This window comes from Coregonus clupeaformis, unplaced genomic scaffold (assembly GCF_020615455.1).
Source record: "Coregonus clupeaformis isolate EN_2021a unplaced genomic scaffold, ASM2061545v1 scaf0015, whole genome shotgun sequence".
Lineage (NCBI taxonomy): Eukaryota > Metazoa > Chordata > Actinopteri > Salmoniformes > Salmonidae > Coregonus > Coregonus clupeaformis.
In genome coordinates, this window is record NW_025533470.1 from 152501 (window position 1) to 217500 (window position 65000).

A 65000-nucleotide genomic window follows, 5' to 3' on the forward strand; every position below is an offset into this window, starting at 1 on the left:
CCATCGCTGAGAAGAGTCTGATCCCGGTGGGTCCTCAGCCCGTCTCCTCCGACCGTCTCCGCTCCATCCTGTCCTGCTGTTCCTCCCCGCCGTCATCATCATCATCATCATCATCCCCGACCAGTCAGATCCCTGACGCTCTGTTCTACCTGACCAATGGCGTGGCTGCTCTCTCGGCGCTCCACGCGGCCTCATCCAGTCAGAGCGTGTCCTTCCTGCGGTTGAGTGTTCCCTGGGTTCTGGTGTCTGGAGCGGTGGTACAGGGGTTCGTCAGCAGGCTGCAGGTCAGAGGAGGACGGAGGTTTGGCTCTGTCATCCCATCCTTCTACCTGGCTGTCTGGGCCACCTGGACATGGTTCCGCTTCACAGGTATGTGGATGACTTAATGCTAACCCTAACCAATTCCTAACTGCAGGTGTCTTTAAGTTTTCGCTAAAGTCATAAAAAACAAAAAAAATCTGATTCCAGCCACTCATAGACTGTTCTCTCTGCTACCGCACGGCAAGCGGTACCGATACACCAAGTCTGGAACCAACTGGACCCTGAACAGCTTCTACCCCCAAGCCATAAGACTGCTAAATAGTTAGTTAAATAGTTAACCAAATAGCTACCCAGACTATCTGCATTGACTCTTTTTACACTAACTACTTTGACTCATCCCATACGCTGCTGCTACTGTTTATTATCTGTCCCTTTATTCCCAGTTATATGGACATATCTACCTCAATGACCTCATTCCCCTGCACATAGACTCGGTACTGGTACCCCGTGTATACAGCCAAGTTATCATGGACTCAGTACTGGTACCCCGTGTATACAGCCAAGTTATCATGGACTCAGTACTGGTACCCCTTGTATACAGCCAAGTTATCATGGACTCAGTACTGGTACCCTGTGTATACAGCCAAGTTATCATGGACTCAGTACTGGTACCCTGTGTATACAGCCAAGTTATCATGGACTCAGTACTGGTACCCCGTGTATACAGCCAAGTTATCATGGACTCAGTACTGGTACCCCGTGTATATAGCCAAGTTATCATGGACTCAGTACTGGTACCCCGTGTATACAGCCAAGTTATCATGGACTCAGTACTGGTACCCCGTGTATACAGCCAAGTTATCATGGACTCAGTACTGGTACCCCGTGTATACAGCCAAGTTATAATGGACTCAGTACTGGTAACCCGTGTATATAGCCAAGTTATCATGGACTCAGTACTGGTACCCCGTGTATACAGCCAAGTTATCATGGACTCAGTACTGGTACCCCGTGTATACAGCCTAGTTATCATGGACTCAGTACTGGTAGCCCGTGTATACAGCCAAGTTATCATGGACTCAGTACTGGTACCCCATGTATATAGCCAAGTTATTATGGACTCAGTACTGGTACCCCGTGTATATAGTCAAGTTATCATGGACTCAGTACTGGTACCCCGTGTATATAGCCAAGTTATCATGGACTCAGTACTGGTACCCCGTGTATATAGCCAAGTTATCATGGACTCAGTACTGGTACCCCGTGTATATAGCCAAGTTATTATGGACTCAGTACTGGTACCCCGTGTATATAGCCAAGTTATCATGGACTCAGTACTGGTAGCCTGTGTATATAGCCAAGTTATCATGGACTCAGTACTGGTACCCCGTGTATACAGCCAAGTTATCATGGACTCAGTACTGGTTCCCCGTGTATATAGCCAAGTTATCATGGACTCAGTACTGGTACCCCTGTATATAGCCAAGTTATCATGGACTCAGTACTGGTACCCCGTGTATATAGCCAAGTTATCATGGACTCAGTACTGGTACCCCGTGTATATAGCCAAGTTATCATGGACTCAGTACTGGTACCCCTGTATACAGCCAAGTTATCATGGACTCAGTACTGGTACCCCCTGTATACAGCCAAGTTATCATGGACTCAGTACTGGTACCCGTGTATACAGCCAAGTTATCATGGACTCAGTACTGGTACCCCGTGTATATAGCCAAGTTATCATGGACTCAGTACTGGTACCCCGTGTATACAGCCAAGTTATCATGGACTCAGTACTGGTACCTCGTGTATACAGCCAAGTTATCATGGACTCAGTACTGGTACCCTGTGTATACAGTACAGCCAAGTTATCGTTACTCATTATGGATTTATTATTACTGTTATTATTACTGTTATTATTACTGTAATTATTACTGATTACTGTTATTATTACTGTTATTATACTGTTATTATTACTGTTATTATTACTGATATTATTACTGTAATTATTACTGTTATTATTACTGTTATTATTACTGTTATTATTACTTTATTATTACTGTAATTATTACTGTTATTACTGTTATTATTACGTATTATTACTGTTATTATTACTGTTATTATACTGTTATTATTACGTAATACTGTTATTATTACTGTCATTATTACTGTATTATTTATTTTACTGTTATTATTACTGTTATTATTACTGTAATTATTACTGTTATTATTACTGTTATTATTACTGTTATTATTACTGTAATTATTACTGTTATTATTACTGTTATTATTACTGTTATTATTACTGTAATTATTACTGTTATTATTACTGTTATTATTACTGTTATTATTACTGTAATTATTACTGTTATTATTACTGTTATTATTACTGTTATTATTACTGTTATTATTACTGTTATTATTACTGTTATTATTACTTTTCTATTATTTCTATATTAGATTTTTCTCTGCATTGTTAGGAAGGGCACATAAGGAAACATTTGTTCATGTTATTGCTGTTTTCTCCATGCTCTGCTGCCTGTTTCAGTAAAACATCTCTGTGTTATTTTCTCAGGCCCCATGCTGCAGATCTCTCCAGTAGGATCCTATGGGTTCACAGCTGGAGCCATCGCTTTCCTGGTCATCAACGCTTTCCTCATGCTCATCGGTCAGTCTTTACATAAAGTCACCAATATCTACCTCTTCTCCTGCTGAGAGAGAGAGAGAGAGAGAGAGAGAGAGAGAGAGAGAGAGAGAGAGAGAGAGAGAGAGAGAGAGTGGCATTAAAATTGGCAAGAAAAGAACAGAATTCTTTAACCAGGGGCGGGGCCTTCGTCAGGGTTGTAATCTGAGCCCAGCACTCTTCAATATTTACATCAACGAATTGGCCACTATTCTAGAAAAATCCTCAGCCCCTGGTGTTAGTCTCCATAATTCAGAGGTTAAATGCCTACTCTTCGCCGATGACCTATGCCTGCTGTCACCCACAGCACATGGCCTACAGCAGAGCCTGGACCTGCTAGAGCAGTACTGCCAGACCTGGGCCCTGGCAGTAAAACCCCAAAAAGACTAAAATAATGATTTTCCAGAGAAGATCCAGATCTCAGGGAATTAGACCAAAGTTCTCAATTGGTACAAAATATATAGAGCACTGCACACACTACAATTACTTAGGTTTAAAAATAAGCTCAACTGGACACCTTAATGAAGCAGTGAATGAACTGAGAGAGAAAGCACGCAGGGCATTCTACGCAATTAAAAAGCAAATTCAAATTGAAATACCTATTAAAATTTGGCTAAAACTAATTGAATATGTCATTGAACCAATTGCACTTTATGGCAGCGAGGTGTGGGGCCCACTTGCAAAACAAGATTTCATCAAATGGGACAAACATCCCATTGAAACCCTGCACGCAGAGTTCTGTAAGATTCTCCTACATGTCCAGAGGAAAGCTACAAACAATGCATGCAGGGCAGAACTAGGCAAATATCCACTAATAATAAAAACTCAAAAAGAGCAATTAAGTTTTGGAAACATCTAAAATACAGTGACCCCCTCTCATATCATTGCCAAGCCCTGCAATACCAAGAGCTGAACAAAGAAAAGAGTCCCCTCATCCAGCTGGTCCTGGGGCTGAGTTCACAAACCTGTTCTACTAACACACTGAAGCCTCAGGACCAGAACATCCAATCAATCAGGATAAACCAAATTACAACACAGTCAAAACAAAACTATATTGCTTATTGGGAAACACAAGCACAAGCACAGAGCAAAATGCAGTACTATCTGGCCCTAAATCGACAGTACACCGTGGCTAAATATTTGACCATGGTTACTGATCAAAACTTTAGAAAAACCTTGACAAAGTACAGGCTCAGTGAGCACAGCCTTGCCATTGAGAAGGGTAGACACAGGAAAACCTGGCTCCCTGTAGAGGAAAGGCTGTGCAACCACTGCACAATAGCAGAACCTGAGACGGAGCTGCATTTCCTGACAAAATGTCAAAAATATAAAACAATTAGAGAGTGTCATTTCCCCAAATTTGAAACTCTTATTCAAGGTTTCAAAGACCTCTCTGATGAGGATAGGCTACCCGTCCTGTTGGGGGAGGACGCAGAGAGCTGTGGGTTGGCAGCGCACTACATTGCTGCCTGCCATAAGTTGAGGGACAGTGTCTGACAGACCAATCAACCTGCACATGTCCTTTACTGTATATTTATTGTTATTGTTGAATGTATGGTTATTTTGACCCTTGGTTATTGTTGTTACTGTTGTCCCGTTGACAATTTTGATTCTCTTTTTTTTACATTGTAAACAAGCTTTGGCAATATGTACATTGTTACGTCATGCCAATAAAGCAAATTGAATTGAATTGAATTGAATTGAGAGAGAGAGAGAGAGAGAGAGAGAGAGAGAGAGAGAGAGCTCTTCCTAACCCTCTCCATGTCCCCCCAGCTGCGTATGGTAACCTCTGTTCCCTAACCCTCTCCATGTCCCCCCAGCTGCGTATGGTAACCTCTGTTCCTAACCCTCTCCATGTCCCCCCAGCTGCGTATGGTAACCTCTGTTCCTAACCCTCTCCATGTCCCCCCCCAGCTGCGTATGGTAACCTCTGTTCCTAACCCTCTCCATGTCCCCCAGCTGCGTATGGTAACCTCTGTTCCTAACCCTCTCCATGTCCCCCCAGCTGCGTATGGTAACCTCTGTTCCTAACCCTCTCCATGTCCCCCCCAGCTGCGTATGGTAACCTCTGTTCCTAACCCTCTCCATGTCCCCCCAGCTGCGTATGGTAACCTCTGTTCCTAACCCTCTCCATGTCCCCCAGCTGCGTATGGTAACCTCTGTTCCTAACCCTCTCCATGTCCCCCAGCTGCGTATGGTAACCTCTGTTCCTAACCCTCTCCATGTCCCCCAGCTGCGTATGGTAACCTCTGTTCCTAACCCTCTCCATGTCCCCCCCAGCTGCGTATGGTAACCTCTGTTCCTAACCCTCTCCATGTCCCCCCAGCTGCGTATGGTAACCTCTGTTCCTAACCCTCTCCATGTCCCCCCAGCTGCGTATGGTAACCTCTGTTCCTAACCCTCTCCATGTCCCCCCAGCTGCGTATGGTAACCTCTGTTCCTAACCCTCTCCATGTCCCCCCCAGCTGCGTATGGTAACCTCTGTTCCTAACCCTCTCCATGTCCCCCCAGCTGCGTATGGTAACCTCTGTTCCTAACCCTCTCCATGTCCCCCAGCTGCGTATGGTAACCTCTGTTCCTAACCCTCTCCATGTCCCCCAGCTGCGTATGGTAACCTCTGTTCCTAACCCTCTCCATGTCCCCCCAGCTGCGTATGGTAACCTCTGTTCCTAACCCTCTCCATGTCCCCCCAGCTGCGTATGGTAACCTCTGTTCCTAACCCTCTCCATGTCCCCCCCAGCTGCGTATGGTAACCTCTGTTCCTAACCCTCTCCATGTCCCCCCAGCTGCGTATGGTAACCTCTGTTCCTAACCCTCTCCATGTCCCCCCCAGCTGCGTATGGTAACCTCTGTTCCTAACCCTCTCCATGTCCCCCAGCTGCGTATGGTAACCTCTGTTCCTAACCCTCTCCATGTCCCCCCAGCTGCGTATGGTAACCTCTGTTCCTAACCCTCTCCATGTCCCCCCAGCTGCGTATGGTAACCTCTGTTCCTAACCCTCTCCATGTCCCCCAGCTGCGTATGGTAACCTCTGTTCCTAACCCTCTCCATGTCCCCCCCAGCTGCGTATGGTAACCTCTGTTCCTAACCCTCTCCATGTCCCCCAGCTGCGTATGGTAACCTCTGTTCCTAACCCTCTCCATGTCCCCCCAGCTGCGTATGGTAACCTCTGTTCCTAACCCTCTCCATGTCCCCCCAGCTGCGTATGGTAACCTCTGTTCCTAACCCTCTCCATGTCCCCCCAGCTGCGTATGGTAACCTCTGTTCCTAACCCTCTCCATGTCCCCCCAGCTGCGTATGGTAACCTCTGTTCCTAACCCTCTCCATGTCCCCCCCAGCTGCGTATGGTAACCTCTGTTCCTAACCCTCTCCATGTCCCCCAGCTGCGTATGGTAACCTCTGTTCCTAACCCTCTCCATGTCCCCCAGCTGCGTATGGTAACCTCTGTTCCTAACCCTCTCCATGTCCCCCCAGCTGCGTATGGTAACCTCTGTTCCTAACCCTCTCCATGTCCCCCCAGCTGCGTATGGTAACCTCTGTTCCTAACCCTCTCCATGTCCCCCCAGCTGCGTATGGTAACCTCTGTTCCTAACCCTCTCCATGTCCCCCCAGCTGCGTATGGTAACCTCTGTTCCTAACCCTCTCCATGTCCCCCCCAGCTGCGTATGGTAACCTCTGTTCCTAACCCTCTCCATGTCCCCCCCAGCTGCGTATGGTAACCTCTGTTCCTAACCCTCTCCATGTCCCCCCCAGCTGCGTATGGTAACCTGGTCCTCTTGTCTCTGACCGTGGTCATGGAGGCAGTCCTGGTGTGTTTCCTCCTGTCCACCCTCCAACAGCTCCCCTACCAGCTGGAGAGTAAGGAACCTGCTTTTCACCACCCTACACTGACAGGACCAGGCTCTGAGGGGAGGACGGCTCATCATAATGACCGGAACGGAGCAGATGGAATGGCATCAAACACCTGGAAGTCATGTGTGATACCATTCCACTGATTCCGCTCCAGTCAATAGAACGAGCCCGTCCTCCCCAATGAAGGTGCCACCAGCCACCTGTGATACACAGTATGGCTGAGTCCAAAAACCCAACACTTGGCCATCTGCCCTTTATCGCGTGATCGAAGTGGTCCAAGTGGTTGGGTTTGTGATTCAGCCAATGTTATTTGGTATCCATAGTGACCGTATATCAATATGTTTGCTGCTCAGACAATAACTGTATAAATGTACACATTAATCTGCTACCTAGACGTCAGTTGTGTCACTGTTCTAACACGTTTCTGGCGTTGTTCTTGTAGTTGCCATGCTAGCTGTGTTCTCAGTCATCTGTCTATACGGGACCCTGGCATCACTGGTCAACTGTACCTTCTCTCAGAGTGTGCTGCCCCTGGGGCCTCCACTGGTTAAGGTGAGAACAAGACACTGTTCCACTCTCTTCCGTTCCATTGGATGAGCTGACAAATAGAATGGAGCGGTTTAATGGGGTTTCATTCCATTTCATTCTACTGTTCTCCGATCCAGTTCCTTCCTTTTCTATCCTGTTCCACATCTTGTGTTGTTGTGTCTCAGGGTGTGAAGCAGCAGCAGCAGAAGTCCTCCCCTGCCCTGCCCTGTCCCGTGGCAGACTCCAGACTGACCAGTGGTCTCCTGAAGATCTCCAGACTGCTGGACGACGGGGGGGTCTGTGGAATCCCCACCGATACCGTCTACGCCCTGGCCGCATCCTGCAAGAACCCTCAGGCCATCGAGAGCATCTACAACATCAAGGACCGCCCAGCAGAGAAGCCCATCTGTATCTGTATCTCCAGTGTGGAGCAGCTGGTGGCAGCCAAGCCCCCCTTCAGCTCTCTACTCTGGGAGTTCATGAGGAACGTCTACCCTGGAGGGATCAGCTGCATCGTCAGCAAGGGGGACTGGCTACTCAGACTGGGTAAGAGGAAGGGGTGGTGGCTGCAACTGCAACTGCATTGGGTTACATTGGGTTAGGGTTAGTGTTAGGGGTCGGGATACTGCATTGGGTTACATTGGGTTAGGGTTAGTGTTAGGGGTCGGGATACTGGGTAAGAGGAAGGGGTGGTGGCTGCAACTGCAACTGCATTGGGGTTACATTGGGTTAGGGTTAGTGTTAGGGGTCGGGATACTCTCAGAAATGGTTTGATAACAGCATGCCTGACTTCCACTTATTTGAAACAACGTTGTTATTTGGTTTCTTCATTCTCTATTGTGAGCGTTGATTTGATGATGATCTATTTGTTTACCTGTGTTGTCCAGGTGTGGGTGCAGCCTACGACCGCGTGGGGACCAAGGACAGCATCATGATCCGAGTCCCTGACCACACCGTCACCGGACACCTGTGTAACATCACCGGACCGCTTGCCATCACCTCAGCCAATCCCAGTGGGGAACCCGACAGCACGCACCACGACATGGTCATCAGGTAACGGTCTATCATAACACCCACCTGTACTCACCTGTACTCACCTGTACCCACCTGTACCCACCTGTACCCACCTGTACCCACCTGTACCCACCTGTACCCACCTGAACCCACCTGTACCCACCTGTACCCACCTGAACCCACCTGTACCCACCTGTACCCACCTGTACCCACCTGTACCCACCTGTACCCACCTGTACTTAAGTGCTTAAGCCTGTTGGTGTGCTATGCTGCCTTCATCTGATAGTGATGCTGATAGTGATGCTGATAGTGATGCTGATAGTGATGCTGATAGTATTTCAGTATTTTTCCATCCAGGAGGACAGAGGGTTGTAATGTAGACTGGTCTGATCTTTCCTGTCAGACTGGTTTCATATCAATGCCTGCAGCATAAAGTTCCAGTTTTACTAATGTATCTGTGTTAATCAGTCCTCTGTCTAGTGTCCTGCTGTCTATAGGGTCATGATGATTCCATTCCAGTGGTGGTCGGTGCCTTTTAAGATTAGGGAGGACGATTATTTTGTTAAGAGCAGGGCCTTATTTCTATTACAGCATATTGGATGACTGTCATTCATATTCCATTCACCCAGCTCAATGTAACAGCGATAGGTTTAGGCTACTACATAATACTAACATGTTCCCTGTACCCATCATGAGGTTGCTACAACCTAGCCTATGAATGAAAGCTTACAACGTAGGTGCACACAGGTCGAGTAATCAAGGTGACAGACAGTAACATTCAATACCGCCTTGCACACTCTTACCTGCATCTAGCTGATATAGGGTGTAATCATTAGTCCAACAGTTGCAAACAAGAGTTTCTGTTGGAAAATCCAGTTCTGCTTATCTCCGTTTTGTTCCATTTGCTTTGTTTAAGAAACGTTTTAACAGAATCGGAGGAATGAATACACCCCAGATCCCACGCAAACATAGTTCACTTTCATAGCAGCCACATACAAACAACATGATCTCTTTGCTCATTGTAAAAATCTATTCTCGCTCATACACGCTATTCTGTGACCAGGTGAAAAAACCTTTCCAAGCCAAACTTTCATACCATAACCGCTAACCGCTACATCGTTGTCACCACTATTAGCTAACGTCATAGTCAATCAACATAGCTACTAGAACTAACGTGTTAGAAAACCTGCAACGATCATGCAGTACAGTGTACAGCAAGCAGTTTAGCAGTTCCACCGGTGGGCCCCGGTGGCCATAAATCAATCAAACCAAAAGCATCCCTTTCTGCATTCGCTAGCTAGCTGCAATATGAACAGAAATGTGAGTTATAGATATGTCATTATCATTGAAAGCAAGTCTAAGAAGCGGTAGATCTGTTCAATGTGCACTATTTCTATGCTTCTGTTTCTCATGTTTCGTTTCTGCTTCTTTTCCTTTCGGTTTTGTCCACCAGCTTCAAACAGCTGAAAATACAATATTTTTGGTTATGGACAAGATATTTCACAGCAGTTTAGATGGTACAATGATTCTCTTCACTATACTTGCTTGTTTTGTCACAAACTGAAACTAGGCTAACTATTCGAGTTTTAGCAAGAAGGAATTTGCGGAGTGATTATACATAGTGCATCTTTATGTGAAAGTTATGAAATATAGCTAGCTCTCTCGCTCCCTGTCTTCCTTCTCCTTTATTTTGTAAGAAATTAATTTGTTCAAAACTGTTCAACTCTTGTCTTTCTCTCTCTTTGAGTCGACTACTCACCACATGTTATGCACTGCAGTGCTAGCTAGCTGTAGCTTATGCTTTCAGTACTAGATTCATTCTCTGATCCTTTGATTGGGTGGACAACATGTCAGTTCATGCTGCAAAAGCTCTGATAGGTTGGAGGACATCCTCTGGAAGTTGTAATAATTACTGTGTAAGTTTACGGAAGGGGGTGAGAACCATGAGCCTCCTAGGTTTTGTATTGAAGTCAATGTAACCAGAGGAGGACGATAACGAGCTGTCCTCCGGCTACACCATGGCGCTACCCCAGAGAGTACTGTTGAGGCTACTGTAGACTTTCATTGCCAAACAGAGTGTTTTAATCAATGATTTGGTGAGGTGAATATATAATATAGTTTTATCTAAAAAGATTAACTTTGTTAATGTTTCACTATTTTTATTTTATGAAATTCACTGAGGAGGATGGTCCTCAACTGTTAGATACAGTTCTTGAACCTGAACCTTCTCTGAACATGACACTTCCCTTTCCTGTCAGACTTGTTTCCTTCCTGTAACCCATAATACCAGCATCTGAACATATCTATCCTGCTGTGTAAACATCAATTTATACATTTACATTACATTTACGTCATTTAGCAGACGCTCTTATCCAGAGCGACTTACAAATAGGTGCATTCACCTTATAGCCAGTGGGATAACCACTTTACAATGTTTTTTTTGTTGTTATATTTATTTATTTATTTTTAATCGTTTTGTGTGTTGTTGTTTTTTTTAATTATTTTTTTATACTGATGTATCTGTGTTGATCTTTATCTGTCTGTGATCCAGTAGTCTGGGCCAATCTAAACCTAAACCTGAACCTGAACCTGAACCTAAACCTGAACCTGAACCTGAACCTGAACCTAAACCTGAACCTACTCTGACACTGTCTGTCACTATGTTTGTATCCTAGTCGGCTGGGCCATAAGATCCAGGGGGTTCTGTGTGACGGGGATTCCAACGAGGTCGTGGCCTCAACGGTGGTGAACTGCCTCAAGATAGATGAAGGTATGATGTCACAGAACAGAAGCCCACTACAATAACTAATGACTAACATCTTAGGTTGTGTTGTCCTGCCTGGGGACGGAACATTCTGGTAACTTTCTCAAAATTCCCAGGTTTTCCAGAAATACTGGTTGAAAGATTCCTGGATTTCAAAGAATCCTCCGACCAGGATTTCTGGAAAACCTGGGAAAAGTTACCGGGACGTTGCAACCCTAGTCCCACGCTATGATTCAGTGTGTGTCAACGATCACTCAGTCAGTATTGTGTTTCCTCCTCCTCCAGGTACGATTAGTATCGTGAGGGAAGGCTGTGTCCCGGCGGTGAAGGTCCGACAGATCTTTGAGAGGGTGAAGACCAGCATGCTGTGAGGAGGACCCCTTCCTCCATCCCTCCTCCATCTACCTCTCCTCCCCCCTTTCTCCCCCCTCCATCCACTGTTGACCAATGATGACACTCATATCAGATACTGGACCCACCCACCTCAGGCCACCATCCAATGAAGTGTGTTCTCTTGAAGATACTGTAGATTACATTTGAAGAGTAGAAACTTGAGATGCATTGTTGCTATTTTCTGCAAATGTTATGAAGCTGAAGTGAGGAGGAGAACGCAGTGAAAACCAAATGCAATGTTGATCTTTATTTACTCTGTAGTGTTGTTATGTCTTGATATTTACTCTGTAGTGTTGTTATGTCTTGATCTTTACTCTGTAGTGTTGTTATGTCTTGATATTTACTCTGTAGTGTTGTTATGTCTTGATCTTTACTCTGTAGTGTTGTTATGTCTTGATCTTTACTCTGTAGTGTTGTTATGTCTTGATCTTTACTCTGTAGTGTTGTTATGGCTTGATATTTACTCTGTAGTGTTGTTATGTCTTGATATTTACTCTGTAGTGTTGTTATGTCTTGATCTTTACTCTGTAGTGTTGTTATGTCTTGATCTTTACTCTGTAGTGTTGTTATGTCTTGATATTTACTCTGTAGTGTTGTTATGTCTTGATATTTACTCTGTAGTGTTGTTATGTCTTGATCTTTACTCTGTAGTGTTGTTATGTCTCTCAAACATGTTGAGCAACGGTTGTTACATATTTATTCTGCATGTCTGTTATAGATGTAATCATACATGAATATGTGCCTTTTAGATTCGATTTTAGGATCAAAAGTATGTTTTGTTTTATTCTATGTGATTTGATTCTGTAAAATGAAGTGGTACCAGAAATCTTAAGAAGTACCATTATACTCTTATGAAGTACAACTCTAAATGAGGGATTTATGAAGGATGATGTACAATTCTAAATGAGGGATTTATGAAGGATGATGTACAATTCTAAATGAGGGATTTATGAAGGATGATGTACAATTCTAAATGAGGGATTTATGAAGGATGATGTACAATTCTAAATGAGGGATTTATGAAGGATGATGTACAATTCTAAATGAGGGATTTATGAAGGATGATTTAGGTGAATGTATGATGCTGGGTATAAATTAATATTTTTTATTGAGTAAATTATTGTGTACTGTTTAACTGGGAATTAATATATTGTTTAATATGGGAGCTTGATACAGGCCAAATGCATACACGCAAAATTGAAAAGTATTATTTGCTTTGGCAATTTACTGCAAGACATCCATGTATATAGTGAGGTTATAGTTTCAGAATAAAACTCAAACTAACTATACTTATTTCTCCACCTTTGTTCTGCTGTCACGCCCTGGCTCTGGGACTCTGTTATGTTGAGCCAGGGTGTGTTGTTTCTATGTGTTTTGTGTTCTAGGTTGATTATCTAGCTCATGTGTTTCTGTGTTGGCCGGGGTGGTTCTCAATCAGAGGCAACGAGTATCAGCTGTTGCTTGTTGTCTCTGATTGGGAACCATACTTAGGCAGCCTGTTTTCCACAGTGTTTTGTGGGATCTTGTTCCGTGTTGGTTTTGTATTGTAACCAAGGACGTCACGTTATTTTTTTGTTCGTGTGGTGAATCTAAATAAAAGTATGTTCACTTATCACGCTGCGCATTGGTCCACTGTGTTCGACGATCGTGACATCTGCTCTGTAACCAATATTTCAAATCATCAAATCAAATGTTATTTGTCACATGCGCCAAACACAACAGGTGTAGACCTTACAGTGAAATTCTTACTTACGAGACCTTAACCAACAGCGCAGAGTTAAAAAGTAAGACAAAAGAAGAACAATATTTACATGGCTCAAAGAGAAGGAATATAATATCTATTGTTTACAGGAAACTCATTCAACAATTCTAGATGAAGTTGCATGGAAAAAGGACTGGGGGGGATATATTTCTCCCATGGGCTAAGAAACTCAAAAGGGGTGATGATATAATTAACAGTAATTTCGATCCGAATATGCAAATTGTCCAAACAGATCCTCAAGGTAGATGGATTATTTTAAATATGTATTCAAAACGGCATTTGATAAAGTATGACTGGGGTTTATATATAAATGCCTGGAGCATTTCAATTTTGGACAATCTCTCATAAATTGGGTTAAAATCATGTATAGTAACCCTAGGTGTAAAATAGTAAATAATGGCTATTTCTCAGAAAGTTTTAAACTGTCAAGAGCAGTGAAACAAGGTTGTCCACTATCGGCATATCTATTTATTATTGCCATCGAGATGTTAGCTATTAAAATCAGATCCAACAACTAATACTCCTGAGTGGCGCAGTGGTCTAAGGCACTGCATCGCAGTGCTAACTGTGCCACTAGAGATCCTGGTTCGAATCCAGGCTCTGTCGCAGCCGGCCGCGACTGGGAGACTCATGGGCGGCGCACAAGTCGTCCAGGGTAGGGGAGGGAATGGCCGGCAGGGATGTAGCTCAGTTGATAGAGCATGGTGTTTGCAACGCCAGGGTTGTGGGTTCGATTCCCATGGGGGCCAGTATAAAAAAAATATGTATTCACTAACTGTAAGTTGCTCTGGATAAGAGTGTCTGCTAAATGACTGTAAATGTAAAATATCAGAGGATTAGAAATACAGGGCTTAAAAACAAAGGTGTCATTGTACGCTGATGATTCATGTTTTCTTTTAAATCCACATCTTGAATCCCTCCACAGCCTCATAGAGGATCTAGATACATTTTCTAACCTCTCTGGATTACAATTACCATTCCAACTCTTAGCATATAACCAACATGCTGTACCTCTCAGCCATTAGTTCCCCTTTTCCCCCCATTCCAACTCTTAGCATATAACCAACATGCTGTACCTCTCAGCCATTAGTTCCCCTTTTCCCCCCATTCCAACTCTTAGCATATAACCAACATGCTGTACCTCTCAGCCATTAGTTCCCCTTTTCCCCCCATTCCAACTCTTAGCATATAACCAACATGCTGTACCTCTCAGCCATTAGTTCCCCCTTCCCCCCATTCCAACTCTTAGCATATAACCAACATGCTGTACCTCTCAGCCATTAGTTCCCCTTTCCCCCCATTCCAACTCTTAGCATATAACCAACATGCTGTACCTCTCAGCCATTAGTTCCCCTTTCCCCCCATTCCAACTCTTAGCATATAACCAACATGCTGTACCTCTCAGCCATTAGTTCTCCTTTCCCCCATTCCAACTCTTAGCATATAACCAACATGCTGTACCTCTCAGCCATTAGTTCCCCTTTTTCCCCCCATTCCAACTCTTAGCATATAACCAACATGCTGTACCTCTCAGCCATTAGTTCCCCTTTCCCCCCATTCCAACTCTTAGCATATAACCAACATGCTGTACCTCTCAGCCATTAGTTCCCCTTTTCCCCCCATTCCAACTCTTAGCATATAACCAACATGCTGTACCTCTCAGCCATTAGTTCCCCTTTTCCCCCCATACCAACTCTTAGCATATAACCAACATGCTATACCTCTCAGCAATTAGTTCCCCTTTTTCCTCCTTTCCTGATCAACTGGGGCTTATATAGCTTCAGGAGGAGTTGTTAAATCGGAGACAGCTGGGTCCTGACGAGTGCGCGGTGTCAGCTCTCCAATCATCAATGTTTTTTTAACCAATCAGATGCTTGTTGGGGAATTTCAGGAACCCATTTCCTGAAATACCTACATTTAAATACACAAACCACAACATAGAAACTGGGGGAACGAACAGGGAAAACTGGGAATTCTTACAACAGTCTCTCTGTCTGTTGTCTTAGTAAGCATCTTGGGTTGCAGGGTTTTCCACAGCAGTGTCACGCCACAGTAAGGGTCAGGGTGGGATGATGCAACGTGTCGGTAGTAGACATCTTGCTCAACTCTTCAAAATAGCCTCTCTGATTAGAGAGATGGTGTTCATGGTGTGAATGTCTCTGAATAGAGAGATGGTGTTCATGGTGTGAATGTCTCTGATTAGAGAGATGGTGTTCATGGTACGAATGTCTCTGAATAGAGAGATGGTGTTCATGGTGTGAATGTCTCTGAATAGAGAGATGGTGTTCATGGTGTGAATGTCTCTGATTAGAGAGATGGTGTTCATGGTGTGAATGTCTCTGAATAGAGAGATGGTGTTCATGGTGTGAATGTCTCTGAATAGAGAGATGGTGTTCATGGTGCGAATGTCTCTGAATAGAGAGATGGTGTTCATGGTGCAAATGTCTCTGAATAGAGAGATGGTGTTCATGGTGTGAATGTCTCTGAATAGAGAGATGGTGTTCATGGTGTGAATGTCTCTGAATAGAGAGATGGTGTTCATGGTGTGAATGTCTCTGAATAGAGAGATGGTGTTCATGGTGTGAATGTCTCTGAATAGAGAGATGGTGTTCATGGTGTGAATGTCTCTGAATAGAGAGATGGTGTTCATGGTGTGAATGTCTCTGAATAGAGAGATGGTGTTCATGGTGTGAATGTCTCTGAATAGAGAGATGGTGTTCATGGTGTGAATGTCTCTGAATAGAGAGATGGTGTTCATGGGTGAATGTCTCTGAATAGAGAGATGGTGTTCATGGTGTGTGTATCTGAATAGAGAGATGGTGTGTGTGTCTCTGAATAGAGAGATGGTGTGTGTGTATCTGAATAGAGAGATGGTGTTCATGGTGTGAATGTCTCTGATAGAGAGATGGTGTTTGTCTCTGATAGAGAGATGGTGTTCATGGTGTGAATGTCTCTGATTAGAGATGGTGTTCATGGTGTGAATGTCTCTGATTAGAGAGATGGTGTTCATGGTGTGTATGTCTCTGAATAGAGAGATGGTGTTCATGGTGTGTGTGTATCTGAATAGAGAGATGGTGTGTGTGTATCTGAATAGAGAGGTGGTGTGTGTGTATCTGAATAGAGAGGTGGTGTGTGTGTATCTGAATAGAGAGAGGTGGTGTGTGTGTATGTGTGTGTGTATGTGTGTATGTGTGTATTTGTGCATGTGTGTCTATTACCCCTGTCCCTATCTGTTGTACTCCTTAAATATATAGTGCTGACAGCTGGGTTAGGGTTAGGCATCCTGCAGTGTGGTGAGGAAACTGTAACCCTGTTGACCTGACAGCCAACCACATAGCCACTCTGACCTGACAGCCAACCACATAGCCACTCTGACCTGACAGCCAACCACATAGCCACTCTGACCTGACAGCCAACCACATAGCCACTCTGACCTGACAGCCAACCACATAGCCACTCTGACCTGACAGCCAACCACATAGCCACTCTGACCTGACAGCCAACCACATAGCCACTCTGACCTGACAGCCAACCACATAGCCACTCTGACCTGACAGCCAACCACATAGCCACTCTGACCTGACAGCCAACCACATAGCCACTCTGACAGCCAACCACATAGCCACTCTGACCTGACAGCCAACCACATAGCCACTCTGACCTGACAGCCAACCACATAGCCACTCTGACCTGACAGCCAACCACATAGCCACTCTGACCTGACAGCCAACCACATAGCCACTCTGACCTGACAGCCAACCACATAGCCACTCTGACCTGACAGCCAACCACATAGCCACTCTGACCTGACAGCCAACCACATAGCCACTCTGACCTGACAGCCAACCACATAGCCACTCTGACCTGACAGCCAACCACACTAGCCACTCTGACCTGACAGCCAACCACATAGCCACTCTGACCTGACAGCCAACCACATAGCCACTCTGACCTGACAGCCAACCACATAGCCACTCTGACCTGACAGCCAACCACATAGCCACTCTGACCTGACAGCCAACCACATAGCCACTCTGACCTGACAGCCAACCACATAGCCACTATGACCTGACAGCCAACCACATAGCCACTCTGACCTGACAGCCAACCACATAGCCACTCTGACCTGACAGCCAACCACATAGCCACTCTGACCTGACAGCCAACCACATAGCCACTCTGACCTGACAGCCAACCACATAGCCACTCTGACCTGACAGCCAACCACATAGCCACTCTGACCTGACAGCCAACCACATAGCCACTCTGACCTGACAGCCAACCACATAGCCACTCTGACCTGACAGCCAACCACATAGCCACTCTGACCTGACAGCCAACCACATAGCCACTCTGACCTGACAGCCAACCACATAGCCACTCTGACCTGACAGCCAACCACATAGCCACTCTGACCTGACAGCCAACCACATAGCCACTCTGACCTGACAGCCAACCACATAGCCACTCTGACCTGACAGCCAACCACATAGCCACTCTGACCTGACAGCCAACCACATAGCCACTCTGACCTGACAGCCAACCACATAGCCACTCTGACCTGACAGCCAACCACATAGCCACTCTGACCTGACAGCCAACCACATAGCCACTCTGACCTGACAGCCAACCACATAGCCACTCTGACCTGACAGCCAACCACATAGCCACTCTGACCTGACAGCCAACCACATAGCCACTCTGACCTGACAGCCAACCACATAGCCACTCTGACCTGACAGCCAACCACATAGCCACTCTGACCTGACAGCCAACCACATAGCCACTCTGACCTGACAGCCAACCACATAGCCACTCTGACCTGACAGCCAACCACATAGCCACTCTGACCTGACAGCCAACCACATAGCCACTCTGACCTGACAGCCAACCACATAGCCACTCTGACCTGACAGCCAACCACATAGCCACTCTGACCTGACAGCCAACCACATAGCCACTCTGACCTGACAGCCAACCACATAGCCACTCTGACCTGACAGCCAACCACATAGCCACTCTGACCTGACAGCCAACCACATAGCCATACCTCACCCCCCATGGTTCTGTTGTGTATGTGGCCTGACTGAGCTCTGACTGATTCCAGTAATACTCTGTAATACTCTAGTCTTCATTCTCCAATGACACGAGTATCAGGTGGCCTTTAGATATCTGATCTACTGCAACCCTTTCATATAGTCTATGATTGAAAGCTATGTTACACTGTGTGGTAGAAGTTGTTACAGTTAGTTTTACAAATGTTGTTTTCTGACAGTTGCTGTTCACAAATGACCACCAAGGTGAACAGTTCAGCATGAGATGTATGGTCCTTTTTTATTTATTTATTTATTTATTTCACCTTTATTTAACCAGGTAAGCCAGTTGAGAACAAGTTCTCATTTACAACTGCGACCTGGCCAAGATAAAGCAAAGCACACAGTAAAAACAGAAGTGTTAATTTAACTCCTATCGAGTTGAATTTAACTCTGTTTCAGATAACATTTGGTCCCACTCAAAATCAGTGTAAAATGTACTCTTTGGTCAGTGTAAAACTTTTAGAGTTAATTCTACTCCATATTGTGTAAAAAATAACAATGAAATGTGTCAAAATATTTAACACTGTAGTTTAATCACACTGTTGAGAGTAATATGTGTCACGCTCTGGCTCCGGGACTTTGTGTGTTGAGCCAGGGTGTGTTCGTTTCGTGGTGTTTTGTTTGGTTGGGTGGTTCTATGTGTTGTATTTCTTTGTTGGGTTCAATGACTCCCAATCGGAGGTAACGAGTGTCAGCTGTCGGCTCGTTATCTCTGATTGGGAGCCATATTTATCTGTATGTTTTCCTGTGGGTGTTGTGGGTTTTGTTCCATGTTCAGTCATTGTCACTGTTGGACTTCACTATCGTCATTTTGTTTTGTTGTTTCGTGGTTGCTTTAATATAATAAAGTCAACATGTTCGCTCAACACGCTGCGCCTTGGTCATACTTAGACGACATAGACGACCGTGACAGAAAAACCCACCATAAAAGGACCAAGCAGCGTGTCCAGGAGCAAAGAGACTGGACATGGGTGGAGGCGCCTGGTAAGGAGATCGAGAGGCTGGCGATGGCCCAGGTGGGCAAATCGTGGTCCTGGGAGGACATGCTCGGGGGCAAGGGACCTTGGGGGAAGATCAAGGCCCTGGCGAGAGAGGAACGCGGCGTCAGCAGGGTCATCGTTGGAAGTACGAGAGGCAACCCCAAAAAAGTTTTTGGGGGGGGCACATGGCTTAGGGCGGCTGGGCAGCAGGAGGCTGCCACAGGGAGACGTGGAGAGAAGGCTATCGGATTACGGGAGCCATTGGCGAGTAGAGGAAGGGAAGTTGTTGCGGCACGGCGTGAGAGACTGATGTGTGTTACCAGTCCGGTCCGGCCCGTTCCTGATCCCCAGTTAAAGCCAGTGGTGTGTGTTCCCAGTACGGACCGGCCTGTTCCTACTCCACGCATCAAGCCCACGGTGTGCGTCGCCAGTCCAGCCCGGCCTGTTCCTGCTCCACGCACAGAACCTACGGTGTGCGTCGCCAGCCCAGCCCGGCCTGTTCCTGCTCCACGCACAGAACCTACGGTGTGCGTCGCCAGCCCAGCCCGGCCTGTTCCTGCTCCACGCACAGAACCTACGGTGTGCGTCGCCAGCCCAGCCCGGCCTGCTCCTGCTCCACGCACAGAACCTACGGTGTGCGTCGCCAGCCCAGCCCGGCCTGTTCCTGCTCCACGCACAGAACCTAAGGTGTGCGTCGCCAGCCCAGCCCGGCCTGTTCCTGCTCCACGCACAGAACCTACGGTGTGCGTCGCCAGCCCAGCCCGGCCTGTTCCTGCTCCACGCACAGAACCTACGGTGTGCGTCGCCAGCCCAGCCCGGCCTGTTCCTGCTCCACGCACAGAACCTACGGTGTGCGTCGCCAGCCCAGCCCGGCCTGTTCCTGCCACTCGCACCAAACCTACGGTGCGCGTCGCCAGCCCATCCCGGCCTGTTCCTGCCACTCGCACCAAACCTACGGTGCGCGTCGCCAGCCCGGTCCGGCCTGTTCCTGCCACCCGCACCAAGTCTACGGTGCGCGTCGCCAGCCCGACCCGGCCTGTTCCTGCCACTCGCACCAAACCTACGGTGCGCGTCGCCAGCCCGGTCCGGCCTGTTCCTTCTCCCCGCACTAGCCCTGAGATGTGTGTCCTCAGCCCGGTACCTCCAGTTCCGGCACCACGCACCAGGCCTACGGTGCGCCTCAGACGGCCAGAGTCTGCCGTCTGCCCAACGGCGCCTGAACTGCCCGTCTGCCCAACGGGCGCTTGAACTGCCCGTCTGCCCAACGGCGCCTGAACTGCCTGTCTGCCCAACGCCGTCTGAACTGTCCGTCTGCCAAGCGCTGCATGAACTGCCCGTCTGTACGGAGCCTGCAAAGCCGCCCGTCTGCCATGAGCCTTCAGAGCCGTCCGCCAGACCGGAGCCGCTAGAGCCTTCCGCCAGACAGGATCAGCCAGAGCCTTCCGCCAGACAGGATCAGCCAGAGCCTTCCGCCAGACAGGATCAGCCAGAGCCTTCCGCCAGCCATGAGCAGCCAGATCCGTCAGCCGGCCATGAGCAGCCAGATCCGTCAGCCAGCCATGAGCAGCCAGATCCGTCGGCCAGCCATGAGCAGCCAGATCCGTCGGCCAGCCATGAGCAGCCAGGATCCGTCAGCCAGCCATGAGCAGCCAGATCCGTCAGCCAGCCATGAGCAGCCAGATCCTTCAGCCAGCCATGAGCCGTCCAGCCAGGATCCGCCAGAGCCAGCCAGCCAGGATCCGCCATTGAGTCCGGTGCTGTCCCTTAGCCCGGTGCTGCCCCTTATCCTGGTGCTGCCCCTTAGTCCGGTACTGCCCCTTAGTCCGGTGCTGCCCCTTAGTCCGGTGCTGCCCCTTAGTCCGGTGCTGCCCTTTAGTCCGGTGCCGCCCCTTAATCCAGTGGGGGTTTAGTTGGGGGGGTGGTCATGTGGAGGAGGCTACGTAAGCGGGTAGTGACTTTGGTGGGGTGGGGACCACGGCCAGAGCCAGAACCACCGCCGAAGAGTGTATGCCCACCCAGCCCTCCCTTGTTTAGCCTTATTGAGGCGCGGTCGCAGTCCGCGCCTTTAGGGGGTACTGTCACGCTCTGGCTCCGGGACTTTGTGTGTTGAGCCAGGGTGTGTTCGTTTCGTGGTGTTTTGTTTGGTTGGGTGGTTCTATGTGTTGTATTTCTTTGTTGGGTTCAATGACTCCCAATCGGAGGTAACGAGTGTCAGCTGTCGGCTCGTTATCTCTGATTGGGAGCCATATTTATCTGTATGTTTTCCTGTGGGTGTTGTGGGTTTTTGTTCCATGTTCAGTCATTGTCACTGTTGGACTTCACTATCGTCATTTTGTTTTGTTGTTTCGTGGTTGCTTTAATATAATAAAGTCAACATGTTCGCTCAACACGCTGCGCCTTGGTCATACTTAGACGACATAGACGACCGTGACAATATGATTACACTGTATAGAGTTAAGTCAACTACAATTTTACTTCAAAAATGACACTTTAAAGTGTAATGATATTTACTTTTCATTTCTCTACAGTGTTTTTTTATTTTTTATTTAAATCATATGATGTAGTGTTACTGAATTATAGAAATATCAATACTATCAAATAAAACAAAGCAAAATAATACAAGATGAGAGCACCCACATTTATTGAAAAAAAAAGTATAATTTCAATGTCCGTGAATTTACATTGTACACCCATTGCCTTGTCTATGACAGAAGTATAACATCATAAAAATGTTCACCAGAGAAAGCAATATGGCACAACAAGGAGAGCTGTGTCATTTCCTCCATATGACCTTTGTATGTCAAAAGGTCTAGGGTAGTGCAGGTTGTCGACATGAAAAAAACTAAATCATGCTTTGATCTGATCACCTCATATGCATGGAAATGTTCTTGAAAAGTTACTGTAACTAAAGGCACTGTGAGTAGTAACAGTTTTTCACACATTATCAGAACTGACTCAATCTGATAAAACAAGGGCACTTCAGAGTCAACTTCGCCACAGATAACCAAGTGTGGGCGATAAACATACCCATTATGTTTAGCCCAATTAACCTTCATAACCTGAATGCTACTGGGCACTTGCATTGCCAAAGCAATTTCAGAACCTCCTTTTACCATATTTAAAGCCACTATTTTTCCTGGACCAATATCTAACCGACTAAAAGTTGTTGATCTTCGCCAACTATATGCCATATGATTCTGATGCTTTTTTGCCAGCGTTTTGGTAATATTTTTAAACGATTTAAGCTGTTTTTTGAAAAAATTATGTTTGCCTTCATACCTCATACACCAACTATGAAGTACAGGCACTATTTTCTGGATGCAGCGGGGATAGTGGATAAGAAAATGGTGCTTTGGTAAAAGTTTTTTCTGAGGATACAACTTCTTAAACAGTGTATGGTGATCAACAATCAAATGTTTAAATATACACATAGACCTTGAGATAACATGGGCGAGAATATAATGTTAATTATTTGCAATAATAAAAGAAGCAGGCCCCAGTGTTGGTCAGTAGAAGTTACCAAATCTCCAAAGATAAGAGGAACATTCCTAAGTAAGCACCAGGACTGAATTGCATTCAGTCCCAGATCATTAGATCCTTCACTTAAATTAACAGTCACAGGCCTGTTATTTCTCTCTGTGAAACCATAATCAAAACGTTGTATTCTTGAATGTATTTCTCCTGATGTAACATGTTTTTCATTCAAATACAGAAATAATAACTTCAATTCGTACTGGCCAACCCCTTCTAACACATCATGCATCACATCAACTGAGAAGTTCTCAGTTGTGTGAAAAATACCTCAATGAATTTAATATGCATGACCTTTTCACACCAAAAACATACGGAAGGGATGGATTACAAGCCATTTCTTGACAGTGAGCAGTATGCATATCTTTGGTGCGTAAAACTATTTTGGAAGAATCTTCAGAGAATTCTGTTTGAAAGTCCTCCTTTTCTGCTAAACAGAACCTGCAACAGTACCTTGCACTGAAAGACTCCACCAGACCAAACAAACTATGCAAACCCAAATTATCACCTGTTACCTGTACTACAGTGCCACGTACATAACCACTGTATAATGGAATCTCAATACCATCGCTCTCTAACACTTTAATGTCTCGAACAATGGGAGCAAAAATTTCACTAAAACCATATCGTTTAACATCTTGAGTATGAAATAAGGCGCACAGGTGTATGTTAGCCAAAAAAGAATTCCATTTTGGAGAGAAGTTTCTTAAAGTAAAGTATACTCCACCCAATTTATGAATACCTGCTTGGAACCCAATGGGTTGGCGACCTCAAAATCATCATAGAACATCTGGACCTGTATTGTCTGCTTCTCAGTTGAGAACAGGGGGTGACTTTTAAAAAAGATCCATCACAAATATCTCTCAGTCTAGAGTTGCTGGTAGCTGAGCTTTGCAACATTTCTGCAAAATACTGACTTTTAAATATTGACTGCAGTGTAGATAAAATTGGAATATACATGAATTTATCTTGAACTACTACCTGATCATATGTTCCAGTCTTTTTATTTCGTCTTGTGTCAAATCTTGAACCAATCACACATTCAACTGGTTCTACTATTTCCCACTTGGCAGTCATACATTTTGATCGCTTGTATTCCGAATTTAGAACTGTGAAAGGATTCTCTAACCCCTCAAAACACGCCTCAACTTTCTTGCACATTTCTGTTTCTCTTTCATTACTAAATACATGCTTTATCACTGTTTCTTTAGCATGCTGATGAATATCTTGAACAATCTCTTCCATGGAAATCACTACAGTATTTACTGTACTTTGACCAACACCTGCTGCCTTTAGATCAGAAATAACAGCTGCACAACTATTTACAATGTATGGCGAAGATAACTCTGACTCAGCCTCTAAACATTCAGTCGACACTTCAACATGAGAAATATTACTGGTGTTGACGGTACTTTGAGGGTCTGAAAGATCATCTTCTATAGAATCTACTAAACTTTCTCCGTGGCACTTGTTAAGATGTTTTCTAAAACCAGAAAAGCTACCAAAAGAACGTGAGCATCCTTCTTGACCACATTTCAGAAAAAGAGTCCTGCCTGTACATAGCCCATGAATTATCTTAAGGTGCTTAACAAGGTTGTTTGGACTTCCATGGTCACTTTTGCAAAGAAAACACTTCATAGTTTTATCTCAACTAACGCACCATTCTTGCTCGCAACTCAGCAACTCTAGGAGTCTCCTTTGTTTCCCCCATGTCGATGTTATAGATGGTTGTTTGCACAAAAGTGAAAAAGCTGCTCAAGGAAGAACTGTATGACGTACCAAATACGTAATGGGCATTAAAGACTTCGTCAAAAGCTCCTACTGAACCTGTTGCCTTGCATGGAAGAGCATGCTTGTCAACCACAATGAAGTAGGAGTGAATGCTGCTCTGTGTGGATCCCTGGGCGAGAAGGTAGGGCTGACTGCTTTGGGTGATGTTGTCAAGATGCTGCTGCACACTGGTTCCAACCTACAAAAAAAACACATTCAACAGAATTGTTTTGGTGACTAACCTCTGACAATAGATAAGATCACCTCAAACTGTGCACAAGATTGAGATGATGGAATATATATTTTAAACAACTGTTAAGCATACCTTTTGAAATCTGATGAGCTGATCTACAGCTTGATATGCAGACATCTTTCCCGGCCTCTTTCTACCTTGTGCAGATGGTGGTAGCAAATGTAGCAGCAGCAAGATGGCAGACATGTCACTGTCCCAGCCTACAAATAAGTAAATAAAAACCTGGTTAACATTGTGCCGTAGCATAACATTCTTATTCACAACTTGCACCATTATGGACATATAATGCACACCTACATTATCCACATAAAAAGTAAAACAGTTCATTCATACCATTCTCAACTTCAGCAGCTGACTCAGCATTGCGCATCAAATCCAAGAGTTCTGTGGTGGATACAAGTCCATGGCTTTCCTTTATTACTTTTGCTTTGAAAGTGGTTGGCCACTTCTCCAAGAATTTGTTGGCTGTGGCCTCACCAAACAGAAGTCTGAAATCTTGTTCTATCTGCAATGTAACACACAAAGACAGAAATAATGAGTGTTACCTTATTCTTCATTGGATATTTTTGGTGATGCAGTGAATTAAGTTGTCATACCAGTCCTGGTGTGTCCAGAAATCTTGGGAAGACCGAGAAGACATCTGATGATTTGGCTTCATCGTTGACCATTGCTTGCCGATATATGAAGGTCATTTTCATCTTCTCACGGACAGTGTTTTCATCAGCAGAGTGTCTCAAAACAGCAATAGCTGCTTCCACATCCTCATCAGATGGCTCTCTGTCATAGGTGAAGGGCTGACGATCACGGCCTGGCCCACCAACTTAAGACAAAATACAGTGTTAAGAAATCCTTTCTGTACAATTCACAGGTCACCATTATAATTACATGTCACTGATCAGAAAACATACCTTTAGGAGATTTGCTGACTGAGGCACCTCTTTCCTCTGCTGTTTTTCTTTGTATGGTCTTCAATCGCCATGCAAGGTATCCGGAACCACTCTCCGGATCGTAGTAATGATCCTATATTATTATAAATAAATTATAAAGGAGTACTATTCCCATTTCATAGAGTGAATATGTGCATAATGTTGCAATAACCCATTTACTTACATATCCATGTTGTGAGTATGGGTCTTCTAGATAGGGAAACAAAGCTACTATCCCCTGTGCATACATCACTCTGACACTTTTGGGGGGGGATGTCCTAGCATATGAATTCAAAGTTAACATCACACTGAATTGATATTGCACAACACATTTTACATAATTAATAACCGGAAAATAATAACAATGTTTCTTTACAGCCCATCTATATGCGTAATGCTTACCCATGTGTTTCTGTCATCTCAGCAGCAAGTATGTTGATCATCTGTCTTCTGGTGGCATCTGTCAGAGATTTGGTTTTTCCATACTCTTGCATAATGCGTTCACCACCAGGCTTTGATGTTAGGATTTTTTTCAATCAGCTATAGGTGGAAAGAAATGTGCTTTCCGTAATTGTAAAACAATATGTAATGCTGTCACATGATGAAACAACATTCAGATTGGACTTAACAGCAATGTTCACCACTTACTGCTTTTGCCTCATAGTTTATGTGGCATGGCCTTTTAGGCTGGCTTCCTTCGCCAGCCGCTACTTCTTCAACATCGTCACACACAGTGAAATTCAGAATGATGGTGTCATCAGATGTACCCGAGCATGATGATGAATGAGAGGTATCTGTTCATTATGAAATTTGTGCAAAACATAGAAACATATTACAATAAACTGTTATTTTTAAGACAATAAAGGTTCTCATTCTGGCCTTTAAACTAAAAAACTAATTGAATGAATGAATACCAAGTCCATTGCCCAGCATGATTCTGAAAGTTCCAGGTGACTCCTTTACTAATTCTTCAAAAACATCTGAGTCAACTTCTGTGTCAGACTGGTCATACACCTTAATGTCTGGCTTTCTGCTTTCTGGTATGTTGAATTTTAGACACACTGTTAAAAAAAAAAAAAAAAAAAGAAAAACATGCATTCCCTTCTCACAAGAATCCAAGTTCATACTTAAGGTTGCCTCATGTGTTCACAAAATGATGAAAGACAAGGATCTGCACCTGATTTTATGTTACTGAAAATATAAAGCACAGCAGAAATGACTATAGACCTAAATAGATATCATAAGATAATAGCTTAATGCTGTATTATTTTGTCATTAGGGTGATATGTATTGCTTTAACCTATTATACCTACCTTCTTTCAAGAAAGCATTGAATGTCAGCTCAGACAGCTTGACGTATTTCTGCTCTTCCCGAGCTGAACACGCAACAGCATTTTGCCTCTGTTAACAAAGAAAATATATATTCAAAATCATCATTTAGTGCTGGTTCAACTAAGCGTTAGCTAACTATCCATTTATCTCAGTAGTACTAGCTACGCAATGCACTATGCATTACTTAGACGTTACACTGCAATTACAAAGGCTGAAGTAGACAAAGTTGTGCTGGTTGAATATAACGTTAAGCTGCCATTTTCTGCAGCAAATGGGTGTAGGCTAGTTCAAGTTTAGAGGCACATTGTCCCATTAGCTACCAAATAACTAGCTATGTGTCAAAGTTAGCTAGCTCATTAGCCATTTTAGTTCGAACAGTAGCTAACCATTAAAATGGTTAAGCAATGTTAAACAAACCCGTCATGCAAATCAGTGATCTAAGTTATCGTTTTATAACACCAACATTAGCTGGCTAACTATCAGAAGCATGCTAACATTACCGTTATATATAGCTTTATAAAAAACAGTTAACGTTAGTGTAAGGAAGCCTGGGAAGCTATACAATAACGTTAGCTAACAATACTATCTGTATAAATGTTTTGTTGTTAGCGAACGTTATTTTACGTATTTACCATTCTGACAAACTTCATTCGTGAAAATATTGCAACACAAAGAAAGACAGTTACCGATACTGATTGCAAGCTAGCTAACCGCATGACAAGCACAATCTGCGCTCATGCCAAACGGTGGTGTCCTTCAAACGAACTGATTAGCTAAGTTAACGTTACCTATTTTTAGCCATATGAAACAGCAAGCCATTCACAAAAATATCAAACATATTCCATGGGTATATCATATAACATTATTACTGTCAACCATCTGAACTTACAAGCTAATTTAGCTGGCTGATGACGAGGTCACTGCAAGGGGGACCGCCGCATGGAACTCGTAACTTAAAATATGACCTTGACATCAGCACAACTCTAAAATTATGTAAAGTTAAAAAATACCGGTTTGGTGTTGAAAAAACGGGGATGTAACTTACCTAGCAATATCTGTGGCCTAGCTACTCCTTCGCAATCTTCCTCCACCAACGTACGTGCCAAACTTCAGCAAAGCAGAGTGGCGGGTATTCATCACTGCTGTAGAGTTGAAATTGTCACTGCGTATCTGCAGATTTTTACACTCACTTTTAACTCCACTGATAGAGCAACTTTACTCTCAAAAAGGTTGAAAATACTCTATCTGGGTTAAAATAACTTTACTCTGAAATATTAACACCCCATTTTTTACTGTGCAGTGCGATAAAAACAACAACACAGAGTTACATATGGGGTAAAACAAAACATAAAGTCAAAAAATACAACAGAAAATATATATACAGTGTGTGCAAATGTAGCAAGTTATGGAGGTAAGGCAATAAATAGGCTATAGTGCAAAATAATTACAATTAGTACAATTAGTATTAACACTGGAATTAACACTGGAATGATAGATGTGCAAAAGATGATGTGCAAATAGAGATACTGGGGTGCAAATGAGCAAAATAAATAACAATATGGGGATGAGGTAGTTGGGTGGGCTAATTTCAGAAAGGCTGTGTACAGGTGCAGTGATCGGTAAGCTGCTCTGACAACTGACGCTTAAAGTTAGTGAGGGAGATAAGAGTCTCCAGCTTCAGAGATTTTTGCAGTTTGTTCCAGTCATTGGCAGCAGAGAACTGGAAGGAATGGCGGCCAAAGGAGGTGTTGGCTTTGGGGATGACTGTCACGCCCTGGCTCTAGGGACTCTTTTATGTTGAGCCAGGGTGTGGTGAGTCTATGTTTTGTGTTCTTTGTTTCAGTTTCTAGTTCATGTGTATCTATGTTGGCGGGGTGGTTCTCAATCAGAGGCAACGAGAATCAGCTGTTGCTTGTTGTCTCTGACTGGGAACCATACTTAGGCAGCCTGTTTGGCACAGTGTTTGGTGGGATCTTGTTCCGTGTATGGTTTGTGTTTTGTTACCAAGGACTTCACGTATCGTTTTGTTGTTTTGTTTGTGTGGTGAATATAATATAAAGTATGTTCGCATTCCATGCTGCGCATTGGTCCAATCCTTTTGACGATCGTGACAGAAGATCCCACCAATACTGGACCAAGCAGCGTGTTTCGGAGCTAACACCGGGTAAGGAGATGGAGAAGTTGGCGATGGCCCAGGTGGGCCAATGGTGGTCCTGGGAGGACATGTTCGAGGGCAGAGGACCATGGGCAAAGGTTAAAGCCTTGGCGAGAGAGGAGGTACGGCGCCAACAGTGTCGCGTCGTCGGACAGGCGAGAGGCAACCCCAAGAAATGTTTAGGGGGGCACATGGCATGGACTGACGGGGCTGCTGGAGGCAGATAAGGGGCGAGTTTGTGGACGAGGAGAGAAGTCCACCGGGTTACGGGAGCCATTGGTGATTAGAGGGAGGGAAAGTGTAGAGGCACGGCGAGAGGTACTGAAGTGTGTTGCCAGTCCGGTCCGGCCCGTTCCTGATCCCCGTATAAGGCCAGTGGTGTGTGTTCCCAGTGCGGTCCGGCCTGTTCCTGTCCCTCGCACCAAGCCTGTGGTGCGCGTCGCCAGCCCGACCCGGCCTGTTCCTGCTCCTCGCACCAAGCCAATGGTGCGCGTTGCCAGCCCGGCCCGGCCTGTTCCTGCACCTCGCACCAAGCCAATGGTGCGCGTCGCCAGCCCGGCCCGGCCTGTTCCTGCTCCCGCACCAAGCCTATGGTGCGTGTCGTCAGCCCGGCCCGGCCTGTTCCTGCTCCCCACACCAAGCCTATGGTGCGCGTCGCCAGCCCGGCCCGGCCCGTTCCTGCTCCCCGCACCAAGCCAGGGGTGCGGGTCGTCAGCCCGGTCCGGCCCGTTCCTGCTCCCCGCACCAAGCCAGGGGTGCGCGTCGTCAGCCCGGTCCGGCCCATTCCTGCTCCCCGCACCAAGCCTGTGGTGCGCATCGTCAGCCCGGTCCGGCCCGTTCCTGCTCCCCGCACCAAGCCAGGGGTGCGCGTCGTCAGCCCGGTCCGGCCCATTCCTGCTCCCCGCACCAAGCCTGTGGTGCGCGTCGTCAGTCCGGCACAGCCCGTGCCCGTTTCACCGGTGCCTGGTCAGGTACCGGTCAGCTGCTCCACACCGGAGCCTAAGCAATCCGCTCCACCGATGTCCAGTCCAGCTCCAGCCAGCGGGGCCAGACCAGACGAGGGGCACTACGGGGGGGTTATTAGAGGGTGGTGGTCACGCCTGGAGCCGGATCCGCCTCCGAGGAGGAATGCCCACCCGGCCCTCCCTGTTCGGTTTATGTTTGGCATTGGTCCAATCCTTTTGACGATCGTGACAATGACCAGTGAGATATACCTGCTGGAGCGCAGACTACGGGTGGGTTTTGCTATGGTGACCAGTGAACTAAGATAAGACAGGGATTTGCCTAGCAGTGATTTAGACTACATCCAATTTGCTGAGTAGAGTGTTGGAGGCTAATTTGTAAATGACATCGCCGAAGTCAAGGATCGGTAGGATAGTCAGTTTTACGAGGGCATGTTTGGCAGCAGGAGTGAAGGAGGCTTTGTTGCGAAATAGGAAGCCGATTCTAGATCTAACTTTTGATTGGAGATGCTTAATGTGAGTCTGGAAGGAGAGTTTACAGTCTAACCAGACACCTAGGTATTTGTAGTTGTCCACATACTTCTAGGTCAGACCCGTCGAGAGTAGTGATTCTAGTCGGGTGGGCGGGTGCCAGCAGCGTTCGATTGAAGAGCGTGCATTTAGTTTTACTAGTGTTTAAGAGCAGTTGGAGGCTACGGAAGGAGTGTTGTATGGCGTTGAAGCTCGTTTGGAGGTTTGTTAACACAGTGTCCAATGAAGGGCCAGATGTATACAAAATGGTGTCGTCCCGCATAGAGGTGGATCCGAGCATCACCAGCAGCAAGAGCGACATCATTGATACAGTGGGGAAAAAAAAGTATTTAGTCAGCCACCAATTGTGCAAGTTCTCCCACTTAAAAAGATGAGAGAGGCCTGTAATTTTCATCATAGGTACACGTCAACTATGACAGACAAAGTGAGAATTTTTTTTCCAGAAAATCACATTGTAGGATTTTTAATGAATTTATTTGCAAATTATGGTGGAAAATAAGTATTTGGTCACCTACAAACAAGCAAGATTTCTGGCTCTCACAGACCTGTAACTTCTTCTTTAAGAGGCTCCTCTGTCCTCCACTCATTACCTGTATTAATGGTACCTGTTTGAACTTGTTATCAGTATAAAAGACACCTGTCCACAACCTCAAACAGTCACACTCCAAACTCCACTATGGCCAAGACCAAAGAGCTGTCAAAGGACACCAGAAACAAAATTGTAGACCTGCACCAGGCTGGGAAGACTGAATCTGCAATAGGTAAGCAGCTTGGTTTGAAGAAATCAACTGTGGGAGCAATTATTAGGAAATGGAAGACATACAAGACCACTGATAATCTCCCTCGATCTGGGGCTCAACGCAAGATCTCACCCCGTGGGGTCAAAATGATCACAAGAACAGTGAGCAAAAATCCCAGAACCACACGTGGGGACCTAGTGAATGACCTGCAGAGAGCTGGGACCAAAGTAACAAAGCCTACCATCAGTAACACACTACGCCGCCAGGGACTCAAATCTTGCAGTGCCAGTACATGTCCAGGCCCGTCTGAAGTTTGCTAGAGTGCATTTGGATGATCCAGAAGAGGATTGGGAGAATGTCATATGGTCAGATGAAACCAAAATAGAACTTTTTGGTAAAACCTCAACTCGTCGTGTTTGGAGGACAAAGAATGCTGAGTGGCATCCAAAATCCATACCTACATGAAGCATGGGGGTGGAAACATCATGCTTTGGGGCTGTTTTTCTGCAAAGGGACCAGGACGACTGATCCGTGTAAAGGAAAGAATGAATGGGGCCATGTATCGTGAGATTTTGAGTGAAAACCTCCTTCCATCAGCAAGGGCATTGAAGATGAAACGTGGCTGGGTCTTTCAGCATGACAATGATCCCAAACACACCGCCCGGGCAACGAAGGAGTGGCTTCGTAAGAAGCATTTCAAGGTCCTGGAGTGGCCTAGCCAGTCTCCAGATCTCAACCCCATTGAAAATCTTTGGAGGGAGTTGAAAGTCCGTGTTGCCCAGCGACAGCCCCAAAACATCACTGCTCTAGAGGAGATCTGCATGGAGGAATTGGCCAAAATACCAGCAACAGTGTGTGAAAACCTTGTGAAGACTTACAGAAAACGTTTGACCTGTGTCATTGCCAACAAAGGATATATAACAAAGTATTGAGAAACTTTTGTTATTGACCAAATACTTATTTTCCACCATAATTTGCAAATAAATTCATAAAAAATCCTACAATGTGATTTTCTGGATTTTTTTTCTCCCATTTTGTCTATCATAGTTGATGTGTACCTATGATGAAAATTACAGGCCTCTCTCATCTTTTTAAGTGGGAGAACTTGCACAATTGGTGGCTGACTAAATACTTTTTTCCCCCACTGTATACACAGAGAATAGAGTCGGCCCGAGAATTGAACCCTGTGGCACCCCCATAGAGACGGTCAGAGGTCCAGACAACAGGCCCTCTGATTTGACACATTAAACTCTATCTGAGAAGTAGTTGGTGAACCAGGCGAGGCAGTCATTAGAGAAACCAAGGCTATTTAGTCTGTCAATAAGAATGCGGTGGTTGACAGAGTCGAAAGCCTTGGCCAGGTCGTTGTGGTCCTCTGTAGCTCAATTGGTAGAGCATGGCGCTTGTAACACCAGCGTAGTGGGTTCGATCCCCGGGACCACCCATACGTAAAAATGTATGCACACATGACTGTAAGTCGCTTTGGATAAAAGCGTCTGCTAAATGGCATATTATATTATTATAAGATGGCTGTGCAGTACTGTCTTTTATCGATCGCGTTTATAATATCGTTTAGGACCTTGAGCGTGGCTGAGGTGCACCCATGACCAGCTCGGAAACCGGATTGCATAGCGGAGAAGGTACGGTGGGATTCGAAATGGTCGGTGATCTGTTTGTTAACTTGGCTTTCAAATACTTTCGAAAGGCAGGGCAGGATGGATATAGGTCTATAACAGTTTGGATCTAGAGTGTCACCCCCCTTTGAAGAGGGGGGATGACCGCTGGCAGCTTTCCAATCTCTGGTGATCTCAGACGTTACAAAAGAGAGGTTGAACAGGCTAGTAATAGGGGGTTGCGACAATTTCGGCGGCTAATTTTAGAAAGAAAGAGTCCAGATTGTCTAGCCCAGCTGATTTGTGGGGGTCAAGATATTTCAGCTCTTTCAGAACATCAGCTGTCTGAATTTGTGTGAAGGAGAAGCAGGGGGGGCATGGGCAAGTTGCAGCGGAGGGTGCAGAGCTGGTGGCCGGGGTAGTGGTAGCCAGGTGGAAAGCATGGCCAGCCGTAGCAAAATGCTTGTTGAAATTCTCGATTATTGTAGATTTATCGGTGGTGACAGTGTTTCCTAGCCTCAGTGATGTGGACAGTTGGGAGGAGGTGCTCTTATTTTCCATGGACTTTACAATGTCCCAAAACTTTTTGGAGGTAGTGCTACAGGATGCAAATTTCTGTTTGAAAAAGCTAGCCTTTGCTTTCCTAACTGCTGGTTCCTGACTTCCCTGAAAAGTTGCATATCGCGGGGGCTATTTGATGCTAATGCAGTATGCCACAGGATGTGTATATTGGTTCCTGACTTCCCTAAAAAGCTGCATATCGGACTCCTGAGTGGCGCAGTGGTCTAAGGCACTGCATCGCAGTGCTAGCTGTGCCACTAGAGATCCTGGTTCGAATCCAGGCTCTCTCGTAGCCGGCTGCGACCGGGAGACCCATGGGGCGGTGCACAATTGGCCCAGGGTAGGGGAGGGAATGGCTGGCAGGGATGTAGCTCAGTTGGTAGAGCATGGCGTTTGCAATGCCAGGGTTGTGGGTTTGGTTCCCACGGGGGGCCAGTATAAAAAGTTTATTAAAAAAATAGATAATGTAAGTCGCTCTGGATAAGAGCGTCTGCTAAATGACTGTAAATGTAAATATCGCGGGGGCTGTTTGATGCTAATGCAGTACACCATAGGATGTTTTTGTGCTGGTCAAGGGCAGTCAAGTCAAAAGAGAACCAGGGGCTATATCTGTTCTTAGTTCTGAATTTTTTTGAATGGGGTATGCTTATTTAAGATTGAGAGGAAAGCACTTTTAAAGAACAACCAGGCATCCTCTACTGACGGAATGAGATCGATATCCATCCAGGATACCTGGGCCAGGTCAATTAGGAAGGCCTGCTCGCTAAAGTGTTTTAGGGAGCGTTTGACAGTGATGAGGGTTGGTCATTTGATCGCGGACCCATTACGGACGCAGGCAATAAGGCAGTGATCGCTGAGATCCTGGTTGAAAACAGCGGAGGTGTATTTAGAGGGTAAGTTAGTCAGGATGATATCTATGAGGGTGCCCATGTTTACAGATTTAGGGTTGTACCTGGTAGGTTCCTTGATAATTTGTGTGAGATTGAGGGCATCTAGTTTAGATTGTAGGTTGGCCGGGGTGTTAAGCATATCCCAGTTTAGGTCACAAAGCAGTACGAACTCTGAGGATAGATGGGGGGCAATCAGTTCACATATGGTGTCCAGGGCACAGCTCGGGCTGAGGGGGTCTGTAGCAAGCAGCAACAGTGAGAGACTTATTTCTGGAAAGGTGGATTTTTAGAAGTAGAAGCCCAAACTGTTTGGGCACAGACCTGGATAGTATGATAGAGCTCTGCAGGCTCTCTCTACAGTAGATTGCAACTCCACCCCCTTTGGCAGTTCTATCGAGACGGAAAATGTTGTAGTTGGGGATGGACATTTCTGAATTTTTGGTGGCCTTCCTAAGCCAGGATTCAGACACTGCTAGAACATCCTTCTGTAAATATACATTCTGTACCACAGTTCAGTATGAGATGTATGGTGCTTCAGGATATATATTTTGTACAACAGTTCAGAATGAGATGTATGGTCCTTCAGGATATAGATTCTGTATAACAGTTCAGAGATGTACGGTCCTTCAGGATATAGATTCTGTACAACAGTTCAGTATGAGATGTATGGTGCTTCAGGATATATATTTTGTACAACAGTTCAGAGATGTATGGTCCTTCAGGATATAGATTCTGTACAACAGAATATGCCTACTCATTGCTCATGCAACAGTCTCTCATGCCATTAATGAGTAGCTGATTTGGTTCTGGGTAACACGATTATTATTACAGTCAGGTGTGAGTCAAGACTGAGGCATCTCCAGATGAGATCCACCTGAAGGAAGACAGAGAGCTGTCAAGAAGCATCGAGGTGATACGCCCGAAAACACTAACGTCCCCTGTTCCATAACCTGTTTATTAAACCCTAACTAAACATTGTTTCTGGTGAGAGAGAGTAGGTGTTGGATGAACAACAGCTCCATTGTCTCTTCTGTAGATCACTTCCTTACATTTAAACATACTGTACAGTCATCACTCTTTGCAGTTACCAGTATTCCTCACATCCAAATTCGCCTACTTATCAACATGTTTTAGGTTAGTGAGAAAGCTATAAAAAATATTAGATAAAAGCAGTTAGGAAACGGTTGTGAAGGTACATGGGAGTGGATTAGCGGTTGATCTGGGGAAATGACCAAGCAGGGCTAACAGAAGACTCCTTTTTATATTTGAGCGGGGTCAAACAAGTTGGCCTACATGTCATTCCGTGAGGGCAGCTATGCATTGCACAATGTTCTTTAACATCAAGATGGTGATTCAGGACATTCTGGTGTAATGCTGTGTGTTTCTCTTGGAGAGGGGACAAGGAAGTTATTCTACTCTCTCATGCCATTAATGAATAGCTAATTTGGTTCTGGGTAACACGATAATTATTACAGTCAAGTCATCAAGTCATTTAGTTCAACCAACTTTTTTCCCCCCTCGAAGAAACATGATGGAACTCCAAGAGAATGGAACTCCAAGAGAATGGAACTCCAAGAGAATGGAATCCAAGAGAATGGAACTCCAAGAGAATGGAACTCCAAGACGAATGGAATCCAAGAGAATGGAACTCCAAGAGAATGGAACTCCAAGAGAATGGAACTCCAAGAGAATGGAATCCAAGAGAATGGAACTCCAAGAGAATGGAACTCCAAGAGAATGGAACTCCAAGAGAATGGAACTCCAAGAGAATGGAAACTGTTGTTAGGTGTCGTTATGACACAATCTCTGTTTAATCCATCTTTCTCTCATTCTGATCCCTCCAGAGTCAGGAAACAAAGGTACCTAGATGCCAGGTAAAGCAAGGAAATAAAGTATTGACGGTATACTGTACAATAAACCGCATTGACCAAAGAATGAGGAATCACTGGCAATAAATAGTTTCTCAGAAACTGTTTAACCTCCTTTTACTGTAAATACACTCCTCTGGACTGGAGCTATAAATAAATCCACTCTATATAGTAACTCGTTAAGGAAGTTAACCGCCAACAAGACTTTATATGGGTCTTTAAAACATGAAAGAGCAACTGAACCAAATAAACAGCTTCTCTGGTTGAAAACGGCCTCTGGGGCATCGAAATTAGTCGTAAACAGTTGTGCTAATTGTAAAATGGACTACAAAGTCTAAGTGGTAACAATGGTCATGAAGTCAGTATCTTACAAAACACAGTTTGACATTTACCAGAAGCTCCTATCCAGTATGACTTACAGGAGCAATTAGGGTTAAGTGTCTTGCTCAAGGCTTATCGACAGGTTTTTCACCTAGTCGGCTCGGGGATTCGAACCAGCACTCTTAATCACTAGCCTACCTGCCGCCCTGAGTTCATCACAGCTTACATGAGGCTTAGGTTTGGATTACAATTATGTCAACATTCATGCCCCCTACGGTCAATTGACACTCATGTACCGTTTACACTGCTTTTACAGTAAATAGACTCTTAACGGTAACTGAAGTTGACCGTAAACAAGACTTTATACATGTCTTTAAAACTTTAAAAAGACAACCACTTTTTTAATGGTGATTGCAAATGGAAGGGCCCATACTGGTCCTCACTACATTTTTGTCGCCAAACCCACTGGCTCCAGGTCATCTATAAATCACTGCTAGGCAAATCCCTGCCTTATCTTAGCTCATTGGTAACCATAGCAACACCCACCCGTAGTATGCGCTCCAGCAGGTATATCTCACTGATCATCCCCAAAGCCAACGCCTCCTTTGGCCGCCATTCTTTCCAGTTCTCTGCTGCCAATGACTGGAACGAACTGCAAAAATATCTGAAGCTGGAGACTCTTATCTCCGTCACTAACTGTAAGCATCAGTTGTCAGAGCACCTTACCGATCACTGCACCTGTACACAGCCCATCTGAAATTAGCCCACCCAACTACCTCATCCCCATATTGCTATTTATTTTGCTCATTTGCACCCCAGTATCTCTATTTGCATATCAACTCTTGCACATCTATCATTCCAGTGTTAATACTAAATTGTAATTATTTTGCACTATGGCCTATTTATTGCCTTACCTCCACAACTTACTACATTTGCACACACTGTATATATATTTTCTGCTGTATTTTTGACTTTATGTTTTGTTTACCCCATATGTAACTCTGTGTTGTTGTTTTTATCGCACTTCTTTGCTTTATCTTGGCCAGGTCGCAGTTGTAAATGAGAACTTGTTCTCAACTGGTTTACCTGGTTAAATAAAGGTGAAATAAAAATAAATAAATAAATAAATACAATAACAAGGCCATAATGACATCATCAAATGGATATAAACCTTTAAGATGCTACAGTACATGTCTAAACCTTTAAGATGCTACAGTACATGTCTAAACCTTTAAGATGTTACAGTACATGTCTAAACCTTTAAGATGCTACAGTACATGTCTAAACCTTTAAGATGCTACAGTACATGTCTAAACCTTTAAGATAATACAGTACATGTCTAAACCTTTAAGATGCTACAGTACATGTCTAACCCTTTAAGATGCTACAGTACATGTCTAAACCTTTAAGATGCTACAGTACATGTCTAAACCTTTAAGATGCTACAGTACATGTCTAAACCTTTAAGATGCTACAGTACATGTCTAACCCTTTAAGATGCTGAAGTACTTCTCTTGGTATCTATTGGTATATCCACCCCTCCAGTCTCAAGGGTTTTGATAACCTAGATTATAGTTCTTTATTATCTTTAAGAGGGGTCAAGGAAGTTAGCTCCATGAGGGCATCTATGGAAGGAACAATGTGCTTTGACATCAACGTGGGTTGATTCTGGACATTCTGATGTAACGCCATGTGATGTGAGTTTATCTTGGAGAGGGGTCAAGGAAACTGTGTTTTTTCCCAGCAGGGGAAAACAGCTCCATTATCTCTTCTATAGATTACTTCCTTACAGTGGAGATCTACTGTCATATAGTCGTTATGCTTCACAGACCATCAAACAGAAAAAAAGCACCTCTGTGCTTTTGACAGCTCTCTGTTTTCCTTCAGTTGAATCTTATCTTGGAGAGGGGTCAAGGAAGTTAGCCTACATCTCATAACCCCATTACAGAACTCAATGTGGCGTGATTCAGGAAGTCCTGGTGTGAAGCTACGTGGTGTGAGTCAAGACTGAGGCATCTCCAGATGAGATCCACCTGAAGGAAGACAGAGAGCTGTCAAGAAGCATCGAGGTGATACGCCCGAAAACACTAACGTCCCCTGTTCCATAACCTGTTTATTACACCCTAACTAAACAATGTTTCTGGTGAGAGAGAGTAGGTGTTGGATGAACAACAGCTCCATTGTCTCTTCTGTAGATCACTTCCTTACATTTAAACATACTGTACAGTCATCACTCTTTGCAGTTACCAGTATTCCTCACATCCAAATTCGCCTACTTATCAACATGTTTTAGGTTAGTGAGAAAGCTATAAAAAAATATTAGATAAAAGCAGTTAGGAAACGGTTGTGAAGGTACACGGGAGTGGATTAGCGGTTGATCTGGGAAATGACCAAGCAGGGCTAACAGAAGACTCCTTTTTATATTTGAGAGGGGTCAAACAAGTTGGCCTACATGTCATTCCGTGAGGGCAGCTATGCATTGCACAATGTTCTTTAACATCAAGATGGTGATTCAGGACATTCTGGTGTAGTGATGTGTGTTTCTCTTGGAGAGGGGACAAGGAAGTTATTCTACTCTCTCATGACATTAATGAATAGCTAATTTGGTTCTGGGTAACACAATTATTATTACAGTCAAGTCATCATGTCATTTAGTTCAACCAACTTTCTTCCCCCCTCGAAGAAACATGATGGAACTCCAAGAGAATGGAACTCCAAGAGAATGGAACTCCAAGAGAATGGAACTCCAAGAGAATGGAACTCCAAGACAATGGAACTCCAAGACAATGGAATTCCAAGAGAATGGAATCCAAGAGAATGGAACTCCAAGAGAATGGAACTCCAAGAGAATGGAACTCCAAGAGAATGGAACTCCAAGAGAATGGAAACGGTTGTTAGGTGTCGTTATGACACACTCTCTGTTTAATCCATCTTTTTCTCATTCTGATCCCTCCAGAGTCAGGAAACAAAGGTACCTAGATGCCAGGTAAAGCAAGGAAATAAAGTATTGACGGTATACTGTACAATAAACCGCATTGACCAAAGAATGAGGAAACACTGGCAATAAATAGTTTCTCAGAAACTGTTTAACCTCCTTTTACTGTAAATACACTCCTCTGGACTGGAGCTATAAATAAATCCACTCTATATAGTAACTCGTTAAGGAAGTTAACCGCCAACAAGACTTTATATGGGTCTTTAAAACATGAAAGAGCAACTGAACCAAATAAACAGCTTCTCTGGTTGAAAACGGCCTCTGGGGCATCGAAATTAGTCGTAAACAGTTGTGCTAATTGTAAAATGGACTACAAAGTCTAAGTGGTAACAATGGTCATGAAGTCAGTATCTTACAAAACACAGTTTGACATTTACCAGAAGCTCCTATCCAGTATGACTTACAGGAGCAATTAGGGTTAAGTGTCTTGCTCAAGGCTTATCGACAGGTTTTTCACCTAGTCGGCTCGGGGATTCGAACCAGCACTCTTAATCACTAGCCTACCTGCCGCCCCTGAGTTCATCACAGCTTACATGAGGCTTAGGTTTGGATTACAATTATGTCAACATTCATGCCCCCTACGGTCAATTGACACTCATGTACCGTTTACACTGCTTTTACAGTAAATAGACTCTTAACGGTAACTGAAGTTGACCGTAAACAAGACTTTATACATGTCTTTAAAACTTTAAAAAGACAACCACTTTTTTAATGGTGATTGCAAATGGAAGGGCCCATACTGGTCCTCACTACATATTTGTCGCCAAACCCACTGGCTCCAGGTCATCTATAAATCACTGCTAGGCAAATCCCTGCCTTATCTTAGCTCATTGGTCACCATAGCAACACCCACCCGTAGTATGCGCTCCAGCAGGTATATCTCACTGATCATCCCCAAAGCCAACGCCTCCTTTGGCCGCCATTCTTTCCAGTTCTCTGCTGCCAATGACTGGAACGAACTGCAAAAATCTCTGAAGCTGGAGACTCTTATCTCCCTCACTAACTGTAAGCATCAGTTGTCAGAGCACCTTACCGATCACTGCACCTGTACACAGCCCATCTGAAATTAGCCCACCCAACTACCTCATCCCCATATTGCTATTTATTTTGCTCATTTGCACCCCAGTATCTCTATTTGCATATCAACTCTTGCACATCTATCATTCCAGTGTTAATACTAAATTGTAATTATTTTGCACTATGGCCTATTTATTGCCGTAACTCCACAACTTACTACATTTGCACACACTGTATATATATTTTCTGCTGTATTTTTGACTTTATGTTTTGTTTACCCCATATGTAACTCTGTGTTGTTGTTTTTATCGCACTTCTTTGCTTTATCTTGGCCAGGTCGCAGTTGGAAATGAGAACTTGTTCTCAACTGGTTTACCTGGTTAAATAAAGGTGAAATAAAAATAAATAAATAAATAAATACAATAACAAGGCCATAATGACATCATCAAATGGATATAAACCTTTAAGATGCTACAGTACATGTCTAAACCTTTAAGATGCTACAGTACATGTCTAACCCTTTAAGATGCTACAGTACATGTCTAACCCTTTAAGATGCTACAGTACATGTCTAACCCTTTAAGATGCTACAGTACATGTCTAAACCTTTAAGATGCTACAGTATATGTCTAAACCTTTAAGATCCTACAGTACATGTCTAAACCTTTAAGATGCTACAGTACATGTCTAAACCTTTAAGATGCTACAGTACATGTCTAAACCTTTAAGATGCTAAAGTACATGTCTAAACCTTTAAGATGCTACAGTACATGTCTAAACCTTTAAGATGCTACAGTACATGTCTAAACCTTTAAGATGCTACAGTACATGTCTAAACCTTTAAGATGCTACAGTACATGTCTAAACCTTTAAGATGCTACAGTACATGTCTAAACCTTTAAGATGCTACAGTACATGTCTAACCCTTTAAGATGCTACAGTACATGTCTAAACCTTTAAGATGCTACAGTACATATCTAAACCTTTAAGATGCTACAGTACATGTCTAAACCTTTAAGATGCTACAGTACATGTCTAAACCTTTAAGATCCTACAGTACATGTCTAAACCTTTAAGATGCTACAGTTCATGTCTAAACCTTTAAGATGCTACAGTATATGTCTAAACCTTTAAGATCCTACAGTACATGTCTAAACCTTTAAGATGCTACAGTACATGTCTAAACCTTTAAGATGCTACAGTACATGTCTAAACCTTTAAGATGCTACAGTACATGTCTAAACCTTTAAGATGCTACAGTACATGTCTAAACCTTTAAGATGCTACAGTACATGTCTAAACCTTTAAGATGCTACAGTACATGTCTAAACCTTTAAGATGCTACAGTACTTCTCTTGGTATCTATTGGTATATCCATCCCTCCAGTCTCAAGGGTTTTGATAACCTAGATTATAGTTCTTTATTCTCTTTAAGAGGGGTCAAGGGAAGTTAGCTCCATGAGGGCATCTATGGAAGGAACAATGTGCTTTGACATCAACGTGGGTTGATTCAGGACATTCTGATGTAACGCCATGTGATGTGAGTTTATCTTGGAGAGGGGTCAAGGAAACTGTGTTTTTTCCCAGCAGGGGAAAACAGCTCCATTATCTCTTCTATAGATTACTTCCTTACAGTGGAGATCTACTGTCATATAGTCGTTATGCTTCACAGACCATCAAACAGAAAAAAAGCACCTCTGTGCTTTTGACAGCTCTCTGTTTTCCTTCAGTTGAATCTTATCTTGGAGAGGGGTCAAGGAAGTTAGCCTACATCTCATAACCCCATTACAGAACTCAATGTGGCGTGATTCAGGAAGTCCTGGTGTGAAGCTACGTGGTGTGAGTCAAGACTGAGGCATCTCCACATGAGATCCACCTGAAGGAAGACAGAGAGCTGTCAAGAAGCATCGAGGTGATACGCCCGAAAACACTAACGTCCCCTGTTCCATAACCTGTTTATTACACCCTAACTAAACAATGTTTCTGGTGAGAGAGAGTAGGTGTTGGATGAACAACAGCTCCATTGTCTCTTCTGTAGATCACTTCCTTACATTTAAACATACTGTACAGTCATCACTCTTTGCAGTTACCAGTATTCCTCACATCCAAATTCGCCTACTTATCAACATGTTTTAGGTTAGTGAGAAAGCTATAAAAAATATTAGATAAAAGCAGTTAGGAAACGGTTGTGAAGGTACATGGGAGTGGATTAGCGGTTGATCTGGGAAATGACCAAGCAGGGCTAACAGAAGACTCCTTTTTATATTTGAGAGGGGTCAAACAAGTTGGCCTACATGTCATTCCGTGAGGGCAGCTATGCATTGCACAATGTTCTTTAACATCAAGATGGTGATTCAGGACATTCTGATGTAGTGATGTGTGTTTCTCTTGGAGAGGGGACAATGAAGTTATTCTACTCTCTCATGCCATTAATGAATAGCTAATTTGGTTCTGGGTAACACAATTATTATTACAGTCAAGTCATCAAGTCATTAAGTTCAACCAACTTTCTTCCCCCTCGAAGAAACATGATGGAACTCCAAGAGAATGGAACTCCAAGAGAATGGAACTCCAAGAGAATGGAACTCCAAGACAAATGGAACTCCAAGAGAATGGAACTCCAAGAGAATGGAACTCCAAGAGAATGGAACTCCAAGAGAATGGAACTCCAAGACAAATGGAACTCCAAGAGAATGGAACTCCAAGAGAATGGAATCCAAGAGAATGGAACTCCAAGAGAATGGAACTCCAAGAGAATGGAACTCCAAGAGAATGGAACTCCAAGAGAATGGAAACGGTTGTTAGGTGTCGTTAAGACACAATCTCTGTTTAATCCATCTTTCTCTCATTCTGATCCCTCCAGAGTCAGGAAACAAAGGTACCTAGATGCCAGGTAAAGCAAGGAAATAAAGTATTGACGGTACACTTTACAATAAACCGTATTGACCAAAGAATGAGGAAACACTGGCAAAAATAGTTTCTCAGAAACTGTTTACACTCCTTTTACTGTAAATACACTCCTCTGGACTGGAGCTATAAATAAATCCACTCTATATAGTAACTCATTAAGGAAGTTAACCGCCAACAAGACTTTATATGGGTCTTTAAAACATTAAAGAGCAACTGAACCAAATAAACAACTTCTCTGGTTGAAAACGGCCACTGGGGCATCGAAATTAGTCGTAAACAGTTATGCTAATTGTAAAATGGACTACAAAGTATAAGTGGTAACAATGGTCATGAAGTCAGTATCTTACAAAACACAGTTTGACATTTACCAGATGCTCCTATCCAGTATGACTTAAAGGAACAATTAGGGTTAAGTGTCTTGCTCAAGGCTTATCGACAGGTTTTTCACCAAGTCGGCTCGGGGATTCGAACCAGCACTCTTAATCACTAGCCTACCTGCCGCCCTGAGTTCATCACAGCTTACATGAGGCTTAGGTTTGGATTACAATTATGTCAACATTCATGCCCCCTACGGTCAATTGACACTCATGTACCGTTTACACTGCTTTTACAGTAAATAGACTCTTAACGGTAACTGAAGTTGACCGTAAACAAGACTTTATACATGTCTTTAAAACTTTAAAAAGACAACCACTTTTTTAATGGTGATTGCAAATGGAAGGGCCCATACTGGTCCTCACTACATATTTGTCACCAAACCCACTGGCTCCAGGTCATCTATAAATCACTGCTAGGCAAATCCCTGCCTTATCTTAGCTCATTGGTCACCATAGCAACACCCACCCGTAGTATGTGCTCCAGCAAGTATATCTCACTGGTCATCCCCAACACCTCCTTTGGCCGCCATTCCTTCCAGTTCTCTGCTGCCAATGACTGGAACGAACTGCAAAAATCTCTGAAGCTGGAGACTCTTATCTCCCTCACTAACTTTAAGCATCAGTTGTCAGAGCACCTTACCGATCACTGCACCTGTACACAGCCGATCTGAAATTAGCCCACCCAACTACCTCATCCCCATATTGTTATTTATTTTGCTAATTTGCACCCCAGTATCTCTATTTGCATATCATCTCTTGCACATCTATCATTCCAGCGTTAATACTAAATTGTAATTATTTTGCACTATAGCCTATTTATTGCCTTACCTCCATAACTTGCTACATTTGCACACACTGTATAGATATTTTCTGTTGTATTTTTTACTTTATGTTTTGTTTACCCCATATGTAACTCTGTGTTGTTGTTTTTATCGCACTTCTTTGCTTTATCTTGGCCAGGTCGCAGTTGTAAATGAGAACTTCTTCTCCTGGTTTACCTGGTTAAATAAAGGTGAAATAAAAATAAATAAATAAATAAATACAATAACAAGGCCATAATGACATCATCAAATGGATATACACCTTTAAGATGCTACAGTACATGTCTAAACCTTTAAGATAATACAGTACATGTCTAAACCTTTAAGATGCTACAGTACATGTCTAAACCTTTAAGATGCTACAGTACATGTCTAAACCTTTAAGATGCTACAGTACATGTCTAAACCTTTAAGATAATACAGTACATGTCTAAACCTTTAAGATGCTACAGTACATGTCTAAACCTTTAAGATGCTACAGTACATGTCTAAACCTTTAAGATGCTACAGTACATGTCTAACCCTTTAAGATGCTACAGTACATGTCTAAACCTTTAAGATCCTACAGTACATGTCTAAACCTTTAAGATGCTACAGTACATGTCTAAACCTTTAAGATGCTACAGTACATGTCTAAACCTTTAAGATGCTACAGTACATGTCTAAACCTTTAAGATGCTACAGTACATGTCTAAACCTTTAAGATGCTACAGTACATGTCTAAACCTTTAAGATGCTACAGTACATGTCTAACCCTTTAAGATGCTGAAGTACTTCTCTTGGTATCTATTGGTATATCCATCCCTCCAGTCTCAAGGGTTTTGATAACCTAGATTATAGTTCTTTATTCTCTTTAAGAGGGGTCAAGGAAGTTAGCTCCATGAGGGCATCTATGGAAGGAACAATGTGCTTTGACATCAACGTGGGTTGATTCTGGACATTCTGATGTAACGCCATGTGATGTGAGTTTATCTTGGAGAGGGGTCAAGGAAACTGTGTTTTTTCCCAGCAGGGGAAAACAGCTCCATTATCTCTTCTATAGATTACTTCCTTACAGTGGAGATCTACTGTCATATAGTCGTTATGCTTCACAGACCATCAAACAGAAAAAAAGCACCTCTGTGCTTTTGACAGCTCTCTGTTTTCCTTCAGTTGAATCTTATCTTGGAGAGGGGTCAAGGAAGTTAGCCTACATCTCATAACCCCATTACAGAACTCAATGTGGCGTGATTCAGGAAATTCTGGTGTGAAACTACGTGGTGTGAGTCAAGACTGAGGCATCTCCACATGAGATCCACCTGAAGGAAGACAGAGAGCTGTCAAGAAGAATAGGCCTACTCATTGCTCATGCAACAGTCTCTCATGCCATTAATGAGTAGCTGATTTGGTTCTGGGTAACACGATTATTATTACAGTCAGGTGTGAGTCAAGACTGAGGCATCTCCAGATGAGATCCACCTGAAGGAAGACAGAGAGCTGTCAAGAAGCATCGAGGTGATACGCCCGAAAACACTAACGTCCCCTGTTCCATAACCTGTTTATTAAACCCTAACTAAACAATGTTTCTGGTGAGAGAGAGTAGGTGTTGGATGAACAACAGCTCCATTGTCTCTTCTGTAGATCACTTCCTTACATTTAAACATACTGTACAGTCATCACTCTTTGCAGTTACCAGTATTCCTCACATCCAAATTCGCCTACTTATCAACATGTTTTAGGTTCGTGAGAAAGCTATAAAAAATATTTGATAAAAGCAGTTAGGAAACGGTTGTGAAGGTACACGGGAGTGGATTAGCGGTTGATCTGGGAAATGACCAAGCAGGGCTAACAGAAGACTCCTTTTTATATTTGAGAGGGGTCAAACAAGTTGGCCTACATGTCATTCCGTGAGGGCAGCTATGCATTGCACAATGTTCTTTAACATCAAGATGGTGATTCAGGACATTCTGGTGTAATGCTGTGTGTTTCTCTTGGAGAGGGGACAAGGAAGTTATTCTTCCGTGGTCCTCTGTAGCTCAGCTGGTAGAGCACGGCGCTTGTAACGCCAAGGTAGTGGGTTCGATACCCGGGACCACACAAACATGTATGCACTTATGACTGTAAGTCGCTTTGGATAAAAGCGTCTGCTAAATGGCATATTATAATTATAATTATAATTACTCTCTCATACCATTAATGAATAGCTAATTTGGTTCTGGGTAACACAATTATTATTACAGTCAAGTCATCAAGTCATCAAATCAAATCAAATCAAATTTTATTGGTCACATGCGCCGAATACAACAGGTGCAGACATTACAGTGAAATGCTTACTTACAGCCCTTAACCAACAGTGCATTTATTTTAAACAAAAAAGTAAGAATAAAACAACAACAAAAAAAGTGTTGAGAAAAAAAGAGCAGAAGTAAAATAAAGTGACAGTAGGGAGGCTATATATACAGTAAAATAAAGTGACAGTAGGGAGGCTATATATACAGGGGGTACCGTTGCAGAGTCAATGTGCGGGGGCACCGACTAGTTGAGGTAGTTGAGGTAATATGTACATGTGGGTAGAGTTAAAGTGACTATGCATAAATACTTAACAGAGTAGCAGCAGCGTAAAAAAGGATGGGGTGGGGGGCAGTGCAAATAGTCCGGGTAGCCATGATTAGCTGTTCAGGAGTCTTATGGCTTGGGGGTAGAAGCTGTTGAGAAGTCTTTTGGACCTAGACTTGGCACTCCGGTACCGCTTGCCGTGCGGTAGCAGAGAGAACAGTCTATGACTAGGGTGGCTGGAGTCTTTGACAATTTTGAGGGCCTTCCTCTGACACCGCCTGGTATAGAGGTCCTGGATGGCAGGGAGCTTTGCCCCAGTGATGTACTGGGCCGTACGCACTACCCTCTGTAGTGCCTTGCGGTCAGAGGCCAAGCAGTTGCCATACCAGGCGGTGATGCAACCAGTCAGGATGCTCTCGATGGTGCAGCTGTAGAATTTTTTGAGGATCTGAGGACCCATGCCAAATCTTTTTAGTCTCCTGAGGGGGGAATAGGCTTTGTCGTGCCCTCTTCACGACTGTCTTGGTGTGTTTGGACCATGATAGTTCGTTGGTGATGTGGACACCAAGGAACTTGAAGCTCTCAACCTGTTCCACTACAGCCCCGTCGATGAGAATGGGGGCGTGCTCAGTCCTCTTTTTTTTCCTGTAGTCCACAATCATCTCCTTTGTCTTGGTCACGTTGAGGGAGAGGTTGTTGTCCTGGCACCACACGGCCAGATCTCTGACCTCCTCCTATAGGCTGTCTCATCGTTGTCGGTGATCAGGCCTACCACTGTTGTGTCGTCGGCAAACTTAATGATGGTGTTGGAGTCGGGTGCCTGGCCATGCAGTCATGGGTGAACAGAGAGTACAGGAGGGGGACTGAGCACACACCCCTGAGGGGCCCCCGTGTTGAGGATCAGTGTGGCAGATGTGTTGTTACCTACCCTTACCACCTGGGGGCGGCCCGTCAGGGAAGTCCAGGATCCAGTTGCAGAGGGAGGTGTTTAGTCCCAGGATCCTTAGCTTAGTGATGAGCTTAGAGGGCACTATGGTGTTAAATGCTGAGCTGTAGTCAATGAATAGCATTCTCACGTAGGTGTTCCTCTTGTCCAGGTGGGAAAGGGCAGTGTGGAGTGCGATAGAGATTGCATCATCTGTGGATCTGTTGGGGCGGTATGCAAATTGGAGTGGGTCTAGGGTTTCTGGGATTATGCTGTTGATGTGAGCCATGACCAGTCTTTCAAAGCACTTCATGGCTACAGACGTCAGTGCTACGGGTCGGTAGTCATTTAGGCAGGTTATCTTAGAGTTCTTGGGCACGGGGACTATGGTGGTCTGCTTGAAACATGTTGGTATTACAGACTCAGTCAGGGACATGTTGAAAATGTCAGTGAAGACACTTGCCAGTTGGTCAGCACATGCTCGGAGTACACGTCCTGGTAATCCATCTGGCCCTGCGGCCTTGTGAATGTTGACCTGCTTAAAAGTCTTACTCACATCGGCTACGGAGAGCGTGATAACATAGTCGTCCGGAACAGCTGGTGCTCTCATGCATGCTTCAGTGTTGCTTGCCTCGAGCGAGCATAGAAGTGGTTTAGCTCGTCTGGTAGGCTTGTGTCACTGGGCAGCTCGCGGCTGTGCTTCCCTTTGTAGTCTGTAATAGTTTTCAAGCCCTGCCACATCCGACGAGCGTCAGAGCCAGTGTAGTATGATTCAATCTTAGACCTGTATTGACTCTTTGCCTGTTTGATGGTTCGTCGGAGGTCATAGCAGGATTTCTTATAAGCGTCCGGGTTAGAGTCCCGTTCCTTGAAAGCGGCAGCTCTACCCTTTAGCTCAGTGCGGATGTTTCCTGTAATCCATGGCTTCTGGTTGGGGTATGTACGTACGGTCACTGTGGGGACGGCATCATCGATGCACTTATTGATGAAGCCAGTGACTGATGTGGTGTACTCCTCAATGCTGTCTGAAGAATCCCGGAACATGTTCCAGTCTGTGCTAGCAAAACAGTCCTGTAGCTTAGCATCTGCGTCATCTGACCACTTTTTTATTAACCGAATCACTGGTGCTTCCTGCTTCAGTTTTTGCTTATAAGCAGGAATCAGGAGGATAGAGTTATGGTCAGATTTGCCAAATGGAGGGCGAGGGAGAGTCATTAAGTTCAACCAACTTTCTTCCCCCTCGAAGAAACATGATGGAACTCCAAGAGAATGGAACTCCAAGAGAATGGAACTCCAAGAGAATGGAACTCCAAGAGAATGGAACTCCAAGAGAATGGAACTCCAAGAGAATGGAAACGGTTGTTAGGTGTCGTTAAGACACAATCTCTGTTTAATCCATCTTTCTCTCATTCTGATCCCTCCAGAGTCAGGAAACAAAGGTACCTAGATGCCAGGTAAAGCAAGGAAATAAAGTATTGACGGTATACTGTACAATATACCGTATTGACCAAAGAATGAGGAAACACTGGCAAAAAATAGTTTCTCAGAAACTGTTTACCCTCCTTTTACTGTAAATACACTCATCTGGACTGGAGCTATAAATAAATCCACTCTATATAGTAACTCGTTAAGGAAGTTAACCGCCAACAAGACTTTATATGGGTCTTTAAAACATGAAAGAGCAACTGAACCAAATAAACAGCTTCTCTGGTTGAAAACTGCCTCTGGGGCATCGAAATTAGTCGTAAAACAGTTGTGCTAATTGTAAAATGGACTACAAAGTCTAAGTGGTAACAATGGTCATGAAGTCAGTATCTTACAAAACACAGTTTGACATTTACCAGAAGCTCCTATCCAGTATGACTTACAGGAGCAATTAGGGTTAAGTGTCTTGCTCAAGGCTTATCGACAGGTTTTTCACCAAGTCGGCTCAGGGATTCGAACCAGCAACTTTCCGGTGACTGTCCCAACACTCTTAATCACTAGGCTACTTGCCGCCCTGAGCTCATCACAGCTTACATGAGGCTTGGGTTTGGATTACAATTATGTCAACATTCATGCCCCCTACGGTCAATAGATTATCAGGTATCGTTTGCACTCCCTTTACAGTAAAAACACTCTTAACTTAAACAAGTTGGCCTACATGACATTCTGTGAGGGCAGCTATGCATTGCACAATGTTCTTTGACATTTACATTTTACATTTACGTCATTTAGCAGACGCTCTTATCCAGAGCGACTTATAAATTGGTGCATTCACCCTATAACCAGTGGGATAACCACTTTACAATATTTGTAAAAAAAAAAAAAAATTAAGAGGGGGGGGTAGAAGGATAACTTTATCCTATCCCAGGTGTTCCTTAAAGAGGTGGGGTTTCAAATGTCTCCGGAAGGTGGTGAGTGACTCCGCTGTCCTGGCGTCGTGAGGGAGCTTGTTCCACCATTGGGGTGCCAGAGCAGCGAACAGTTTTGACTGGGCTGAGCGGGAACTATGCTTCCGCAGAGGAAGGGAGCCAGCAGGCCAGAGGTGGATGAACGCAATGCCCTCGTTTGGGTGTAGGGACTGATCAGAGCCTGAAGGTACGGAGGTGCCGTTCCCCTCACAGCTCCATAGGCAAGCACCATGGTCTTGTAACAGATGCGAGCTTCAACTGGAAGCCAGTGGAGTGTGCGGAGGAGCGGGGGTGATGTGAGAGAACTTGGGAAGGTTGAACACCAGACGGGCTGAGGCATTCTGGATGAGTTGTAGGGGTTTAATGGCACAGGCAGGGAGCCCAGCCAACAGCGAGTTGCAGTAATCCAGACGGGGAGATGACAAGTGCCTGGATTAGGACCTGTGCCGCTTCCTGTGTAAGGCAGGGTCGTACTCTCCGAATGTTGTAGAGCATGAACCTGCAGGATCGGGTCACCGCCTTGATGTTAGCGGAGAACGACAGGGTATTGTCCAGGGTCACGCCAAGGCTCTTCGCACTCTGGGAGGAGGACACAACGGAGTTGTCAACCGTGATGGCGAGATCATGGAACGGGCAGTCCTTCCCCGGGAGGAAGAGCAGCTCCGTCTTGCCAAGGTTCAGCTTGAGGTGACATCAATATGTAATGCATTCTGATGTAATGCTGTGTGTTTCTCTTGGAGAGGGGTCAAGGAAGTTAGCCTACATCTCATAACCCCATTACAGAACTCAACGTGATTCAGGACATTCTGGTGTGAAGCTACGTGGTGTGAGACAAGACTGAGGCATCTAATATTGAACAGCTGACATTTTCTTTCTTTTTGCTTCCTTCAGGTGAACGTCATCAGGACATTGTTGTGTTGTCTGGATCATCACCTTAGTGTTATCTCTTCTCATTTTGACTTCATCATGTGATTGTTTGACTCAGAGGTTTATCTAATGAACACATATCACTCATGTACACAATGAGTCTCTGGTGATATTCTCAACCATTACACAATTACTCTATGACCCTTCCCAGAACCAGAAGACACATTACAAATGTGTGACTGGGGGATACCATAGCAGCTCTGTCACGATCGTTGAACGGAGTAGACCAAGGCGCAGCGTTGAAGGCAAACATACTTTATTTACCAAAGTGATAACACGAACAAAACAAACGAATAACGTGACGTCCTAGGTTAAACAACCAACACGGAAACAAACCAAAACGAACAAAGATACCACAACACCTGTGGGAACACAGCCTGTCTAAATATGGCTCCCAATCAGAGACAACCAGCAACAGCTGACACTCGTTGCCTCTGATTGGGAACCACTCTGGCCAACATAGAAATACAAATACTAGACTGTGACCATAGAACAAAAACACATAGAATCTACACACCCTGGCTCAACATATAGAGTCCCCAGAGCCAGGGTGTGACAGTACCCCCCCTAAAGGCGCGGACTCCGACCGCGTCAACCAAATACCACAGGGGAGGGACCGGGTGGGCACTCCGCCTAGGCGGCGGATCCGGCTCCGGGCCTGAACCCCGCTCCCCTCTCCAACCCCCAAAGTACCCCTGGTCCGGTCTGGCCCCGCTGGCCGGAGCTGGACTGCACACTGGTGGAGCGGATTGCTCTAGCTCCGGCGTGAAGCATCTGACCGGTGCCGGACCAGGCACCGGTGGAACAGACACGGGCCGTGCCGGACTGACGACGCACACCACTGGCTTGGTGTGGGGAGCAGGAGCGGGCCGGACCGGGCTGGCGACGCGCACCATTGGCTTGGTGCGGGGAGCAGGAACGGGCCGGACCGGGCTGGCGACGCGCACCATTGGCCTGGTGCGGGGAGCAGGAACAGGCCGGGCCGGGCTGGCGACGCGCACCATTGGCTTGGTGCGGGGAGCAGGAACAGGCCGGGCCGGGCTGGCGACGCGCACCATTGGCTTGGTGCGGGAGCAGGAACAGGACGGGCCGGGCTGGCGACGCGCACCATTGGCCTGGTGCGGGGAGCAGGAACAGGCCGGGCCGGCTGGCGACGCGCACCATTGGCTTGGTGCGGGGAGCAGGAGCGGGCTGGACCGGGCTGGAGACGCGCACCATTGGCCTGGTGCGGGGAGCAATAACAGGCCGGACCGTACTGGGGACACACACCACTGGCCCTATGCAGGGATCTGGAACGGGCCGGACCGGACTGGTAACACACCCCAGTACCTCTCGCCGTGCCTCTACACCTTCCCTCCCCTCTTCGACCAGTGGCCCCCGTAACCTGGCGGCCTCCTCTGCCAACCCGCTGGGCCGCTCTGTCGCGGTCTCCTGCTGCCCCGTCGTCCACGGCGTTAGCCCCCCCCTAAAAAATGTATGGGCTTCACTCCTACCCGTGGACCAGGTCTCCATACTTCTCGCCAGCCTTTCGCCCTTCTGCTTCCACGTCAAGCCCCTCTCTTCCTCACCCGGCTTGACCCAGTCGAGGAGGCGCTGGATATCCGCTAGGGATTTCCCTGGCGATGGCTCCTGGACCCGCTGCTTGGTCCAGTTCTGGTGGGATCTTCTGTCACGATCGTTGAACGGAGTAGACCAAGGCGCAGCGTTGAAGGCAAACATACTTTATTTACCAAAGTGATAACACGAACAAAACAAACGAATAACGTGACGTCCTAGGTTAAACAACCAACACGGAAACAAACCAAAAGGAACAAAGATACCACAACACCTGTGGGAACACAGCCTGTCTAAATATGGCTCCCAATCAGAGACAACCAGCAACAGCTGACACTCGTTGCCTCTGATTGGGAACCACTCTGGCCAACATAGAAATACAAATACTAGACTGTGACCATAGAACAAAAACACATAGAATCTACACACCCTGGCTCAACATATAGAGTCCCCAGAGCCAGGGTGTGACAAGCTTTAAAGACATTGTGACTAATGCCAGTGAAGAGGAGTGAAGAGGGGTGAAGAGGAGTGAAGAGGAGTGAAGAGGGGTGAAGAGGAGTGAAGAGGGTGAAGAGGGATGAAGAGGGGTGAAGAGGGGTGAAGAGGAGTGAAGAGGGGTGAAGAGGGATGAAGAGGGGTGAAGAGGGGTGAAGAGGGGTGAAGAGGGGTGAAGAGGGATGAAGAGGGGTGAAGAGGGATGAAGAGGGGTGAAGAGGGGTGAAGAGGGGTGAAGAGGGGTGAAGAGGAGTGAAGAGGGGTGAAGAGGGATGAAGAGGGATGAAGAGGGGTGAAGAGGAGTGAAGAGGGGTGAAGAGGGATGAAGAGGGGTGAAGAGGAGTGAAGAGGGGTGAAGAGGGATGAAGAGGGATGAAGAGGGGGTGAAGAGGAGGAAGAGGGGTGAAGAGGGATGAAGAGGGATGAAGAGGGGGTGAAGTGTGATGAAGAGGGGTGAAGAGGGATGAAGAGGGGTGAAGAGGGATGAAGGGGGGTGAAGAGGGATGAAGAGGGGTGAAGAATGATGAAGAGTGATGAAGAGGAGTGAAGAGGGGTGAAGAGGGGTGAAGAGGAGTGAAGTGTGATGAAGAGGAGTGAAGAGGGGTGAAGAGGAGTGAAGAGGAGTGAAGAGGGGTGAAGAGGAGTGAAGTGTGATGAAGAGGAGTGAAGAGGGATGAAGAGTGATGAAGAGGGGTGAAGAGGGATGAAGAGGGGTGAAGAGGGATGAAGAGGAGTGAAAAGGGGTGAAGAGGGGTGAAGAGGAGTGAAATGTGATGAAGAGGAGTGAAGAGGGGTGAAGAGGGGTGAAGTCTGATGAAGAGAGGTGAAGAGGGATGAAGAGGGGTGAAGAGGGATGAAGAGGGATGAAGAGGGATGAAGAATGATGAAGAGTGATGAAGAGGAGTGAAGCTTGATGAAGAGGGGTGAAGAGTGATGAAGAGGGGTGAAGAGTGATGAAGAGTGATGAAGAGGGGCGAAGAGTGATGAAGAGTGATGAAGAGGAGTGAAGCTTGATGAAGAGGGGTGAAGAGTGATGAAGAGTGTTGAAGAGGGGTGAAGAGTGATGAAGAGGAGTGAAGAGTGATGAAGAGTGATGAAGAGGGGTGAAGAGTGATGAAGAGGAGTGAAGCTTGATGAAGAGGGGTGAAGAGGAGTGAAGAGTGATGAAGAGGGGTGAAGAGGGGTGAAGAGGGGTGAAGAGGAGTGAAGAGGGGTGAAGAGGGGTGAAGAGGGGTGAAGAGTGATGAAGAGGGGTGAAGAGGGGTGAAGAGTGATGAAGAGGGGTGAAGGGGGGGTGAAGAGGGGTGAAGAGGGGTGAAGAGGGGTGAAGAGGGGTGAAGAGGGGTGAAGAGTGATGAAGAGGGGTGAAGAGTGATGAAGAGGGGTGAAGAGGGGTGAAGAGGGGTGAAGTGTGATGAAGAGGGGTGAAGAGGGGTGAAGAGGGGTGAAGAGTGATGGAGAGGGGTGAAGAGGGATGAAGAGGGGTGAAGAGGGGTGAAGAGGGGTGAAGAGGAGTGAAGAGTGATGAAGAGGAGTGAAGAGGGATTAAGAGGTATGATGAGGTAATTGAGGTAATATGTACATGTGGGTAGAGTTAAAGTGACTATGCATAGATAATAAACAGAGCAGCAGCAGCTTAAAAGAGTGGGTAGGGTGGGGTGGGGTTGGCAAGACAATGCAAATAGTCCGGGTAGCCATGTTTAGCTGTTCAGGAGTCTTATGGATTGGGGGTAGAAGCTGTTGAGAAGTCTTTTGGACCGAGACTTGGCGCTCCGGTACCGTTTGCCGTGCGGTAGCATAGAGAACAGTCTATGACTAGGGTGGCTGGAGTCTTTGACAGTTTTTAGGGCGGAGATCGGGGTGCCTTGTTAGAAATCGTCGGCGAGTGGGTAATCCGCCTCTACCATCCGTTCTATTGGCCAACACGCAATCACTGGAAAATAAACTGGATGATCTCCGTTCGAGACTATCCCACCAACGGGACATTAAGAACTGTAATATCGTTTGTTTCACTGAGTCGTGGCTGAACGACGACACTGATAATATTCATTTGGCTGTGTTTTCCGTGCATCGGCAGGACAGAACAGCTATGTCTGCTTAAACGAGTGGTGGGGGTGTGTGTCTATTTGTCAATAACAGCTGGTGCGCGATGTCTAATATTGAGGACGTCTCGAGGCATTGCTCGCCTGAGGAAGAGTACCCTCATGATACCCTACTGTAGACCCATTATCTACCAAGAGGTTAACAGCTTCTACCCCCAGGCCATAAGACTGCTGAAACAGCTTCTACCCCCAGGCCATAAGACTGCTGAAACAGCTTCTACCCCCAGGCCATAAGACTGCTGAAACAGCTTCTACCCCCAGGCCATAAGACTGCTGAAACAGCTTCTACCCCCAGGCCATAAGACTGCTGAAACAGCTTCTACCCCCAGGCCATAAGACTGCTGAAACAGCTTCTACCCCCAGGCCATAAGACTGCTGAAACAGCTTCTACCCCCAGGCCATAAGACTGCTGAAACAGCTTCTACCCCCAGGCCATAAGACTGCTGAAACAGCTTCTACCCCCAGGCCATAAGACTGCTGAAACAGCTTCTACCCCCAGGCCATAAGACTGCTGAAACAGCTTCTACCCCCAGGCCATAAGACTGCTGAAACAGCTTCTACCCCCAGGCCATAAGACTGCTGAAACAGCTTCCACCCCCAGGCCATAAGACTGCTGAAACAGCTTCTACCCCCAGGCCATAAGACTGCTGAACAATTAATCAAATGGCCACCCGGACTATTTACATTGCCCCCCCCTTAGTTTTTACACTGCTGCTACTCGCTGTTTATTATCTATGCATAGTCACTTTACCCCTACCTACATGTACAAATTATCTCCACTAACCTGTACCCACACACATTGACTCGGTACCGGTACCCCCTGTATATAGCCTGTATATTGACTCGGCACCGGTACCCCTGTATATAGCCTGTATATTGACTCGGTACCGGTACCCCCTGTATATAGCCTGTATATTGACTCAGTACCGGTACCCCCTGTATATAGCCTGTATATTGATTCGGTACCGTACCCCCTGTATATAACCTGTATATTGACTCGGCACCGGTACCCCCTGTATATAGCCTGTATATTGACTCAGTACCGGTATCTCCTGTATATAGCCTGTATATAGCCTGTATATAGCCTGTATATGGCTGTATATGGCTGTATATAGCCTGTATATAGCTGTATATAGCTGTATATAACCTGTATATAGCCTGTATATAGCTGTATATAGCCTGTATATAGCCTGTATATAGCCTGTATATAGCCTGTATATAGTATGTATATAGCCTGTATATAGCCTGTATATAGCCTGTATATAGCCTGTATATAGCCTGTATATAGCCTGTATATAGTATGTATATAGCCTGTATATAGCCTGTATATAGCCTGTATATAGCCTGTATATAGCCTGTATATAGTATGTATATAGCCTGTATATAGCCTGTATATAGCCTGTATATAGCTGTATATAGCTGTATATAGACTGTATATAGCCTGTATATAGCTGTATATAGCTGTATATAGCCTGTATATAGCCTGTATATAGCCTGTATATAGCCTGTATATAGCCTGTATATAGCCTGTATATAGCCTGTATATAGCTGTATATAGCCTGTATATAGCCTGTATATAGCCTGTATATAGCTGTATATAGCCTGTATATAGCCTGTATATAGCCTGTATATAGCCTGTATATAGCTGTATATAGCTGTATATAGCCTGTATATAGCCTGTATATAGCCTGTATATAGCCTGTATATAGCTGTATATAGCCTGTATATAGCCTGTATATAGCCTGTATATAGCCTGTATATAGCTGTATATAGCCTGTATATAGCCTGTATATAGCCTGTATAAAGCCTGTATATAGCCTGTATATAGCCTGTATATAGCTGTATATAGCCTGTATATAGCCTGTATATAGCCTGTATATAGCCTGTATATAGCCTGTATATAGCCTGTATATAGTATGTATATAGCCTGTATATAGCCTGTATATAGCCTGTATATAGCCTGTATATAGTATGTATATAGCCTGTATATAGCCTGTATATAGCCTGTATATAGCTGTATATAGCTGTATATAGACTGTATATAGCCTGTATATAGCCTGTATATAGCCTGTATATAGCCTGTATATAGCTGTATATAGCCTGTATATAGCTGTATATAGCCTGTATATAGCCTGTATATAGCCTGTATATAGCCTGTATATAGCCTGTATATAGCCTGTATATAGCTGTATATAGCCTGTATATAGCTGTATATAGCCTGTATATAGCCTGTATATAGCTGTATATAGCCTGTATATAGCCTGTATATAGCCTGTATATAGCCTGTATATAGCCTGTATATAGCCTGTATATAGCCTGTATATAGCCTGTATATAGCTGTATATAGACTGTATATAGCCTGTATATAGCTGTATATAGCTGTATATAGCTGTATATAGCCTGTATATAGCTGTATATAGCCTGTATATAGCCTGTATATAGCCTGTATATAGCCTGTATATAGCCTGTATATAGCTGTATATAGCCTGTATATAGCCTGTATATAGCCTGTATATAGCCTGTATATAGCATGTATATAGCCTGTATATAGCCTGTATATAGCCTGTATATAGCCTGTATATAGCTGTATATAGCCTGTATATAGCCTGTATATAGCCTGTATATAGCCTGTATATAGTATGTATATAGCCTGTATATAGCCTGTATATAGCCTGTATATAGCCTGTATATAGCCTGTATATAGTATGTATATAGCCTGTATATAGTATGTATATAGCCTGTATATAGCCTGTATATAGCCTGTATATAGCTGTATATAGCCTGTATATAGCCTGTATATAGCCTGTATATAGCTGTATATAGCCTGTATGTAGCCTGTATATAGCTGTATATAGCTGTATATAGCTGTATATAGCCTGTATATAGCTGTATATAGCCTGTATATAGCCTGTATATAGCCTGTAAATAGCCTGTATATAGCCTGTATATAGCCTGTATATAGCCTCGTTATTATTATTTTATTGTGTTACTTTTTAATTCATTTTCTACTTCATTTTATTTAGTAAATATTTTCTTAACTCTATTTCTTGATCTGCATTGTTGGTTAAGGGCTCATAAGTAAGCATTTCACGGTAAGATACCTGTTGTATTCGAGCCTGTGACGAATAACATTTGAATCTATTTGATTTGAAGTCAGTAAGTAAGTAAAAGCAGGAAACATTTAGGAGAGAATGAAAAGTTGATCAGAGGCCAACAAAGGACTCTGATTGTTTGACAAGTCTTTACACGGTATGACGTCGTTACTGTAAGAAAGAATGTGTTCTCCATGACTTTCCTTGTTAAATAAACTTCCTGGATGATGTCACTCTTCACAGGTTCCAGTCTTCCTCCCACCGAGATTAGCCTGTTTTTACATGTTTTAGGTGAGTGTTGTGAGGGTACACAGGACAGGATGAGAAGGTTGATCAGGGCAAACACAAAGGACTTGTCTAACAAAGTTGTACTTCCTGTAAAATGACTGACACAGTTACTGACATCTCTCTTCTTCCTCCATCCTGAGCATAAAAATTGTTGATGTAGGTTTTACGTGATGATACCATTCCCACGAGCCTGTCTCACCCCTCAGATGGATACATATCCCAGTTAACCAAGAGCCTCTCTCACCCTTCTCTCACCCCTCTCTCACCCTTCTCTCACCCCCTCTCTCACCCCTCTCTCACCCTTCTCTCACCCCTCTCTCACCCCTCTCTCACCCCCTTCTCTCACCCTCTCTCTTCTCACCCTCTCTCACCCCCTCTCTCACCCCCTCTCTCACCCCTTTCTCTCTCACCCCTCTCTCACCCCCTCTCTCACCCCTCTCTCACCCCCTCTCTCACCCCTCTCTCACCCCCTCTCTTACCCCTGTCTCACCCTCTTCAGATGGAGACATATCCCAGTTAACCAAAAGCCTCTCTCACCCTTCTCTCACCCCTCTCTCACCCCTCTCTCACCCCTCTCTTACCCCTCAGATGGAGACATATCCCAGTTAACCAAGAGCCTCTCTCACCCTTCTCTCACCCCTCTCTCACCCCCTCTCTCACCCCCTCTCTTACCCCTCAGATGGAGACATATCCCAGTTAACCAAAAGCCTCTCTCACCCTTCTCTCACCCCTCTCTCACCCCCCTCTCTCACCCCTCTCTTACCCCTCAGATGGAGACATATCCCAGTTAACCAAGAGCCTCTCTCACCCTTCTCTCACCCCTCTCTCACCCCTCTCTCACCCCTCTCTCACCCTTCTCTCACCCCTCAGATGGAGACATATCCCAGTTAACCAAGAGCCTCTCTCACCCTTCTCTCACCCCTCTCTCACCCCTCTCTCACCCCTCTCTTACCCCTCAGATGGAGACATATCCCAGTTAACCAAGAGCCTCTCTCACCCTTCTCTCACCCCCTCTCTCACCCCTCTCTCACCCCTCTCTCACCCCCTCTCTCACCCCCTATCTCACCCCTCAGATGGAGACATATCCCAGTTAACCAAGAGCCTCTCACCCCTCTCTCACCCCTCTCTCACCCCTCAGACGGAGACACATCCCAGTTAACCACGGCAGTAAAGGAATGTAAGCACTAAGTAGAGCAGTAAGGAAACATTTAGCAGAGAATTCAAAGTTGATCGGGGGAAAAGCCCACGGCCATGGCCAACAAAGAAGTTATGTTGTTTGTTTGACCAGTCTTTCCACAGGTAGAGTCGAGCCAACAAAGGACTCTTGTTTGACCAGCCTTAAGTGTCACGATGGATGTACTTCCTTATAGCGTGAGTGATGTCATACTTCATCACTCCTCTCTGGCATTTGGTCTTCTTCCTCCATCCTGAGCATCAAGAATGTTTTGTGTCCGTTACAGTAACCAATCATTCAACATATTTCCTTAAACACATTTCCTGGGCATCATTTCACAGGTACCAGTCTTCCTCTCATCACAATGGACCTACTTATCAAAACGTTTATATATGTTTTATGTGACCATACCAGACATTTACGCCCCAGGAGCCTCTCTCATTGCCAATATGTCAATATACATATTTTTTAAATCTAGAAGCAATGAAGCATGAAAATATAACTGCGATGTCGTGGCTCGTAATAGGAACATCTCAGTTGCCCTTTGGACCAATCAGTTAGGTCATAACCAGTAACCTACCTGTTTCTAGATGTCATTTAGGGTCAAATGAAATGACTTCAATGAAGCAGATCTAAAGCACCAATCAGGGGACAGACAATATCTGTTCAACTGGAGCCAACTGACCAGGGCTAGAGTAGCCAACTGACCAGGGCTAGAGGAGCCAACTGACCAGGGCTAGAGTAGCCAACTGACCAGGGCTAGAGGAGCCAACTGACCAGGGCTAGAGGAGCCAACTGACCAGGGCTAGAGTAGCCAACTGACCAGGGCTAGAGGAGCCAACTGACCAGGGCTAGAGGAGCCAACTGACCAGGGCTAGAGTAGCCAACTGACCAGGGCTAGAGGAGCCAACTGACCAGGGCTAGAGGAGCCAACTGACCAGGGCTAGAGGAGCCAACTGACCAGGGCTAGAGGAGCCAACTGACCAGGGCTAGAATAGCCAACTGACCAGGGCTAGAGGAGCCAACTGACCAGGGCTAGAGGAGCCAACTGACCAGGGCTAGAGGAGCCAACTGACCAGGGCTAGAGGAGCCAACTGACCAGGGCTAGAGGAGCCAACTGACCAGGGCTAGAGGAGCCAACTGACCAGGGCTAGAGGAGCCAACTGACCAGGGCTAGAGGAGCCAACTGACCAGGGCTAGAGGAGCCAACTGACCAGGGCTAGAGTAGCCAACTGACCAGGGCTAGAGGAGCCAACTGACCAGGGCTAGAGGAGCCAACTGACCAGGGCTAGAGGAGCCAACTGACCAGGGCTAGAGGAGCCAACTGACCAGGGCTAGAGGAGCCAACTGACCAGGGCTAGAGGAGCCAACTGACCAGGGCTAGAGGAGCCAACTGACCAGGGCTAGAGGAGCCAACTGACCAGGGCTAGAGGAGCCAACTGACCAGGGCTAGAGGAGCCAACTGAACATGTCTGGTTATAAAGGCTGCCATTTGGGACTCAGGTCAACACCACTGCTCTCCTTTAGACGGATCAACTACAAAGGACTCAGTCCCGAGCCAATAAAATGTAATAAAACTGATGATTAAATAGACTCTCTGTTTAGATGAGATCTTGAACTTTGTTGAACATTCTGTTCTGATGGGAGCTGTCTGACACTGGTGAGTCTGGGAGGTTGGCTGAAAACAGGCTCACTTATCGCTACACTGAATACACATCTATAACATGCCTTCTGCTAATTATCTACACACACTGACAATGGGGAAATGGGGGAAAGGGTAAAAACAGGTGATCTTCCACCGATGGGTGATAAGGATGGAAGCTACAGTGGCTGGTCTGAAATGATAGAAACACCATGTTGATTCATGGATACTTTCAAAGTGACAGGAAACAAATAAAAGTAACAGCGTTATCAGACTTCTGATTGGCCGGACGACGTTTCTGCACACGAGGTCTATAGGTCGAACCCATTGTCATGACTACAGATGTAGGATCTCAATTTGAGCCAGTATGCGACAGCAGGAAAATAACCCTGCAGCAACATGAAATGTGAATTATTATGTGGATTATAATTCATGGACATTTTTGTAGGGGTTGATACATTTTTAGTTAGGGCAAATCAATTCCGAATTTTCAAAGTGAAAATTACAAACTTTAGAAACTTAAAAATTTTACAAATACACTAGAAGTTAGCATTTCCTGCTGGAACATTATCAGAAACGAAAGAGTGGTCAAATTAAGATCCTACATCTGTAGACCATTCAGGCTGGTATGGGGAGCATTAAACAGTGAATACAGTGGGTCAAAAAGGTCAACCAGAGATGTTATAATGTTAGGCTTTGGCCATGTGAATCCAGGTGAAAGCTATGATCCCTTATTGATGTCACTTGTTCAATCCACTTCAATCAGTGTGGATGAAGGGGAGGAGACAGGTTAGAGAAGGATTTTTAAGCCTCGAGACAATTGAGACACGGATTGTGTATTTGTGCCATTACGAGAGTCAATGGGCAAGACAGAATCTTGAAGTGCCTTTGAACGGGGTATTGTAGTAGAGTCCATGCCCCGACGAACTGAGACTGTTCTTAATGTTTTGTCCACTCAGTGTATATCCGAGGTTGGTATAGTTCACTGGGAGGACGGCTCATAGAACATGTTTACCATTCCATTCACTCCATTCCAGAAATTATTATGAGCCGTCCTCCCCTCAGCAGCCTCCTGTGAGTTAAACCCCATCTAGAGGTGGATATATCTGAGGTTGATATATCCTATCTAGAGGTGGATATATCTGAGGTTGATATATCCTATCTAGAGGTGGATATATCTGAGGTTGATATATCCTATCTAGAGGTGGATATATCTGAGGTTGATATATCCTATCTAGAGGTGGATATATCTGAGGTTGATATATCCTATCTAGAGGTGGATATATCTGAGGTTAATATATCCTATCTAGAGGTGGATATATCTGAGGTTGATATATCCTATCTAGAGGTGGATATATCTGAGGTTGATATATCCTATCTAGAGGTGGATATATCTGAGGTTGATATATCCTATCTAGAGGTGGATATATCTGAGGTTGATATATCCCATCTAGAGGTGGATATATCTGAGGTTGATATCCTACTAGAGGTGGATATATCTGAGGTTGATATATCCTATCTAGAGGTGGATATATCTGAGGTTGATATATCCTATCTAGAGGTGGATATATCTGAGGTTGATATATCCTATCTAGAGGTGGATATATCTGAGGTTGATATATCCTATCTAGAGGTGGATATATCTGAGGTTGATATATCCTATCTAGAGGTGGATATATCCGAGGCTGATATATCCTATCTAGAGGTGGATATATCCGAGGTTGATATATCCTATCTAGAGGTGGATATATCCGAGGTTGATATATCCCATCTTGAGGTGGATATATCCGAGGTTGATATATCCCATCTAGAGGTGGATATATCCGAGGTTGATATATCCCATCTAGAGGTGGATATATCCGAGGTTGATATATCCTATCTAGAGGTGGATATATCCGAGGTTGATATATCCTATCTAGAGGTGGATATATCCGAGGTTGATATATCCTATCTAGAGGTGGATATATCCGAGGTTGATATATCCTATCTAGAGGTGGATATATCTGAGGTTGATATATTCTATCTAGAGGTGGATATATCTGAGGTTGATATATCCTATCTAGAGGTGGATATATCTGAGGTTGATATATTCTATCTAGAGGTGGATATATCCGAGGTTGATATATCCTATCTAGAGGTGGATATATCTGAGGTTGATATATTCTATCTAGAGGTGGATATATCTGAGGTTGATATATCCTATTTAAAGGTGGACATATCTGAGGTTAACATATTCTATCTAGAGGTAAGATTTTTCTTACATGAAATTAGTAAAACGATGGCACGGGTTTGTTTAATATGAATCCAGTACAGAGAACACACTATGTGTGTGACAACAATAATATCTATCTCCATGGAAACTATAGAGTAAAGTTACAACCATGATACATTCTAAGGATGAACCCAATATTTACAAAAGACACCACTCTGTGATGAGAGAAAGTTCTGTAGGTACTAAACAACAGAGAAAGAGCTTTTGCCTTTAATATACATTTAAACATATGTAAATATTGTTTGTCTTAAATATTCATCTCCATTGTGTGTTGTGGTTATTCACGGCACACCAACTTATTCCCCCCCAGAAAACATGAAAGCTAAAATAAGACAGTTTATGTTACACTTTCTACATGTTCTAAACTAAGACAGTAACTAAGAGCCTTCAGTAGTTGTCAGAACCCAGGGGCTGTAGCTAGGGGAGTCTAATGGAAGTGGAGAGGTGTCTCTGGAGACAGGGTGGCTGGTAGAACTGGAGAGGTGTCTCTGGAGACAGGAGACAGGGTGGCTGGTAGAACTGTAGAGGTGTCTCTGGAGACAGGAGACAGGGTGGCTGGTAGAACTGGAGAGGTGTCTCTGGAGACAGGGTGGCTGGTAGAACTGGAGAGGTGTCTCTGGAGACAGGAGACAGGGTGGCTGGTAGAACTGGAGAGGTGTCTCTGGAGACAGGGTGGCTGGTAGAACTGGAGAGGTG

General features: G+C 44.8%; 1 protein-coding gene and 2 long non-coding RNA genes across 3 annotated transcripts in view; 1 reads left to right on the plus strand and 2 right to left on the minus strand.

Moving 5' to 3' along the window:
* Window positions 1-23708: 23708 nt before the first annotated feature.
* On the minus strand, window positions 23709-26353 carry LOC121562426. Its single transcript, XM_041874702.2, has 7 exons — window positions 26216-26353; window positions 25998-26091; window positions 25796-25907; window positions 25484-25707; window positions 25221-25392; window positions 24960-25087; window positions 23709-24833 (listed from the first exon to the last, which is right to left on the minus strand). The coding sequence occupies exons 1-7, from the start codon at window positions 26305-26307 to the stop codon at window positions 24516-24518; spliced, it is 1140 nt and encodes a 379-aa protein (XP_041730636.2). The 5' UTR covers window positions 26308-26353; the 3' UTR covers window positions 23709-24515.
* Window positions 26354-26359: 6 nt separating this feature from the next.
* On the minus strand, window positions 26360-27186 carry LOC123483050. The gene is made up of 3 exons (XR_006658047.1): window positions 27127-27186; window positions 26728-26874; window positions 26360-26607 (listed from the first exon to the last, which is right to left on the minus strand). It is a non-coding gene; the product is annotated as an uncharacterized LOC123483050 (long non-coding RNA).
* A 37720-nt stretch (window positions 27187-64906) lies between these two features.
* LOC121565125 overlaps window positions 64907-65000 on the plus strand; it is a 1076-nt gene continuing 982 nt past the window's right edge. Inside the window, exon 1 of the long non-coding RNA XR_006658048.1 lies at window positions 64907-64959. This is a non-coding gene — a long non-coding RNA (uncharacterized LOC121565125). The remainder of the gene's footprint in view (window positions 64960-65000) is intronic.

Excerpts from the sequence above, each read along its gene's own strand:
- LOC121562426 (XM_041874702.2), bottom strand. The coding sequence starts at position 26,307 with ATGCAAGAGTATGGAAAAACCAAATCTCTGACAGATGCCACCAGAAGA. Across the intron at positions 26,092-26,215 it reads GAGATGACAGAAACACATGG|GACATCCCCCCCCAAAAGTG; the intron begins GTAAGCATTACG and ends TTCATATGCTAG. Across the intron at positions 25,393-25,483 it reads TTCTGGACACACCAGGACTG|ATAGAACAAGATTTCAGACT; the intron begins GTATGACAACTT and ends GTTACATTGCAG.